At 46.6% G+C, this 62,288-nt stretch overlaps 3 protein-coding genes, 1 long non-coding RNA gene, 1 other non-coding gene and 1 pseudogene across 5 annotated transcripts; 2 read left to right on the top strand and 4 right to left on the bottom strand.

The window, feature by feature from the left end:
* Window positions 1-8,331: 8,331 nt before the first annotated feature.
* On the bottom strand, window positions 8,332-16,920 carry LOC117861307 (DNA-directed RNA polymerase II subunit RPB1). The gene is made up of 14 exons (XM_034744839.2): window positions 16,584-16,920; window positions 15,493-15,756; window positions 14,665-14,964; window positions 14,419-14,577; window positions 14,079-14,240; window positions 13,773-13,993; window positions 13,547-13,688; window positions 13,119-13,454; window positions 12,750-13,036; window positions 12,385-12,643; window positions 9,153-12,271; window positions 8,966-9,037; window positions 8,803-8,862; window positions 8,332-8,711 (listed from the first exon to the last, which is right to left on the bottom strand). Exons 1-14 carry the CDS (start codon window positions 16,665-16,667, stop codon window positions 8,618-8,620), a joined length of 5,559 nt encoding a protein of 1,852 aa, XP_034600730.1. The 5' UTR covers window positions 16,668-16,920; the 3' UTR covers window positions 8,332-8,617.
* A 13,534-nt stretch (window positions 16,921-30,454) lies between these two features.
* On the top strand, window positions 30,455-31,277 carry LOC117861663 (BTB/POZ and MATH domain-containing protein 4). Its single transcript, XM_034745232.1, has 2 exons — window positions 30,455-30,934; window positions 30,981-31,277. Exons 1-2 carry the CDS (start codon window positions 30,455-30,457, stop codon window positions 31,275-31,277), a joined length of 777 nt encoding a protein of 258 aa, XP_034601123.1.
* A 10,547-nt stretch (window positions 31,278-41,824) lies between these two features.
* On the bottom strand, window positions 41,825-45,232 carry LOC140223124 (uncharacterized). The gene is made up of 2 exons (XR_011898567.1): window positions 44,531-45,232; window positions 41,825-43,754 (listed from the first exon to the last, which is right to left on the bottom strand). It is a non-coding gene; the product is annotated as an uncharacterized lncRNA (long non-coding RNA).
* An 890-nt stretch (window positions 45,233-46,122) lies between these two features.
* LOC117860821 (dimethylnonatriene synthase-like) lies at window positions 46,123-53,560 on the bottom strand (annotated as a pseudogene).
* On the bottom strand, window positions 51,671-51,806 carry LOC117862320 (small nucleolar RNA Z247). Its single transcript, XR_004641968.1, has one exon. It is a non-coding gene; the product is annotated as a small nucleolar RNA Z247 (small nucleolar RNA).
* A 6,127-nt stretch (window positions 53,561-59,687) lies between the features above and the next one.
* On the top strand, window positions 59,688-61,870 carry LOC117860297 (trimethyltridecatetraene synthase). Its single transcript, XM_034743565.2, has 2 exons — window positions 59,688-60,952; window positions 61,053-61,870. The coding sequence occupies exons 1-2, from the start codon at window positions 60,008-60,010 to the stop codon at window positions 61,677-61,679; spliced, it is 1,572 nt and encodes a 523-aa protein (XP_034599456.1). The 5' UTR covers window positions 59,688-60,007; the 3' UTR covers window positions 61,680-61,870.
* The last annotated feature ends 418 nt before the right edge of the window (window positions 61,871-62,288 follow it).

The raw sequence follows: 62,288 nt of genomic DNA, 5'->3' as shown, positions 1-62,288 counted from the left end.
ACCCAAACAACATGATACACTACGACAAACTCAAATGTTGCTGAAAGTTTAGATAGAAATACACAAATTTAAATTTCAGATCCAAATAACATGATACACTACGATAAACTTAAATGTTGCTGAAATTTAGATAGAAATACATAAATTTAAATTTCAGACCTAAATAACATGATACACTACAACAAACCATCCACTGAGTACTATCTAGGAGGATCTTAAGCATGCTTGGGCGGTGAAGACAAAGGTTTCGCTGACCCAGCCTCATCATCTGGTTTATTTGTGCCTCCTGCAATGGTAGTACTAAGTGGACCTGAAACACCCCGGACTGGCGATGGAGCATAACGACCACCAAAAGAAGGTTCCTGACCCGCCGCAACAGCATCTTCATAACATCTTTTCAAATAACGAAGCATTGCTTTTTCCCACGTGCTCATTTTCTTCAGCTTATCATGAGGGCCAACTATGGTTTTCCCCTTGCCGCGAGAGAAACGACGATCGCCCCCACCATCGCCACTACCTCCAGCAGCAGTAGCCATCTCTATGTACCACAATTTATTTAGCTCATATTTGCAAATGACTAAACTATAAACAAATTATATATTTTCCCCACAATTTACTTAGCTCAAACATAACATATAAGGGAAAAATTTCTCCATTGTAGCTTATTCTAAAAATAACTAATTACGTACCTCTATTTCATCTTATTATCTCTATGTACCACAATTTATTTAGCTCATATTTAAAAAGTACTAAACTATGAAATTATTCCTCTAACCTCATATCAATTTCTTTGACTAATACGAAACATAACATCCAAAAAATTGTAGCTTATTCTAAAAATCACAAATATGAGCTCTAAATAACACATGCATATAAATGAAAATTTTCTCCATTGTACCTTATTCTAAAATCACAAATTACTCTAGCTCTAAAGCATAAGACTTAGTACACTAACCATGTATCAAGTGAGGATGAAGTTTCTAACCTTTAGAACACTAGAATGAGTGAAATCCCTACGAAATGGTTTTCAATCTGGTAGCACCTCCCCTATGGTGCCATGGATAGGATGAACCCCGAGCTGTGGTGAATGGCTCGGGCAGGACGAAAAAGAAGGTGGATTTATAGGATAGAATTTAGTACCAGGTGGCGGCTTCACCGGTACTAAAGGTTGCATATTAGTACCGGGTGGAGCCTCCACCTGGTCACGGAGGGCTCCTGCGGAACTAGCCGTTCGGCCAGGTACTAATGCTCACATTAGTATCGGGCCCAGTTGCAACCGGCACTAATGCCGTGGACGAAAGGTCGATTCTCGAGTAGTGTGCTGCTAGGATAATGATAGGGATGGGTCAACTCAGAGCATGCAATCAGCTGTCCTTGAAAGATTATGTGGGCTCCCTGCTCATAAGTGGTCTGCAGATGAATGGACATCATTTTTGCAACAAAGAGAAGGTAAACGAGAGGACATTTAATGCTTTAAGTGTAAAAATAGAATAATTTGTCTGTAGTGCTAGACATCTACCAGCATTTTAGCACGCTTGACAAGAGGTACAAATCAACTGAACAACAAACACATCCCCTGGCATGGCCTTTGTCCAACCGTATGCAGGCATGCATTTTTTTTTCTCTGACAAAGGTGCCATTCAGAGTCCTTTTTTCCAAAGATGGCTTATGACCTTAGAGACTGAATGGAGAAGAAATACAATTCTTGTCCAGATGAATTCGAAGCTAGGCCACCCAGAAGCTAGGTCCAATCAGGAAGGAGATTTCAGGCCGACACATCGCAACGGAAGGCACCATCAGCTTCGTCGGCTCTGCCTCTCACGCGCCACCCAGCAGCCAAAGTCCCCTCTGCAGACACACCGTTCAAAGATCCCAGACAGCATGAATCTCATCCACTAAACCCACAACATAACCATGATCAATTTCATCTCCTGAGAGGACAATCATGCTCATCCCCCGGACCCACGCACCGGGCGGTCCCGCTGCCGATGTGTCAATACCCGATTGGCCAGCGTGCCTAACACGCCCACCACGCGTCCGATGTGTCAATACCCGACTGGCCTGTGCGTGTGACACGTCCGCCACGCGACCGGCCAGGATGGTTTGGTTGGTTGGGAGTGGGGTAGAGCCGTTGGAAAAACCGTGGTTGGAGAGAGTTGTAACCAACTTGAGAAACCCTGCTCAGGTCGTCTGCTTAGCTTAGTGGCGGGAAAGCTGCCTGGCGTTTCACCTTTTGCTTTTTTCTCTCTCTCTCTCTTTACAAGCTGCAACGACATGTGAGAAGCTTATGAACGTATATTCAGTGGCACAGCCAGGAACACGGATGCATCAAGAAAATGGCACGAATGTCCAGCACACGTCCAGATCGTTCGAATCGATGGACTGCCTATCATGGTACATGATGCTGGGAAAGCGTCTTCAGTACCGGTTCCTAACCCCCTTTAGTACCAGTTGTGCAACCGGTATTGTTACTTCGGTACTAAAGGTCCCCCTTTAGTACCGGATCAAATAACTGGTACTAAAGGGATATTAAAAGATGAAAAAAGAAATCCCACCGGCCCGAGCCCGAGCCGCACCCCTTCGCCGTGGGGCGAGCTGCATCCCACCAGTCACCGCCTTTGCCCCCGTCGCCACCCTTGCCCCCGTCACCACCGTTAGTTGCCTCCTGTCGCCACCCTTGGGCCCCACACCCCCGCCGGCTGCTTGGCCCCTCGCCGGAGACGCGCCCCGCCGGGTGCTTGGCCCCTTGCCGGCGGTCGAACCGAGTAAGAGGAATGGAGAGGGGGGAGAGGGACACACCTGGATCCATATCCGCACCCACCGTCGCCTGTAGTCGCATCCACCATCGCCCGCAGCTGTGCCCACCGTCGACACCGCCTGCAACCTGCTCTCGACCATGCCCACTGTCGACGCCGCCTGCAGCCCGCTCCCGGCCGCGCCCGCCGTCGTGGCCTGCAACCCGCGCCCGCCATCACCCCTGCCCGCGCCGCCGGACCTCACCTTGCGTGCTGCCGCCTCACCTCGCCCTGCCGTTGCTCCTCACTGCCGGTGAGAGGCGAGCGGAGGTGGGAGGGAAGGGGAGGGGAGGCAGAGGAGGTGCCGGCTAGCCTCGAGAGTGAGAAGTGGAGGGAGGGAGAGAGTGAGAGAGGCGGCGGCTGTCGCCGGAGAGGGAGAGGGAGGGGGAGGGGGCGGCGACAGGAGAAGGAGGGGGAGGGGGCGGCGGGAGAGGGAGGGGTCGGCGACGGGAGAGGGAGGGGAAGGGGGTGGCGGTAGGAAAGGAAGGGGAGAGAGAGGGACGGTGTGTGTGGGGAGGAGGGAGCCTGCGTGCGCTGCGCCGTGGAGGGGAGCGGCTGGGGAGAAGACAGAAGGGGAAGAGATAGGTGCGAGAGAAGAGAAGATATAAGGTTGAGAGAGAAGACATAAGGGGGCGGGCGGGCAGTTACTACTGGTTGGGAGCTCCAACCGGTACTAAAGGGGGTCACGGAGGACTCCTGAGGAACTAGCCGTTAGACTCGGTACTTACCGGGTCAAAAAATAACCGGTACTAAGGGTTAGGACCAATGCTTAATTTTCGGTGGTTGTGGGTGTCACGTCTGCCTGTCTGTGCAACACTTTCTCACGTGTGAGCAGCACCTTTTTTTTTTGTTGGTCATCTTGGTCCGTGGTCGCCTGGGTAAAGTTTCTTTCTTTTGATTTGTGTGGCCTTGTTTCTATGCTTTCTTATGGAAGTCAAAACTATATGCATTACATGTGAACCAGATAGGACCTTCCTATGTTACAACTTATATTACAAACAACTTGCCTCTATGCCAAGTTGTTGATGAGGAGGGAATAATCGTAGTTGATGCTAGAATAATCAGCTAAAATAAGCTGGTATCTAAGATAAGCTTTTGCATTGAAAGGATTGAAAATTGACCGCGAAGAGCAAACGGTCATGCGTGGCACCTGTGCCTTCCACTAAGTGCATGCTAAGCCAGATCTCTTGGTTGCCGAGGCTTGAGGACAAATATGATACTCCACCTTGTGAAGTTAGAACTTATAAGGTATATTTTATTTTGTCGGGATAAACTTTGACCAACAATATAATTGATTCATCAATATTTTCTTCATATATTAAACAAAACTAGAATTGTAAGCGAGTATTTTTTTTAATAAAAAATAAGAATCTAATAACACAAATTTTGTGTCGCAAACGTTATTTATTAATAGAGATTAAATAACAGAGAAATTGTTGACCAAAGAACTATCCTAATGAAACAAATTAAATAACCTTTATATGTAATTTCAAACAGATGAGCAACTGATATGAGCCTTGAGGACAGGTATGATAGCCAATCACACACTTGGGTAAGTTTCACTTGATCTTGTTTTCAGCAATTTAATTTCTTCTAGAAGGTTGGTGGTTTGGCAAAAACCATGGGCATCACATGTGACCAGATAGAGCCTGCCCATATGTTACAATTTCCCTAGCTCTATGCTCCCATTGTGGTTGACGATGTGATTTTAAAAATGAATCGGTGTCTAGGATAAGTTTAATTTGTAACAGAATTGGGAAGAGAAATGGCTGAGAACACCCGACGCCAGTGTCTTCCACTAAGCACTTGGTGTTAAGCCGCCCTGCAAATCTCTTGGTCTGATGAGGCTTATCAGGGACAAAATGGTAACTGGTTGCGCCATCAACTTTCCTTCCAAAAAGAAAAAAAAAAGAGAAGGGAGAGACAGAGAGAGAAGGAAGCATGAAGGTGCATGCCATGGATGAACTACTGAAGAAACAATGCAATGTGTGGTCCCATGATGGCGTGTTTGACCTAAGTGAGCAGAGAATTCGGGAAGGAGGTCAACGGGCCTAGTGGCACTAATGGCTGGAATAATGCAGATGTGTGTGTGTGAGACCTGCACACGTGGCGGGTTCCCACACGAGCACAATGTGGTGTGGGCCCTCGGCCCGGCCGGCAGTTGGTGACGCCACGATTATTGGATGGATTGTTCATGGGGCTTTGGCCGGCTGGGGTTCGTTGGGTTGGCAGTTGGGGACAGCAACAACACTTGAGACGTAAAACAGAGGGCCTACACACACAGGCTACATGCAATGCAACGAAGCAACACATTTTAGTCAGGGAAAATACAGAGCTTGAGGTTGAAGCATGCATTAGCACTGATGCGTGTGTTGAATTTTGTTTGATTTGAATTTTGAACGAACACCAGGTACGTGTGACTCATCTATGGCCACACACTTGTTTGCAGCAGCGTGTTTCGTGTTTGCTTACTTCTTTTTGTACCAACTAGCACCCGTTTTTGCTCGCGTCAAGAATCCACGCAAGCCATATGGAAAATAATGATAATCTCCACGTCAGCAATCTAAACATTAGTCCACACGTAATGCTGCGATGTGGAGATGCTGATAGGAAGCATGCGTGCTCCGGCATTTCTTTTTTACTTTCTTTTTAACGCACACGCCATACCATTGAAGGCATATTTGGAACACTACATGAGTTCCACTTTGCCACATCTGGAAAGTTATCCCATTGCCAATACTCCTTCCGTCCCAAAAAAACGAGTCGTTTTAGGATTGTTCTAAGTCAAACTTTTTAAGTTTGGTCAAGATTATAGAAAAAACTACATATATTTATGGTAATAAGTACCGTTAAATTTATCATGAGATATACTTTTATAATATACCTATTTGATGCCATAAAGATTGATATTTTTCTATATAAATTTGATCAAAGTTGATAAAAATTAACTTAAGAGAAACCTAAATTTGATGGATTCCTTGGTTTTTTTCTTACCTTACCAAGAGACGGAGAGGTCGGGTACGGGATGAGAAGGCGATTTCACACTTAAAAATCAGTTGAGAAAATTTTTCTTCAACGGTTATTTCATGAGAGTCAATCGTTTTAGTAGCCTTTAGCATTTTTCTTGAGTAGCAAGCAATACTTTTAAGTACTCCCTCCACCCCAAAAAATAAGTCATTTTGCGATTCAAATTTTGGTCCGGAAAATAAGTCGTTATACTCAATTTGGCATGAGTGTTGTGCATCTAGGCGTGCAACAGTGAATTAGCGCCAAATATAACTAATAAATAGGGGCAATCGAGGTTATTTCACCTCCTCGTTAATCTATCATAAAATTCCAAGGATGAATTGAGGGAGTATATCTTTAGTCTTTCCGACAGTTTTTTCAAATTACCAACACCACCATTCACAACAAACATATTACAAATAGTTATGACAGATAACTAACAGTAGACTACACATTAGTAGTCATATTTTTAGAGTAAAAACTGTTGAGAAAAAATTGCCACTCTTGTAGTTAAAGCTGGCGTTACTTCGATAATTCTAGGAGGAACAAGATCGTTAATTAAGATTGCACTATTACCCATTTTTGCTTGCGTCAACAATCCACGCAAGCCATCTCGAGGAAAAAAAGCAATCCACGTCAGCCACCTACAATATCAATCCACGTAATCCTGCGATGTAGAGATGTTGTGATAGTAAACATGCATGTTGAGGCATTTCTTTTCCTTTCTTTCTAACGCACACGTCATGCATGTTGAGGGCGTATTTGGAGGAGGATGTTTCTTCGATAATTCATTAATCTAGGACGAACAAGTCTATATGGCAGATGCAGAGGTGGCTGATTTTGGCGCCAGCAGTGTTGTAGCTGAGTGTATTTCTTTTTTGCGCAGGGAGTGGATGCCGATTTGCCCTATTCTCACCTAGACCTGAGCATTTTGAGCCCAGCCCAGCCCGGACCACAGGCCTGGCCCGAGCCTGGTGGGTATTAGCCTGCCTACGCTACCCGCTAGGCCGGACGTGGTCAGTGAAAACCAAGCAAAAAAAAAAATCAAGCCGGTCTGAGCGTCCAAATAATTAATTTTATTTACTTTTCAACTAAAAAAGAACGGGAAGCCTGAACCCGACCCGAGCCCAGCCCGATGGCATCCATGGGACTTTCGTGGGCATAAATTTTTGACCCGAAATGAACCAGTTTTTTTTTAACCCGGCCTGAGCCTAATCCGGCCCGCAAAATGCTCAAGTCTATTCTCACCCTTATCTCCTTCCACCTCACATCACCCTGATCATTGTGGGAGGGGCAGCGAGACGATACGATGCTGCTTGCCGCAGGTGGTAGTGGTGGCGGTGAAGCACTGGTGACGTGCCACGTGAAGTTGGGTTAGCGTGGTGGCTAAGCAGCAGCGGATCCAGCGGTAGAGAGCCGCCGGAGACGGAGGAGGGTAGGGTGGCACGGGCTCCTGCAACTATATGGCTTCACATACTAGGGCTAGCATGTACTATGTAGTCATCTCTGAAATGTAAGCACTTAGTTAATATATAATGTTAAATAATTAAAATTCAACAGTTATGTAAAACAAATGCTAAGTCCACGAGAGAATGCCGAATCAATATTTTTGGTAAAAATGTTTAGTATAAAAAGTTTAATCACTAATGTTGGGTCATCAAATTTTTAAAAAAGAAAGTTAAGTCAACAAGAAAACGTTTAATCAATGTTTCTTATAAAATATTGAATCAACAAGTCCGGTAAGCAAAAGAATGTTTGGGTCAAGAAAAATAGATTAACTTGGATAAGTAGTGGTTGTCCACCAAATAGGCTTCACATTGTTGTAAACAATCTAGGCTTAATTTTAAAATATTTTGTATCTCTCGGAGCAGGCCATAAGTTAAAATATTTTGTTTCCATTTAGATTAACAATTGATTTTTAATTCATTTGTTTAGCCTTCCAAACTCCAGAAACTGACTAACGGGGCATAAGTTAAAATAGCAAAAATCAGAAACCAATAAACTGGGGCCTAAGTTAGAATAGCATAAGTATTCCGGTACAAATGGCTGTAGACTTACAAAAATTGAGCGTGAAACAACTCGTAGAGCCAATACCACCTCCAATTATAAATACTTATTACGCTTTGACTTCTAAAACTTTAACCATTGCTAATATTTCAAATTATCTAACTTAGAGAGAAAAAAAAAGGTCATATGACTTCATAATTCCCTATATTCCTCATGTAATTATAAAATTATATTCCAATGAAAAATTAATAGTCAAAGTTGTAACCCAGAGCCAAAACAACGGAAGTTTGGGTGGCGAATTGGCCATACGGCCCACACTACGCTTAACTTTTCTCCGTCTAGGCCTTATTTGGGTGGGCCTAGATGCAGCCCAGTCCATGTGAGATTTAATCTAACCACGATACCAACCGCAACACATTCCAGCCAAGCTAAACTTTACACAAAACAGCCTGCTGAAATACCAATAACCCTGCTTATGATCCGTAACAGCAACATTACAACGAAAAAATCAGCTCCAACGGCATACACGAACAGGTATCATATTCCCGTCGCGATCTTATATCATTACTAAATATGTTGTTCTGAACAGCCACCCACGGCTAACCACCAAGTGGTGAGCCACTTAGCAAGGAGCCGGCACAGTTCAGTCTTTAGCTCTTGTACATGGGATCACACATAAACAACTCAGCCGCTATTAGCAGCTCTAGGAAACAAGGTTCCTCTCACTGTTCATCAACCAAATAAAAACTTCAGGGAAAAAAGTATCGCGACAGGTTCATTCTTCCTATGCAATCCTTTTCTCAGCAGCTTCAACGAGCGCTCTCGTCGTCCTTGTCATTAGTAGCTTGCCCCGTGGATGATGGGGAGTACCCAGGTGCAGTGGGGGAGTAGCTTCCAGTTGGGCTGCAGCGTGGAAATTTAAGTTTGTCAGAATACAAATGATGTCTTTCACGATAAGGTAGATTGAGATATGCCTGGCACTGGGATGACATGCCTGTAATTTGGAGAGGTTGGGCTGTAATCTGGGCTAGGTCCCCCAGAAGTGTTGAATGGGCTGCAGAAATCAGGTGATGTGTAAGATGGGACAGAAGAACAATAGTACTGAAATGGAATATCTGAAGATGCAACATAGGTGATGAAATATGAATGACACTCACCTCGTTGGACTGTATGATGGACTTGGTTGTGAATATGATGGTGATGTAGGAGAGTAAGTCGGTGAAGTTGGACTGAAAACAGAAATAGTAACATTCAATACAGATATGTATGGACAGTACACAACGCGACAACACTATTATTGTTTGCCAAAGCTATACACACAGATCTTTGTAGAACTGTACTCACCTGTAGTTCGGAGAGGTCTGACTGTATGGAGTCATCCTTGGACTGCTTGGAGAGTAAGCATGCGAAGGGCTGTATTTGGCTGATGAAGGATTGTAGCTCGGAGAAGTAGGACTGTAGCTTGGAGATGTCGGGCTGTAACTTGGTGATGTTGGGCTGTATCCAGGCGAGGTAGGGCTGTATGCAGGTGATGTTGGGCTGTACGAGGGGGAGGTAGGACTGTATGATGGGGATGTAGGGCTGTATGAAGGAGATGTAGGGCTGTATGAAGGCGACGTAGGGCTGTAAGACGGGGATGTTGGGCTATAAGAGGGGGATGTGGGGCTGTATGCAGGAGAGGTAGGGCTATATGCCGGCGAGGTTGGACTATAAACCGGCGAGGTGGGGCTGTAGCTTGGTGATGTAGGACTATAGCTAGGAGATGTAGGGCTGTAGCTTGGTGATGTAGGACTGTAGCTAGGAGATGTTGGGCTGTAACTTGGAGATGTGGGCGAGTATGATGGACTGGTGGGCGAGTAAGTTGGACTGGTTGGGGAATAATTCGGGCTTGTAGGACTGTAAGTGGGAGAGCCAGGTGTATATGATGGTGAGGTGGGACTATAGCTTGGTGAAGCAGGGCTGTATGATGGAGAAAGGGGGCTATATCCTTTTTCTGGGGTGAAAACTGGCGATGATGGACTGTATCCCCCCGATGATGGAGAGTAGCCACCTGGTGACGGGAATGGTGAGAACGCCATGTGCCCAACATATGGTGAGAATGAAGCATCTGTGTTAATGGGGGAAGCCCTGATGTTCGGACTAAGCAGATAACTTGGCGACATCATTCCTTCATGATAGGGTGTCCCAGAGATGGGTGAACGTGCTGGTGTCATGCCAAAGTCCAGACCTTCCACATAGCTTGGGAGTTGAAGTTCAATCGCCTGCTGCAACATCTGGTCGTTCAGATATAGCGCACAGCCTCCAGTACCAATAGGAGCAAGCTGTCCAAGCATAATGTTCTCAGTGACACCTCTCAGGAGGTCAGCTTCAGCATATACAGCAGCATCAAGCAAGATGTCGACAGTCTCTTCAAAGGAGCATCTCATAAGAGGTCCAGTATCATTTCGATTGATGCCGTGCCTTGTAATAGCCATCAGGTGACCTCTGTATGTCATTGTATCGCAAAGAATGGCCAGATGCCTGTAGTTCACATAGGATCCATCAAAAGATATGACCACCCGAAGCTCATCCAAGAGAGATCGACGGACAGCCTCGATTCCAAGAACCTCAATCACTTCAATCAGATGGTTACTTGTTGTCCTTGTAGCATCAACATCCTCATGACACATGACAGCCAAGAGATTCACACCTTCCGTATCAAGCATCCACTCATTATCTGCTTTGAAGCCTTCACTTTGGTCAAATTTATTGACCTTCCCATGTTTGATGAACACTTTGTTGATATCTGGAATGCCTCGAAGCGCCATCTCTGTCAACATGTTGCCCTCTATCTTCTTGAGGAAGACATCATCCTCAGCAGATTCATCTTGTATTTCTCCTTTTGGAGCATCATCATTTGTGATGCGGATACGGAGGATGAGCTTATCTGCATTATCATCATTAAATATGCACGATAGGTCATCATCAAATTCACGGTTTATCTTCTCTGCAATATCAGCCATGCTCAACTTCTTATCAATCATCATCTCACGATTAAGCTCAATACGCAGCAGCCAAGGAGAAATCTTATCCGGGTCGATATCCTCATCAGGCATTTCATAATATGACCGGACAAACTCCACATCCTCTTCAATAATAGTTCCTAGAGGATCAGGGTCATACCATATCTCAGTGGCATGGGTTACACTGCGCAGTGTGGTGTACTCCAGAGCACACTGAACATTCTTAGCCAATTCTTTCTTCTTGTTCACCTCAGGCTTCAGGTAAACAGACAAAGATGGAGTCTTTATCTTCTTGGCAACATTAATGATCTCTCTCAACCTGGGAACTCCAAGAGTGACATTCTTGGCACTGACACCAGCATAATGGAAGGTATTCAGGGTCATCTGAGTCGCTGGTTCTCCAATGGACTGTGCAGCCACACATCCAATCATTTCACCAGGGGCCACCAATGACTGAAGGAACCTTGATTCAATCTCACCAATAACCCATTCAAAAGCTTCCTTTGTAAGCCTGTATTCCTTCAAGACCCTCTTGCTAGCAAATGTGCTACGGAGCAGGATATTGAAAAACAAGGTTGCATTCTTCTGAGCCTCAATGCTCATAGCATCATCACCAGGTACAACCTTGAGTCTTTCTTGCAGTTTATCTATCGCTTCCACAATTTCCATCGGATGCATGTCAGAAGGTCTTCTAAAATCAATCTTGAATGTCTTCTGGGCATTCCAAATAAGCCGCTTGAGGTTCACAGGCATAGGCCATGAATTGTCACCAGTTGTGGTGATCTCAGTCCCAAGCTGGAACCGGTCAGCTTCTAGCTTTTGAACCTCTGCCTCAAACACATTTCTGAATTCACGTATTGTCTTCAAATCATCAACATGTTCAGGAAGCATGTAGTTAGGCCTCCAGTTCTCATCATCCAGCTCATAACGGAATACATTGTCAAACTCACCCTTCTTCATCTTCAGTGAGTCCAATTTTTGAGACTCAATCCAAACAGCATCCATACCATCTTCTCCATACAGAAACTGAATGACATCTCCCAGAGAGTTTCTTACAGTACCATCATATTTTACCATGATGTCCTCCATAGCTTTCACAAGTCTCCGCTGGATATACCCAGTTTCAGAAGTCTTGACAGCTGTATCAATAAGACCTTCTCTACCACCCATAGCATGAAAGAAGAATTCTTGTGGTGTCAGGCCTCGAAGGTAAGAGTTCTCAACAAAACCACGACTTTCAGGACCATAGTCATCTTTTGTGAAATGTGGCAACGTTCGATCGATGAAACCAAATGGTATCCGCTTGCCCTCAACATTCTGTTGTCCGACACAAGCAGTCATTTGTGAAATGTTAATGAAACTACCTTTTGAGCCTGCAGTGACCATAGCCTTCAAATTGTTGCTTTCAGACAAACTCTTCTGCGCACTGCTTCCAGCATCATCACGAGCCTTGTTAAGAACCTGGAATGGAAAGGAATTGGATTCAAGTTAAACAACTCAACTTAAAAGGCGAATACTCCTCTGCAAAGACTAACAAAGGCTACTAACAACACGAGCAACAAGAAAGATCGTACCTGGTTCACTCTATTTTCAAATGATTCCATCATGGTGCGTCCTGGCTCAGCTTCCAAATGCTTGTCCTGTGCTTGTTTGATAAGCTCCTTCACCTCATTCTTAGCTTTAGAAATTGTCTCGTTAATCTTTTCCATGGTGGCCGCATCTGCAATAGTATCCCCAATTCCAATACTGAAACCTTGTTGAAGCAACCAGTAGTTGACAAGCCACTGTGTATGACCTAAGAACTTGCGTGCAGCATCTGGACCAACCTCTTCCCTGAAAAGAACAAGTTAAAATGGAATTCACTTAGAAAATGGTAATGGGCAAAATTCTTATTCATATGCAACTCTCAAGTCACAAAATTTTGATGAAGTATGATTACCAAATGACATGGATAAGACTTCCAGAGCCTGTTCCAAGACTCTTTTTGCACAGTGTACCAGATAGAAGCTCTCCCTTCTCTATCCTGACCATCGTATCACCAGGAGTAATGAATCCTGTTTCTGTTTCAGAATGCCAGGCTGAAAACCGAATTAAATTTATTTGCTTAGGAATAATCAAGTTAAAAACTTGTTTCCCAGTCCAAATTGGCCTAGGTTTCAAAATGGCAGGTGCAGGAATCTTTCCATCGAAGTCTTGCCACCACATCAAGGTGTTCATAAATACATCCTGCAATAGAATTTTAAATGAGCCACAAAACAGAACAGAATACAATTGGAAAGGGTGAGCATGAAGTTTCTTTTTTATATACCTTTTCAATGAGAGTGTCCCTTTTAGTAATTTTTCGACACCCAAGCAGTGTGTCCTGCACAATACCCATGACAGGCCTATTTGATTGTGGAGAGACAATGCATTTTGGCACCATCATTAACTCTAGAACTTCTGCCCTGGTCTCAAATGACTGGGGGACATGCATATTCATTTCATCCCCATCAAAATCAGCATTGTAAGGTGAAGTGACAGACAAGTTTAACCGGAAAGTTGAGTAGGGCATAATTTTGATGCGATGCCCCATGATAGACATTTTATGAAGACTTGGTTGCCGATTGAAAAGAACAAAATCCCCATCATTGAGGTGCCTCTCCACCTGAGGAAATCAGGCAAAACGTGAGTAGAACATAAAACAAATTTACAATGACATCATTAGAAAAGCACAATTATTGAGAAGTTAATACTCACCTTGTAACCAAGCTCCAAATGCTGATCACTGCTTTTCTTCACATATCGAAGATCAAGCCTCTGACCATCTTCTCTGATAATGTACTTTGCGCCTGTCTTCCCTGGGGGAGGGTGAGGCCCATATTCCACAAGTTCCTTCAACCTGGAATAATTGGATTTAACTGCAGATGGTCAGCAAAAGCACAGAGGTTATATAACATTTGTCAATAACAGCAAGCTAGTTCACCTCTCGATGTTATATGGAGTCACAGTTTCAGGATATGTCAGGTTCAAAGCAATACTCCATGGTACTCCTAATTCATCAATGTTTATATTTGGATCTGGTGTGATAACAGTACGGGCTGAGAAATCAACACGCTTTCCCATCAAGTTTCCTCTAATGCGGCCTTCTTTTGCTTTCAGCCTGCTGCAAATTGATTTGATAGGCCTTCCAGAACGCTGTGTGGCCTAAGAATTTCAACAAAAAAATAAAGATTAGACTTTATCCTGGTGCCCAGAAAGTTCAACATAAATAACATTTCGACCTACTCACCCTGGGTTGGCCAGGAAGTTCATTATCAAAGTACGTCGCAATATGAAATTGCAATAGCTGAGCAAACTCTGTTATAATGTGAGCTGGAGCGCCATTTCTTTCTTGCCTCCTCAAGTTCTCATTATGCCGTATTATCATAGCTAATTGATGCGTCAAATCATCCTGTTTGCAACAGAAAGACCAAGAAGAATAACAGTGAGCTGTGAAAAAAATGCCTTTCTTTTACGCAGGGGCTGATGTAGAAGCCCTTAAACTTATATGTTAGAATAATAGCAGGGAGCATTATTTATCCATGCAACAACCATTAGACTCATAATAACTATAGTGGTATTATGCTTACCTCACTTCTGGAAGAAGTGTCCATCATGACAGATGGTCTAACAGGGGGTGGAGGAATCGGAAGAACCTGAAGTATCATCCAATCAGGACGGGCAAATTTGGGATTCAGACCCAACAGAAGACAGTCCTCATCACTTATACGCTTAAGAACATTAAGGACCTGGTCAAACAAGCCATGTAAGAAACCACATGATTACAAGAACATTCACAGAATGACTTGCGGAATTGAGCAGAGATATAGATATACCCTCTCAGCTGAGAGGATTTGCTTTCGTTCCACTGGCTCAGGGAGCTGATCTTGATCATCAGTTTTCTTCTTTGGAGCTTTAAACTCTGCAACCATCTTCATACCATCAACTGTAATATTTGGCTGCTGAGCACCGCAACCACCTCTTTTCTTAACAGGCTCGTCAGTGTCTTGCTGCTCCTGAACATCAAGGTCATCGCCACCTGCACAGACCTTTTTGCTCTTGCAAGCATCATATATTCTCTTCAATCTATTCTTTGGATTCCGGATTTTCAGAGCCTGCTTAAATTTGGTATCATCCTGCATGACAAAAATTGGATAAAGGGTAAATAACATGACATAAAGGTTTGGCAACATAAACGGTAAACATGATAAACATCCTAAGAACATGTGGAAGACTCAAAACTTGTGTGTGGTCAGGTTCCATTGTCGTCATGGCAAAATAGCTTTTGGCAAGGGGCTAATACAATAAATGCAAAATATACACTTATGCACAGTCGCACATCAGCGTACAAGCTTCATCAAACGTATTAGAACAAAGGATAAATACATATTACGTTGAGGGAAGATAAAGGACAGGTAAAACAATTGCAGTTTACATGCCAAATTGATACCTGAACAAGTTCGTGCAAAGTGAGAAATGGTGCTAACGATGAACACCGCCGAGTACAATAAAAACAACAAGCAAAATTTTTATATGCATGAATGGCAGGAAAACAGAAGGTTCTCGTATCATTTCAGTTTACCATGCGTCATATAAAAATCATAACTCCATCAAGTATAGTAAGATATACACACACATCCTGTAACATAACCAGGAAATTGTACCTCATCCGCGAGGATCTTGGAGCAGTTAAAGCAGACACAGCGCATAATGGAGAGCACAGTCTTAATGAAGCCAATGTGGAACATGGGCTTGGCAAGCTCAAGGTGTCCAAAGTGGCCTGGACACTCCGCCATCCCTGCCATGCATGTCTCGCACTTGATTTTCCGGTCAATAGTCCCCAATCGAGGGTCACTGAGCCCACCAGGCTTCGGCTTCCCCCTCTCCATGGTCTCTGCGTGTTCTATCTGAATCACCGACATTTGTCTCTACAAAGGCAGAAAGCAATAAATAGTAATCATTTTCTGTCCCCAGAAATACATTCCTCAAGCACGGCGTATGAACAGGATGAACTTTTTAATGAAGTGTTACTATTGAGCCCAATAAAAATATACATTTGAACTCATCATTAATGCCACTTTATTGTTAACTAGCAAGTAATTCGTGTTTATATCCGTACAGGCACACAACCGTTTCAGTTGCCGTTGAACTTGACTGAATCAGAACCTTACGACAAAAATTGATTTCATCACTGTATATGTATACAGATATGCCAAAAAGCAAATCGCACAGCCACAACATACTGAATTGAAACTATACCATGCATTTAAGACTCACGACATCGACAGCACATTAGTTGCTCATATTTCTCAAAATCACAAAGCACAAGTGCCACATTCAAACTTATAACCATAGATCTCAACAGGGCAGTGCTATTTGCAGATAAAAATCACATATCTCCAATAGTCACAGTAGCGGTACACTCAATTCTTACTTGAGGATGCTCAAAATTTTAGGAATATGAAAGCCTATACAGTTGTACACATTCTAATTTACTGAATTCACCAAAACAGACACTCTGAAGCTGGTACTCAAGCTCAACCCACTCAAACCCGTCACGAATTACAGCAAAACGTGCACTGAATTTGAATCCTGTCCTGCAATCGAATTCGAGTTCATGACCAACTTAGTAAGCTAGCAAACACCCATCTCAGAGTCCACCAACACTACGCCCGCCCACTCAACCCGCCCGAACCACGAAAGCTAAGAGAGCCGGCGGCGGAGGGGAGGGTATGGGAGGGGCGAGGGGTATTACGATCTCGTCGGGGCTGAGGATGCCGAACTGCACGAGCTGGACCTTGGCCACCTCGGCCGGCGAGTACGGGAACCTCGCGTCCATCCCGGCCCCACCCGGCGCCGCCGCCGCCGGCGGCTACCACCACCACTTAGGGTTTCAGATCGCCGCGCCCCCGCCGCCCGCGCCCCCCGGCCGCCGCCGCGCGGCACCAAGCCACCCGCCCGGGGCGGTGCGCAGAGTGTAGTGTGTTTTTGGCGGCTCGGCCGGGTAGGAATCGAGCGGATCGGGCCCCGAGCACAGATCGCTCGCCCCCGCCGCGAGGTTGGGGAAAGGGGAACGGGGAGAGGGGTGCGTTTGAGGAAAGACCGAGGACAGGAGGGGTGGGGGTCTATTTATAGACGTAGCGTGCGCCGGGTTGGCTACCGTGCGCTGGCGTGCGCGTGGGCGGGTGGACGCGTGGGCTCGGTGTATGGAGTGCGGGTGGAGGCGGTGCTGGGGGATGGGGTGGTGTATGTGGACCGCGTCCGGGGATAGGGCGCGGGAGCCACGGGAAACCGCCCATTGGGCCGGGTGGTGTGGGACGTTGGATCGGGGAGAGACGGTGGGGATGGGCTCGAGTAGGATCCCTGCGCGGTCAACGCGGAGGCGAGTTTGTGTGTGGTCGTGGAGTACTGACTGCGGAGTGGATGAGGTCAGGAGTCAAGAGGTGTGGGATTGCTGGTGCTAGGCCTGCTGGACGTCTCGTGACTGGCTGTTTGTGGCCGTAAATTTTGTGGGCTGGGCTAAAATGTGTGGGCCTTCCTATTGTTTACTAAGCAAGTAGCCCGAAATTTTTTTTATTTTTTTATTTTTTATTTTAGCATTTTGCAAAAATATATGTCTAAATAAAAAAATAGAAAATCTATATGCATACCGCCGTTTCAAACGGCTATAGCCAGTTTAACCGGCGAAAGGTGCACTATAGCAACCTTACCGCCGGTTCAACCGGTGGAATTTTCCTTGTCTGGATAGCATATTTTTAAAAAATCAAACTAATTTATATGAATTCAGATGGAGATAAACTTATATGAAAATTGTAGATCTCGACGAGATCTACAACTTTGTAGTTCAAATATTTTTCATTTGGAATCATCTTGGTACTCAAATAATCGATACAATATTCAAATCTAAAATCCAGCCAAATTTCCTTTATCTGGATAGTACATTTTCAAAAAATCTTAACTAATTCATATGAACTCGGATGGAGATAAACTTTGCATAAAACTTGTAGATTTTGACGAGATCTACAACTTTTTAATTCAAACTTTTTTCATTTGGAATCATAGTGCTCAAATAGATTTGAACATTGTGTCGATTATTTGAGCACCAATATGATTCCAAATGAAAAACGTTTGTACAAAGTTGTCGATATCGTCGAGAACTACATTTTCATATAAAGATTATCTCCATCCGAGTTCATATAAATTAGTTATGATTTTTTGAATATATGCTGTCTAGAGAAGGGAAATTCGTCGGTTCAACTGACGGTAAAGTTGCTACAGTTCTCTTTCCGCCAGTTGAACTGGCTATAGCCGTTTCAAATGACAGTATGTGTACAGTTTTGCAATTTTTTTGTTTTAACATATATTTTTGCAAAATACTAAAATAAAAAATATAAAAATAAAATCCTATTCTACTGTGTATGTTTAGCCCAACCCAAGAATTCTTTTCTTCGTCGAACCAACGGTTCGACAACAGCCTTGGTACAAACAACGAGGAGAAGCGCATCTCAAATAAACTGCACAAAAATTAAAAAAAATGCTTCCCTGAGAAGCCGGTTTGATCCAGCTTCTACGTTTTAGTACAAATAGGAGCGGTGGGGAGAAGCGTGGCTAGAAGAAGCTGAAAAAACACGTCGTTTGGCTGCTAGTTTCAGCTTATTTTGTCTATAAGTAGGATTTAAGTTGTTCCAAACAGAGCTAACACCTCGCGTAACAACTTGTACATTTTAACCATGCAAGCACTTTCCTGTTGAGACTGATAGCCACTTAAGCCACAATATAGTTGTTGAAATATGGACGACAAAAAATCATGCGGGTATCCTCCCTGTCCTTTGGGAAATAACCCAGGAGCTCATGCCAAATCGATCATCCCTGCTTTTGATCTTGCATTGTTCTGCAACTTTGCTCGTGGGATACTGTATGCTGCAGCAATGTACGTAGCTGCTACAGAGGTAGGTAACCTCTCGTGCAGTAGGTAAACTTGCGAGTCACACTCGTAGCAGATATAGCACGGTGCTTGTAGTCAACATGCTCAGACTTGGACTGATGGCTAGATCAGCAGGCTAGCTAAGCGTTTACTAGGTGGCTAGGTCCTCTCGGGGAAGTGCGTGCGCTTCCATGGAAGTCAGCACGCATCCTTAACTTGCCACACCAAGCCGAGCTGCTTCCTCCTCTGCAGCAATTAACCCTGCTGGCCTGGCCAGGCCATACATGTCGCGAACAAGGGGTCAATGGTGCAGCCATATCTGTTCCAACATTCCCAAGATATGACTAGCTCGTTTTCAAAACCCTAGCCACTAGCTACTACAGCTAAGGCTACATGGCCAATCTGACCATTAGCACATTAACTCAATTTAGTTCCCGGCATGCAGGCATAGCTTGTGGTTCATGCATGGTCATGGAGTACTGGTACTGGTTGGTTGAGCACCCTAGCTCGACTAGGATGATACAGCCTAATCTGGCAAACATAATTGTTTCATGGTCTCATGGAGCACTCCTGGATGTTGTTGAAGATGCATGTTTCTTTTTTCTTAATTGAAATCCAGGAGGTGTTCAGTGTTGCTGAATGTTTACATAGGTTCCCTGTTAACCTGGTACTAGTAGGAGCATAAATCCACATGATGAGTTTTGTAGTATTAATCCTGAATGTTCAAGAGGCTAAGTTAGTCCAGTTTAATCCTGAATGTACACGTTATGTCGATATCACTTGATAAAAACCGGCAGATTAAAAACGAAATGCATTTTCAAACTCTGCCACGCTCAAAAACTTAAAAGCATGGTCAGTGCAAACAAGAAAAAAGAAAACCAGCATGCATGGCACATTATATATTTATATTACATATATGGCACTAGTTGATTGAGAAGATTATTGATCGCCAGCCGGCCGGCCTCAAGAGAAGATTGCAAGTCAAAGAGCAAGCCAGAAACAAACTCAGCAGCATTATACTATGCATGGACAACGAAGATCACCTCCTCTCGTGATCAAGCATGCTCTTACAGTATACTACTACTAGTGCTAATTACTCACTAACCAGATCGATATATATCTAATAACAACTAATGACGCCAAGTCACAAATTAACCAATATAAGATCACACGCATGCATCTGCTGCCGATCTGTGCAGCATGCGTGTGCGCGTCAAACTGATCGCCATCATCTACTAGCTAGCTATTCCTAGTTGTGCGAGGGAGGGTGCGTCTTGGGCCCCGCGTAGTCCACCCCGACGTCGTCCGTCGCGCTCTCCTCCTGCTCGCCGCCGCCGTCGTCGACCTGCCGCGGCGGCGACGGCGACGGCGCGGCGCTGGCCTCCTTCTCCGGCGGTGGCGGCGGCGCGCATCCTCCGCCGCCGGCACCGCTCGCTTCCACGCCAGGCAGTGAGGGCGGCGGCTCGGCCTCGACGCCGCTCGCCACCACGCCCGGTGGCGATGGCCGCGGCGGCGGCCCTCCACGGCGCGCCATCATCGCAGGGTAGTAATGCGCATCGTAGTAGGACAAATCCTGCATGCACGGATAGACTCCACGCTCGATCAGTATTCAGCAACGCTTCCCGTGCAGAACTCGACATCTAACGTGTATACGGAGCTTGATGTGTACCTTGTTGGCGGCGTGGCGGTGATCATGGATTGCCGGCGAGGGGAGGAAGAGGTGCTGGTTCCGGCTGGTGGCGTCGCAGGGCGAGGCGGACAGGTGGAGGAGGAAGAGGAGGAGGTAGTAGGCCAAGAGCATGGCTGCTCCGGCTATGGTACCTTGGTCCGCTCTCTCCCCCCGACCCGGCCTCGATCTGTCGACGTTCTCCCCTGTAAGAGGCCGGATTCTTCGGTCTCTTTTTGGAGCTCTCAGATCAGAGAGTTGGATCGTGTCGTCCTTATCGCGGGCTGTTTCGAGTTTGGAAGAGTGACGGGGGGTTGCGGCCTCGGACTAGTATTTGTACTTGCTCAGGGGCTCGTTTTTAAAATCAAAACCAATTAATGCCAGCTGTCAAAACTGTGCACCGGCACCTTTTTGGATAGCTGGATTTAATTTGTATGCCTTCCTAATAAGATGCATATTACGCATTTAATTTTTGATTTTTATCTTTGGAAGGTCGGTGCATATTTAATTGCCCTTTTCCCCTTTGCAAGGTTAACAGCTTTAATCAGGGACACTTAGGATAGCACGTTCTCTGTAGCATTGTTCACCAAGGATATAGTCAACACTATAATTCTTCCATCATTAAATGGTTTACTCCCAAATAAGTGTCGGGCCCATGTGTCGGTATTAAACAACACTTCTTCCCTTGACCTTGTCCCTCCATGCACGGCGTGGAGGTCGAGGCGTTCAAACTAGTGTTAGAGAGTGTACTATCTCTTCTTCAAGAGATAGCTCATAGAGTGAAAGTGGACCCCAAACTTTATGGATGTGAGAGAAGATGTATAACTCAAGGTGCTTTGAGCAATGTGCTATGAGACAAACCATTGGAGATGGACAAGCTTAGAGCTAGTGTGCTGGCTCAACTGTTGGAGGAGATCTTATATCGGCAACTAGGAAAGCACTGAGATGATAACCCAAAGCCTCATGGACTCTTCCCTCCGTTACGATGAGCCCAACCTAATTAATATGCCATCGGGAGCAACCACTGAGAAATAGGGAAATTTTCAAGCATCTTTACTTGTCCAGACGCCACACCGAGCATCCAATTTGGCAAGTCAACCTAGCCAAAAATATCTTTGCCTCAGCCACGTCGGCGAACTACACCTTGTTTTAATAGTGGAAAACGAACTCATTTCTATCTTAATCCCTCTCGATACATGTGGATTGGAGGAGATCGTTGCGTTTCAAAACAAGGCCTAGGGTGTTACTTGCATGGTCTGCATTAGCATAATGACTGATATACGGTAGGTAATAAGGGCAACCACAATGCATTTAGACCAATTAGTCCATATAATGGGTGCTAGATGGTAGGTAACGGCAACAACAATGTACTTAGATCAAATTGTCCACATAGATGGGCCACATGACAACTGGTTTTTAGTTGTTGAAATCTGTGCAATGTTAAAAGGGCATAGATGGTTTAAAAGATGGGACCCATTCCTCGATAAAAAACAACAGATCCAACTGTAGTAGTGAAAGAGAGGAGGAGAAGAAGAATGAAAATAATTTTTGTTTCATATGGATGAAAACTTTGTTAGCGGTTCTGGATTTTTAAGCCCTTTCGTTGATTAAATAAGAAAGGACTAGTTGGAAAGCGACATAGACACTGATACATCAGGAAAACCTTTAGAACTCACCGTTCAACTTGATCGAAGCAGTAGCGAACATTCCCATCAGTCATGTGTTTCCCAGCCGGATAGAATGGAAGAGGATTCCCATAAAATAGGGATAATTAATCAATAAAAAGATGAACTAGTGGAAAGTTACATGAATAGTAGCTGGCCTATGCTGTTACAAAGGGCAGTGGAAATCGGTAGCGCGGTATGCCAATCAAATTTAGCGATTATATGCAAACAAAAATCGAAGTTCATCTGCAAACCTCCGGGGCGGTGAGTTTGGTTGCCGGCGATCTTGCCGTGCCGTTGGTTTAACGGAAGTTCATTCCTCTAAAAAAAAACCGAAGGACATTAAAATCTGACTCCCTAACAGCAACATATCCTCGAAGAACCAAATTTGACTATGATCGAACCAATTCATCAAGAAGAAGAAAAAAGATACTACTTCATTTTAATAATTGGTTGCCGACAACTGATGCGCGGCTAGCCGGCTAGATAATTGACGCGCGGCGGTTTTTGGCGAGGCTCCGGCGGATGTATTCCCTGTCGTCCAGGGGCGGCTGCCGGCGACGCCTGTTGCTCTCGCGGTTTCCGCCCTCCCAGTCGGAGTCGTCGCCGTCGTCCTGCTGCATGGTCTTGTGGCTCTCCTTGGGCGCGACGGCGAGGACGCCGAGCTCCGTGACGCCGACGTCGCATCGGATGGCGAGGCAGTCGTCCTTGAGCAGGGTCTCGCTCCGCCGCTCCAGCTCCTCCTTGGTGACGAAGTTGGCGAGGCCGACGCCGATGTCCCCCGTCACCTCGTAGCCGTGGTGGCCGTATTGGCGGCCGGGGTACGTGAAGATGCTCGTCTCGGGCGGGATCTCGTACGCGGCGAAGCCGGAGGGGTCGAGGAGGCTGAACTTGTACTGCGCCCGCACGCGCTCCTTCTCGTAGCCGGCGCCGCCGTCGAGGCGGAGGTAGAGGGAGATGGAGCCGGAGTCGGTGTCCCTGGCGCTGTCGGTGCCGTTGGGGTAGTAGTCGATCAGCCAGTAGCGGCCGCCGACGATGAAGCGCCCCGAGGTGATGCGCTCGCCGGCGGCGAGCGTCTTGGCCCACGAGTACCCGTCGATGCGGAACACCTGGAACCCCCGCGCCGGGGTGACGGCGACACCGTACGCGGAGCGCGAGAGATGCCGCACGGCGGCGGAGAGCAGCGGCTGCGCCGCCGACATTGTGTTGACGGAGGGAGTAGATGAGGAGGCAGAGATGAGGGGCTTGTGTTGACGGCCGGCCGGGGTTCGTATATATCGTGCAATGGAGATACGCGGGTTTGTTAACTTCCGTTGAGTACGGTTCAAGCTAGCTAGGGTTAGCCGGTTAGGTACAGTATAATCCTTATCTTCACAAACAAATCATTTGTTGCTTATTTTTGTGACAGTAACAAAATCAATTGTTGCTGATATTATCCCTAAAATCTGCACAAACTTTGAGGTATTGCGTCGCTAGCTATTCGCTTGTGGCTGGTGAAAGATATTGTGCGTTGCTACTTCTAGTGTAGCATAATCTTTTTAAAAGTGCATTATATGAAACTAATAAAGCAAAAGTACAAATTGCAATGTAATTTTTTTTTATCAAAGTACACATAAACACAAAACTTAATCTCCACTAAAAAAGTTGAGAGTTGCAGAACTCTACACAAGTTGTGGGGTGAGCTGCACTCAACTTTGCATTCTGCCTCATTGTTTCCAGTTATCTCGTCTTGCCGCACAACACACAATATCCGATACATTTCTATTTTAATAAAATATTTTTTTATGTTAAAGTATATTTGGTAGTTGTAAATATACATATCGCGGTTTGTATCTGATCGATTTCTTCTCCTCCCACCTTTTAATTTCCAATTTGTTCTTTAATTCTTTCAGGTCATGTCGCCGTGTGTGTTTTCATACCTTATGATGAATTCATTAAACCAACCACACAAACTTTATTAATTTTTTCTCATACCAACTACAAGTTCTCTTACTTTGGGTATGCAAGGCGGATCCAAAGATATGATGATCCCGAGTGTCGTTTGTTCGGGGCACAATCAAAACAGACTACTTGATCGCTACAAGAGACGCGAGGAGGATCTAATCGGAACAAATTGCAAAGTTTATTCCGAAAAAAAGGAAATCCATCCAGAAATGCATCTGGATTTTGATTATGATCGCAGCCGCCTTGCCGCCTTCGTTCACGCGCGGTGGCGCTGTTCGGCGAGGCACCGGCGGATGTACTGCCTATCATCCGGCTGGCGGCGGGGCGGCGTCTTTTCGTCGTCGGAATCCTCTTCGTCGGTGTAGTTGAGCCTTGGGACCCTTTGGCGGTACCTCTGGCCGAGGTATAGGCCGTTGAGCTCCAGGACGGCGAGGGAGTCGTCCTTGAGTAAGGTCTCGCGCCGCCTCTCGAGCTCCTCCTTGCTGATGAAGTCGGCGTAGCCACGCCCGAGCTCCTCCGGCGGCCCTACCTCCTTCTCAATCTCGTTCCCATCCTCGTCGAAGTAGTCTTCGTAGTAGTGCACGCGGCCGTAGTCGTCGTCGTCGTCGGGGCCCGTGCTCGGTGGGGAGCTCGTACGCGGCGTCGCCGGAGGGGCCGAGCAGGCTGAGCCTGTACTGCGCCCGCACGCGCGCCTCGTGGTCGTCGAGCCGGAGGTAGAAGGAGATGGAGCCGGAGTCCGGCCTGGCGGCGTCCGCGCCGTTCGGGTAGTAGTGGAGGTGCCAGGCGCGGCCGCATGCGGTGAACGGTGAGCTGATCCTCTCGCCGCAGGGATCGTCGTGGACCACGAGTAGCCGTCGATGCGGAACACGTGGAAGCCTCTGGCTACCTTTGCGGCGATGGCTGAGGCGGAGCGCAGCAGCGGGCGGGAGCCGGCGCCGACATGGCAGGTTAAGCTTGTTGGTGCTAGGGTAGATGGCTGAGAAATCAAATCTAGTGTAGTATGTGAATGATGATATACAAGTAGATCGATTTGTGACGTTGACGGCCGGCCTGGGTCCCTGTCGTCCTCGTCCAGTAGTGTCTTCCTTATCTTCACAAACAAATCCATTGTTACTTTTTTTTACACAAGTAACAGATCAGTCGTTGTTGACATCGTCCCTAAAAATCTGCACACGCTTGTGCACAAAATATACTCTGCTGTTATTTCACTTGTGGATAGACGAATGAAAGATATCATCTTGTTACTTAGAAGAGGACTTTTACAAAGATTGCAAAAAAAAATGAGAGTCGTTTTCATCCAAAACAAAAGGTACAAAGTAGTACAATGTAATTTCTCAACTTTGTGTTCAGCCTATATTGCACGGGGAAGAGGTCGATGTTCCTCAGTGTTATATTACTTCGTTCTTTACATGGTTTTGCCTTTAAGTGCACACAATAGTTTTGAAGGAGCCACAATTCCATTTTTTTCTTGAACACAGGGGAACTACGTATCATTTGTACCAAGAAGAAGCACGATTTTGTTTTAAAACATTTGTTTTCATTAACCTTTGAAACTTATTCGACCAAGGTTTTAACCAAATAATGATAACTTATTAGTTATTATTAACAAAAAATGGTGCCCGTGTCTGATAACTTAAATACAGAACACACGTCTCCTTCAACTGAAGACTAGCTGCACCCATTGGGCCAGTCGTCACGTCCTTTCACTAAACTAGCTAGCAAAATATTTGTTTGATTAATTAGCTCACACTAAATTCACGTTTTTATTGGGAGAATGGCAGTGTCTTTACTGGTTGTTCATCAAAAATTCAAAACAAAATAGAACTGTTTTGGCGGATCCAAAAATGATGAGTGCTTTTACGGGGTACCAGGAGGGCAGGACGTAGCATGAGGTTTCAAATGGAACAAACTAAATTAGGAAGGGGCTGTCTACGTACCCGAGTATTTTTTTCTTCCTCCCACACTCGAATTCTGGACCGTCGGATCGAAAACGGATGGACGAGATCTATCAGCACCTCCACCCTATCTTCTCCATCCGTGGACGGGATTCCCGTACCGTTCCTATCCTCTTCTTCCTCCCGACCCCGTCATCCCGATGCCACCTCCGCCTCCGCCTAGCCGGCGCCGGCGTGGCCCACGCTACCTCCACCGCCCCTCCCTCCTCCTCCTCCCTCCTCCGTTTTCCCTATCGCTGAGGTCGTCGCCGCCAATTGCCCCCGCCTCCATCGCCGCCCTGCCCATCTTTGGCGGCTCCCGCCGCCGGATTCGCGGCCGTTGTCTCGACCGTCCCCACACTTAATTTGTCGCCAGTGCCCGCCCCCGCCCCTCCACCGCCCAGCCGGGGGTCCACCGCTGCCACGGTGGGCGGCGCCCCCGCCGCCCCGCCTCGCCGCCGTCTCTACCGCCACCACCGCCCGCTATCCTGCCACCCCGGAGCTTCCTCTAGGTCCGCCGGAGACAGGTACGCTCCCAACCCCAAACCCTAAAAGCTCATCGGAGCTTGCCGGAGCTAGAGAAGAAGGGAGAGATGGGGGGAAGCAAAAATTCTAGTGTGGGGAGCTGAAAAAAAGCTCGGGCATAGTTTAGCTTTCCCCGTGAGGAAACCCGACCAATGATTGAGTTGGATTTTGATTACAACTATATGATTGCAGGCGCCGCCTCGCCCTCATGCATGGGGCTGCTCCTCGGCGAGGCACCGGCGGATGTACTCCCTGTCGCCCGGCGGCTGGCGGCGGCGCCTCCTTTTCCGGCGCGGTGTTTGGCCGAGCAACAGGGTGTGGTCCAGCTCCAGGAAGCTGACGTCGCAGCGGATGGCGAGGCAGTCATCCTGGAGTAGGCTCTCACGCCGCCTCTCCAGCTCCTCGGTGATGAAGTCAGCGTAGCCGCACCCAAGCTCCTCCTCCGCCACCTTCTGTAACACCCAAATTTTTTTTAGAGAATTCAAATTCATTAAAATTTGCTCAAATTAGGATGTCATTTAAATTCTAGGCATTTAACTTCATTTTCTTTAAATTTAATTAATTCATCATAGGAGTTATTTGTGCATTCATGCTGGAGCATAAGTTTTGGTTGCTTGGGTTTGAATCAAATTTGAAATTCAAATACAATTTCTCTTTCTCTTTTTCTTTCTCTTGGGCCGCATTCCCCTTTCTCCTCTTTCTTTTCTTTCTTTCGGCCCAGCTGCGCAGCAGCTCCTCCGGCCCGCTCCGCCTTTCTCCTCCGGCCTGCGAACCCCCTCCGCTTTTTCTCTCGCCGGCCCGTCGCTCCTTTTCCTTGCGGCCCAGCTCCTCAACCCCGCTGGCCCACGAAGCCGCGCCAGCCCGCCTCCCGCCACGGCCACCGACAGGTGGGGCCCACCCGTCGTCCCCTTCCTCCGGCCGTATTCGGCTGGGACTCTCCCGCAACGGCCGCGCCGCCGACTCCGCAACCGCCCCGCCTCCGCTCCGAATCCGCCGGGCATTTAAACCCGGGGCCGCCTCTATCTCCAAGCACACCGCCCCTATATAAGTCGCCGCCCCCTCCCCGGCCTCGAGCACCCGCGCCCAGAGCACCCGGAACCCTAGCGCCCAAGCTCCAGCACCGCCGCCTCTTCTCCACCACCAAGCGCCGTCACCGGTGAGCCTCGGTCGTCAAGGACCGCCAAAACGAGATCGCCAAGTCCTCATCTTGCTTCTGGTGTTTTTCGCGCGCGAAACCGAGCCCCGGAGCGCCGTTTCGGCCTACTCCGGCGACCCGCCGCCGCTCGCCGCCGTCTGTTGCCGCCGCCGCGATGTCGTCGTCGACCGTGGTCGTCGGATAATCCGACGGCCGATAGCGAGTCAACCGAATCGCGTAACGGTCAACCGCGCCGCGTCGTGCCTGTTTTGCACTTAAGCCCTCGCCTTTTCCGCAAATCAAATTGCGGTCCAGATCGCGTTGAAAAATATTCACAGATCTGCCCTCGCACTTTTCAATTTAAACCCTGAGTTTTTCTAAAATCAACCCGCCATCCGTTTTGGAGTTTTTGCGCGTTAAACCTTTGGTTTATACGCGTAATTACGTATAAGCCCTCGGTTTTCGTGGTTTGGCCCTTGAGGTTTTATTTTTCTCGCAGAAAAACCCCTGGATCTTGTTTTAATCATATCTTTTGCATCTTAACTCCGTTTTTCGCGTTCTTTATATCCACATGTTCGTTTTAAAGCGTAGATCAACTTTACAAGCTTGTTTTCTCTATTTAATTGTGATTGGTGTACTGTTTGTTACCTTTTGCCCATGTTCGCTTGTATGTGCTCGTGTGACGCGTGTAGACGTTCAGCAGTTCGAGGGATTTGAAGACCAAGCCTTCGAGGAGTACGAATGGCAGGAGCAAGGCCAAGAAAGCAAGTCGTGTCCTTGATCACTACTTTTCCGTCCTATACACCTTTACTTTCTCGTACTCAACATTTGTGCCATGCACTTGTTAAGATTAAATTGATGGGTCCTATTTAAGGTTCGCCTAGATTGAAATTACCTTTGCCTTGACCAACCCGGTTTACTTTTATGTTGGGTAGCTCATGCTTAGTGCTTACTTGGTATGGTGGTTTAACTGAACACAATGTTTAATCTTGCTTTACTTCTGTTATACCTTTCATTAATACAACATCACCTATGTTAATCGGAACATGGAGCGACCACCCAGGAAAACAGTGCTACCACAAGACTAAATGGCTCTGGTCTTGGCTGAATAATTAGAAACCCTAGTTTGGGGTAATCTTACCGAAAGGGAAAGAGGGGAGACATTGACGGGATATAGCACTCGCTCTCGGGGGAAGTGGGCTTGGCTAAGACACTATACCCACTAGGGGACTGCTATGTTATGCTTCGACCTGAAACCTTAGCAGGTTACCGCATTACTAGCAAATCTTTGTAAAGGCCTCGTAGCGTCCCTATGCAATCATACCTTGGAAGTGTGGTATGGTGCCTTGCAAACACCGCATGGTTGGGTCCAAAGTTCTTTTGAACTTTTACGCGACTTGTGGGTAAAGATGTGCCACCTCTGCAGAGTGTAAAACTGATCGATCAGCCGTGCTCACGGTTAAGAGCGGCCTGGACCCTCACATGATAATATTATCGAAAGATGGATTTAAATTGTTGTCATTTCATTTATGGTTATGTTATTGCTTTATTTATGCTCATGTTTAATTTCGGGTGGTATAAACTTATATTTAGTTAATTGCTAATAAAACTTAACCAACTTAATTAAAAGCTTATGCTAATTAAGCCTTAGCCATACCTTGATTTGCCTTACACTACACTATTCCGCATGACTTGTTGAGTACCAACCATAAGTGTACTAACCCTTGCAAAACCGTTGTTCAGACCAAGCTAATTTGGAGGAGTATCTGCACGACTTTGAGGAGTTCTAGGTGTACGGTTCTTCAGTCAGCTGCCTGTGGTGTCTTCGTCGTCTTTGGAGTTCCGCTGCGTAATAAATTAGACTTTTGTTTTATTGAGACTTTCGGTCATGTAATAATGGTTAATACTCTCTTTACTTCGTTATGGCACTGTCTTTGATATTCGCTTATGTCGTACATGTGTGTAACTTGATCCTGACGCACATGTATTTAATGCACTCGGTTTTGTCCTTAAAATCGGGTGTGACACCTTCTCATCGTAGTCGTAGTTGTCGTCGTAGTAGTGGGCAACATCCTGGGCAATGACGTAATCCTCCTCGTCGAAGTCACCGTTGCGGGGGCACGCGTAGACGGCCGTCTCGGCGGGGAGCTCGTAGCCGGCGTTGCCGGCGAGGTCGAGCAACTTGTACCGTGCCCGCACGCGCCGCAGGTTAGCAAAACATTTGGAGTTCCGGCTGACTAACCGGAGGTAGACGGAGATGGAGCCGGAGTCCGGCATGGAGGCGTCGGCGCCGTTCGGGTAGTAGTGGAGGTGCCAGCCACAGCCGCCGACCATGAACACGGAGCGGATGCTCTCGCCATAGGGGATCGTCTTGCTCCACGAGTAGCCGTCGATGCGGAGCACGTGGAAGCCTCTGGCTACCTTGGCGACGACGCCTGAGGCGTAGCGCCACGGCGGGCTGACGCCGGCTGAGAACAGCGGCGTCGCCGCCGACATGGCAGGTTAATAAGTTGGTGCTAGGCTGCTAGCAGGGTAGATCGAGATGGGAAAATGGCTGAGAACGTGTGTAGATCGATTTTGTGTTGTTGACTGCTATAATAAAATGGCCGCCGTTGTTATGTGTCAAGAAAAAGGGAACTAATTAAGGTACTCGATCTCGATCGATTCTCCCTGATGAAGAACCGTTCCTGTTCCTGTTCTATCCCGGCCCGACACGCGGAGGCCTTGAGGGCTTAAGGCATCCACACTAATCGATCAAATTCATCGAGGAACGCGAGGAGATCATACGATTCGTTTGATTTGATCTCTCAGCCGGGTTCGAAACCCACGCCGCCATGTCGTCGTTGCCGCCGACGCTGCTGTCCGCCGGCGCCGGCGCCGGCCAGCCCTTGTCGCGCTCCACCTCGTGCTTCGTCGCGAAGCCGGGGCGCGGGTTCCTGGTGCTCCGCATCGACGGCTACTCCTGGACCAAGGCGCTCCCCGGCGGCGAGCGCATCACCTCGGACGTCTTCACCGTCGGCGGCCGCCAGTGGTGCGTCGACTACTACCCCAACGGCGCCGACGCCTCCGCCGACGAGTCCGACGCCATCGCCCTCTACCTCCGCCTCGTCGGCTACCAGTACCAGCAGCAGAAGGAGCGCGTGCGGGCGCAGTACAAGTTCAGCCTGTTCGACCTCGCCGGCAACGCCGCGTACGAGCTCCCCGCCGAGACGGGCACCTTCACGCTCACCAGGCCCACGGCGTTGCTGCCGGGCCAAGACTACGGCTTCGCGGTCGCCCCGATCAGCGGTGGCCAGGCGGCGGCGGCCGAGGACGTTGGCCGTTGGGCGCGGCTACGCCGCGTTCATCACGCGGGAGGAGCTGGAGCGGCGGCGCGACAGCCTTCTCAAGGAGGACTGCCTCGCCGTCCGCTGCGACGTCGGCGTCACGGAGGTGGCGCCGCTGTCCGTCGTGCCCAAGCCCTCGATGCCGCCGCCGCCCATCATGCCCCGCCATGATTACGGGTACCACTACGGCGGGTACCCCGAGTTCAACGACGACGGCGCGCCCTCCGTCTGGGACGGATCGCGGGAGTGCAAGCGCAGTCATCAGGAGCCTCCGCCGGATGACAAGGAGTACATCCGCCGGTGCCTCGCCGCCAAACGGCGCGGCGACTGATCCGGCCAAGTGCATGCCACCGTTAGTTCATCCGGTGTGTTCTGCTCATCTAGCGATCTACGTGTGGTCATCCAAGTTGGTAGCAGTGAAACAACTGTAACAAAATAAGCAATGGCTTGTTTTTTTTAGTAAAAGCAATGGCTATTTTCTTCTAGATTTGATCGTATTTGATCAAACTGGGGTACTAGGGTTCTTTTAATCTGTTCTGATCCCATGAAAAATCAGTTCATCATAAGTTTTGTGGTTTGTAGTGCTTAATATGCAGGTTGGAAGTTTGGAGCGCACAAAACTTTGAAATTCTTACCCCTGCGGGGTCAAAATATATCGGATGTGCATCGTCATCATCGTCTCAGAATATATCATATCATATCGGACTTGTTCATGGTTGGGTTGCTTTTCAAACCTTGCAATTTAGGAGTCATAGGGCATTGCCCGCTAGACATCTATCGGATGCTGGTCCATCGAAACATGGAAAATGGGGCTATGCGATATTGGCCTGGTTTGGTTCAGTTGCTTATTTTTAAGCACCCGTCACATCGAATGTTTAGGTACTAATAAGTAGTATTAAATGTAGACTATTTACAAAACTCATTATATAAGTGGAGGCTAAACGGCGAGACGAATCTATTAAGCTAATTAGTCCATGATTTGACAATGTGTTGCTACAGTAAACATTTGCTAATGATGGATTAATTAGGCTTAATAGGTTCGTCTCGCCATTTAGCCTCCACTTATGTAATGGGTTTTGTAAATAGTCTACGTTTAATACTCCTAATTAGTACCTAAACATTCGATGTGACACGTGCTAAAAATAAGCAAAGGGAACCAAACGCCCTCATTGTACTCTATCGTTTCAAACATCAAGAAACATGTGCAAAAATAGCTTACTACGCACCCAGTTGCACAATAAAAACTCCCACAGTAACATCACAACATGTTTCACGCAACATTTTGTATGAACCCATCAGTCACTTGAGTTTGAATCCCCTAAATCACAATGTCAGTCATTAAAAAAAATCCAAAATTAATGATGAAAGTTGAAACATCTAAAAACACCCATCACAACATATAAAAAGCCCTAATGCAATATCAAACAAAGTTATTACCAAACAGATAAGCTAACCATCCCAAATTCTTTGTTTCCAATGTCTTTAATCACTTATTGCAACATAAAAGATCACCAAGTCAAAAACATCTCAAGTCACATATTACACAACATAAACAAAAACAAATTAGCATTGCAACATTGAAGTACAATTGTTGCAGCTTCGTAAGAATATGCATGTAGTAGATGGCCACAAAATAACGACGAACTTAGGGTGATGCATGCATGGATAATCTTGGATGGTGGGTTTCAACCAATTTACTTGTATCATATGGTTCATTCCTGTTAGTAGATAATGTATTAAGTGGGATGGCTTCATCCTGGATGGGTTGGTACAATTCACCCAACCAAACAAAAGAATCATTATTATTTTGAACTATTCCATACATGAATCAAATGATACAAGCAACCAAACACACCCTTAGGGGGCGTTTGGTTCAACTTGCTTATTTTTAGTCCGTGTCACATTGAAGAGTCGAAGACTAATTAGAAGGACTAAATATGAGTTAATTATAAAACTAATTGCACAGATGAAGGCTAAACGGTGAGACGGATTTATTAAGCCTAATTAATCCATCATTAGCAAATATTTACTGTAGCAACACATTGTCAAATTATGGACTAATTAGGCTTAATAGATTCATCTCGCCGTTTAGCCTCCACTTATGTAATGGGTTTTATAAATAGTCTACGTTTAATACTTCTAATTAGTATCTAAATATTTGATGTGACGGGTCTAAAAATAAGTCAAAGTAACCAAACGGGACCTTAATATACCAAATGCCCCAAGATACCCAAATTAGGGACCTACTTGTGGGAGCTTCATTGCATAACCCCCTTTGCCAAGTCAAGCTGCTGCTCATCTGAATTGACACATCCCACCTTGCCAATTTGAGCTATTGGTCACGTGGATTCAGCTTCGTAAGAGCGGTGCAGCTACAGTTGATAATGGCATTTTAGTGTGTTGCTCTCTGGGAGTGGTATAGGAGCGAAATTGTATTTTGAAACTGGCGTAATCATAGTTTATTTGCTGGTTAGTTAGTTGACCTGGACGCCAACAGTACTAGGAATCCACCTTCAGTACCGGATCAAATAACCGGTACTAAAGGGCTATTAAAAAATTTTCAAAAAAGAAATCCGCCGAACGGAGCCTCGGCCGTACCCCGCCGCCGTCTGCCTGAGCGCTGGAGCTTCGGCCGCACATCACCTGAGCCCCACACCGAAGAGGGAGAGAGAGAGAGCCACCCTTCTGACTCATCACCGTTGGCTGTCCTTCCTCCTCGTCACCGCCGGCTGCTCTTCCTCCTCGTCATTGCCGACCGCCCTTCATCCTCATCGGTCGAGCCTAGTCCCGGCCCTCATCCCCACCACCTCACCTCCCCACGACCCCTTGCCGGCCCCCTCACCCGGCCAACCGCCCTCGTGCCGCACTCCGCTGGCCCCCTCACGCCGCCGGCCGTTCTCGCCCAGAGAGAGAAAGAAAGAGAGAGAGAGAGGTGAGGCCATGCACCTCGTCCTGCTGCGCCACCACCCCTTAGATCTCGTTGCTCCCGCTGCGCCTCCACGCTCTCCCACTACGTCGGCCTGCAGATCCCGCTGCTCCACGCGCCATCGTCCGGTGCAGCTCCCCGCACCATCACTCGCCACTCCACCTCTGCTCTCCTCCACCGTCGTGCTGTCGCCTCACCTCGCCCCGCCGTTGCTCCTCACCAGCGTTGCAGTGAGGGGCGCGCAGAGGGGAGATGGGAGGGGCAGCCGTGAGGGGAGGGGAGGGGCGCGCCTATGAGAGGAAGAGAAGCGAGGCCGCCACGAGGGGAGAGGGGAGAGAGGAGGGTCGTTCGAGAGAGAGAGGGAGGCGTGCGGATCAGATGGTGAGGAGCAGACGTGTGCGGTGGATTTCAATCCAGTGAAGTCCAAATAGTACCCGGTGGAGGATTCACCGGGTACTAAAGGTTGCACATTAGTACCGGGTGAAGCCTCCACCCGGTACAAAGACCCTCAGGCACATTAGTACTGGGTGGAGGCTTCAACTGGCAGTAACGTGCAACCTTTAGTACCGGGTGAAGACTCCACCCCGTACTAAAGGGGTTCATGGGGGTCTCGTTGGGGACTAGCCTTCAGGCCCAGTACTAATGCTCACATTAGTACCGAGTCAAAATGCAACCGGTACTGAGCCTCAGGACGAATGTTCAGTTTTCCAGTAGTGCAAAATCAAATTAGGTTGCGCCCTACTTTTGTTACAATCGCGTGGGCAAAAGTTGGAAGGAGCGCAACGCAAGCGCAATGCAAACTTTGAGCAGTTCTAAACTTTTTTATTTCATAAAATTTTCAGCCAACGCGGTTTATCCCGTGGTCTAAACGGAATGATATACAATGTGGTTTGGTCAAGCCAAACGGAATGACGGGCCTATCTTGTCCATGTGCCTTTCCCATGTGGTGAGATCAGAAAAAAAACAAAGGAATTAGATTAAAAGAGGTCACAATGCTAAATGTAAAGAGACCAAGCACGAAGAAACCTAAGTATAAACGAATTATCCAGTGTTCTTTGAGAGTTTTGAGTTTGAGACTAAGCACGAAGAAACCAAACAAAAAGTAAAGATAGCAAAAACTTAAGTAACCAAAACCTAATGTAGAAATTCCTAGCACCTTGGATTTATTTCTAATAATTTATTTTATGAGCTAATACTTTCACCGATGAGCAGTGAGGCACCGGCGGATGTACTCGGCATCACTCGGCAGCAGCTGGCTACGCCTGCCATCACCGTCATACTCGTCAGGCGACTCGGAGCCGCCGCGCGCGCACGCCTCATCCTTGCCCCCCGCATCGTTCTTCTTGTGCTTGATCGCGATGGCCATGGGCCCCATCTCCATGACGCCGACATCGCAGCGGACGGCGAGGGAGTCCTCCCTGAGCAGGTTGTCCCACCGCCTCTCCAGTTCCTCCTTGGTGATGAAGGTGGCGTAGCCGCACCCTAGGTTCCCCGCGGCGACGCCCTCATCGTCGCCGCCGTAGCTGTAGCTGGCGGAGGTGAAGATGCCCGTCTCGGGTGGGAGCTCATACGCGGTAGTGCCGGCGAGGTCAAGCAAGCTGAACTTGTAGTCCGCCCACACGCGCTCCACCTTCGGGGAGGCCTGGAGGCGGAGGTAGACGGCGATGGCGTTGGAGTCGGAGTCCCTGGAGCCGTTGGCACCATTGGGGTAGTAGTCAATGAGCCAGAACCAGCCAACGGCTCCGATGTGATGTGCTCACCACCGGGGAGGGTCGTGGTCATCGAGTAGCCGTTGATGCGAAGCACGTGGAACCCCGCGCCGACTTTGCTATGACGGCCGAGGCGGAGCGCGATGGTGCCTAGGCGGTTGCACCGGCGGCGGCGCGTGAGAACCACCTAATTTGAACTCGAATTAAGTGAATTGACGGTTATACCAATAGGACGAGAGCCGACACTTACTCGTCTTGCAACGTGTCAAGTGACAAGCCACACCTAGAGATGCAAGACTCGGTGCAATTCAACATAACAAGAGACAAATCCAGTAGTCCCGGTGCTTCACAACATGCCCAAGATCAAGGAACACCAACCGTACAGATCAAACATCACCACATGAACCATATAGAGCAATTTTAAACATTACACAAGTTCAACAATTAAGGTTACAAGTTCATTACATATATAGTTCAAATCTGAAATTTAATTAAATGAGATCCAAAATACAAGTTTTAGACTCATGATAACAACAACATGAAATTAAACATTAAGGTTTAGGTTTACCCAACATCTAACTCATGAAAAGAACACATCTACGCAGCGGATATGATATATTAACGCAAAAGAAATGATGGTGTAGTTGCCCAAGAACACCATCGAATCAACAAATGACCGCTCTAGTCACTTATCACCCACCCTCGGATCGGCGGGGTAAAAATGACCAAACACGGCCTCCAGTTTACCTGCAACTTTAGTGAACGATAGCAACATGAGTATAAAAGGTACTTGCAAGTCTTACGCAATTATATAACAAGGATCATACATAGGGTTGAACAAGGAGTAAGATTTTAAGGTTAAGTAAATTTGCAAAAACCTATCTCATCCTGTCCTTAATTTTTGACCATAAGCATGTGAATAACACCCTATGGACAGCTAGCAAATTTTATTAATCTTGCCCAAACCCATTTCAAATTTTAGTTGAAAAAAATTACATCAACATGGTAACATAGAGCTAGCATAATCATGTGAACAAGTATACATAAGCATCCGATAACTCTATAATGAATTCATGGAACTTGAACTTGCTCATAACCGAGAGCGTGGCAATTTGAATTGATTTAACCTTGCAAAGGTGTACTCTTTACCCACACGACTCGAGGACCTTACGGCTCGCACACCCGATCAATAGTGCGTAAGGGGGTACTCATGCCAACTCTTTCCAAACCGCCCCGAACTATGAGTAAAACATGCCTAGCTTGTGTGGAGGACGACCTAGGTCCATCGGGGGCACTCCTAGGCTCCTCTACATAGTCCAAGGACCACACATCTAGAACCGTGCCTCATAGAACGAGTCAAGTAAGGTATTAGGCTTATTCATCCCATTCGGGAGCATGCGGTAGCATGAAAAAGGGTGCTCAAACCAATGTCAACAATGGACGGTCCTTAATCGACTCAAGCAGTCTATGTCACCAAGACTCCATTCTCGGGACCCTACACACCGCTCAAATCTCGTATCCAATTAACCATCATGTTCATTTATTCAACAACATTAGAGAATCTTATAAGAATCAGTGTTGATTAACCTATAGCCATTGCCTTACCAAAGTGATCATTCTATGTCTAAGCATGGCTAAGCAATTAACAAGATTAATTCATTATTACACATACTACTCGAGCGACAAGGTATATGATAACAAAGCAAGGGAGGTCATAATAACAAAGACATAGGTTCTAATAATGCAATAACATAATCCACATGCAACCCATAGCGATACATAGTAACCATTTCATTTTAAAAAGTAGGAGACAAATATGCTTAGCTGCTTGCCTTGGTTTTCCTCGGATTCAACCTCTACTTCGGCCTCTGCTTCGGGCTCAACGGTCACGTGCTCCGAAAAGTCGCTCTCTAAAATGAATGAAATGCATGCATGCATTAGAGATGATGCTATGAGTGCAAATGCTCATGAAATGCATGGAAAATAATAGAAACAGTAAGGAATGAATTATTGACAGAACAATCACACCCACAACAGTAACCAATCATCAAGATTAAATGGAATGATCACCTTAAATGATTAATCCACTAGCAAGCACGATTTGCAAGATTCAAATCACTGATTAATCAACAATTATGAAATAAATCACACTGATAGAGGATCACACAAAAAATGATCATGAGAGTTGGATTCACCTTAAAATCTATTTTCAATAATGAGGTATAAAATAAATAATACAAACTATCATTAAACACATTAAATCATAAAAGGCATGTAAATTAACTAGAGAAACATAAACATCATTTTCCCTCGATTCTATACAGAAAACACATGCTAACAGAAGTGGTTTTAACATTGTATCATTTTTCTACTAATTATCATGCAAATAACAAAATTAAGACAACAACAAGTATTAGATTTAAAACAACATTAAAACCATAGGTTCCACTAATACAAGTTGCAGATATGAAGCAGACATGATAAATTGAAGCTAACAAAATTGGTTCCATAATTTTTGGATCACCACATGATTTATAAAGCATTTAACAAATCTAGAACAAAATAAATCATAGCACTAGATATACAACAGGAACATACACATAATCATTTTTGAAATAAACTAGATATCAATAGGAACATAGCAAAATAAGTTTCACATTTAGCATTTTTCTACATATTTCTATGCATTTCCCAAGTTTTCAGCTATTTAACTCTAGGAAACAAAAGGAAACCGAGGTCATTTTGCATCTAGACCCTTAGATCTATTGTACTCTTGCACTTGGGTCTCTAAAACTTTCCCCATACCCCCCTCTCCTTCTCTTTATTCTCTCACACAACACCCACGCGCGCACATAGGCATGGGCTGGCGGCGCATGGCCGGCCGTGGCCTTGGCCGGCGGTGGGGGATGGCGCGGCGCGGCGGGGAGAGCGGCGGGACAGTGCCCCAAGGCGGTAGAGATCACCAGCAGGGGCTCCGCGATGAGGAGGAGGCGGCACGGCAGAGCTCCAGGGGTGGTGGCGGAGCAACGAACGGAGGTGGCCGGCGAGCGCCTTGCACGAGGAAAGGGAAGGGGAGGTGAGAGGCAAAACAGGTGCGTGGCATCGTGAGGGAGCTCCAGTGGCAAGGAATCGACCGGAGACTCACCGCTAGCGGCGAATCGAGCCGGCAAGGCGGCGGCGGCACTTGGAGGTGGCGGCGGCAACGGTGGAGGAGGGGATAAGGTTTGGGGGAGCACCGGCGTTGGGCATATAAAGGAGGAGCGGAATTTCATGTCGGCTCGACCATGGTGGCCAGTCTGGCGACGGCAGCAGGGCAGGCGCCACCGGCGCTACCCAACGGGCGGGCGCGCACGCACGAAAGAGGAGGCTGACGCGTGGGCTCGACCTATTTTCAAACCGTCCCACTTTCACCACTCAAACAACCCGGCACCCAAAAATTTCCAAAAATACTCATTTGAAAGATAAAATCACAAAGAACACAATGCCATAAGAATCACCTCCAGAACTGACCAGGTTTGCACGCAATTGACAAAAGAAAATAGGTAAAATTGAAACTTAAATAAATTTTTAACACAAGAAAGCACCACTGAAAAATTAAGTAAAATTACTGTAAAATCATCACATTGCACCTAGTATTTAAATAAAATAACATGAGGCACAGTGCATAGTAGAAATTTGAGTTGCTTCACAAGTTTTAATTCAACAATAAAATATAATTATATGAACTTAAACAAATGCGTGGTCATGACGCTCAATTATGCACAAATGATACTCATAATGTTTATGTTAACATGTTAAACTTGTTTTTAACTTTTGGGTCGTGACACGGCGGACAGCAGCGACATGGCCGGCGTTGCGGGTTGGGGATCGGCGAGAAATCAAATCAAACCTAGCAGGTTTCCGCGATCCCTAGCGGTTTGATTTCTGGATGATGATGCCGGCAACCTCAAGCCGTCTTGTATATATGGATCGATTTCTAATTAGGTCGGTTGCATGCCCGGAGGACTCCTGGGCTTGCAGCATATTCCGAGGCGGTTGGTAGTCCACAAATAACAACGCGTAGCCCAGCCCAATCAGCCTTTTCTCTGGGCCTAAAATGAAAGTTCAATCCGTCTCGGCCACATTTGATTTTTCCAAGGTCAACGACTCAACATTTGGAAGTGCCAGGCAAAGACCAAAGAGGGTACTTGTTGTCCACGTTGGTATTTCAGCTTTATTTCTTGCACGAGGGACCAAGTTAGCAAAGCCAGAAGCAGAGACCGGCAGCCTACCCATACACTTCACTATAAAAGTTAGAGAAGCTCACCAGTGAGTTCGTAGCAAACGAAAGACGTACGCACAGCAGGGAGCTTTACCTGACCTGTGCTGTCTGAAGTATTTTCACTTTTACAAGTTTTGGGATCGGAGCAATCCATGGTGCTGTTCAAGTACGGGTTCATCTTCCTCGCCGGCGCCGGGTTCGGGGCCGCCATGGCGCACCGCAGAGAGCGCTGCTGCGACCGCCGCCGCCACGGCCCCTGCTGGCGCCGGCACTGGGGCGGTGGCCACCGTGACGGTGGCGATGATCTGGGGCGCCGGGTCACTTCCGCCCCAGCAGCGATGTGGGCAGGCAGGGGCGAACCCAATAATGTAGACAAAAAATATACTTAGCATACATACACATGTATATTCATATTTGGGTACAATTGTATATATACTTAAGCTCAAACAAGAGAAATAACCTGCTCAAAAGCTCCAAAGCGTTCTAGCATCCCTCTTTGTTGAGCTAGACTACTTTGTGCTGGCCGTACGAAGGTGCTGTTGCATCATTGGTTTTCCTAGGACGCCTGCAAACCCCACCCTAATTCCCCATTCTTTTTTCCTCTCAAGTGTTTAAATATTTAAGATCTTGGCAATGACCTTTAAAAAAAGAAGCTAAGTATGTGTTTAATTTGAGTACAAGATGTGACGTCATCTTATTTTTTGGATGGGTTGGTTCTTCACGGGATGGGACGATCCTAGTTTCTTTGTTTAGTAGGATAGATAGAAAGAAATGGGACGGATTGTTTCACAGTCCGCAACAGTAGACGTTGTGCTGATGGGGTTGGAATCGCCGCACGGATGACTATGATCTTGGCGTTACCTTGCCTCCCTATATGCCCTTTCGTCTCGTTCGGGCGAGCGCACGGGTGGCCAGGTCGAAATCACGTCACGGGCGAAGAGCACAAGGGGGCAGTGTGGTCAAGCTCTAGCGGAGGGCAGCGCGATTGAGCTCCGACAGAGGGTGGTTCGGTCGGCTGTCCGCGGAGACATTAGGATCAGTATTTGGTGGAGCAATTATTGTCTACTCTATGTACACTCAATTTTAAAATCCTGCGTTCGACACTGTGGGCACAGGGACACGGAGGAAGGCGAGTACCGCGCCGTGAAGAAGAACAAGAAGCCAGCTTCTGCTGTTGCCACTTCTGATTTCCAGTGCTCAGCATGTCCAATTACATTGTTGGCACTTGCTAATGCTTAGCTTGTGTGTGTGTGCTTTGTAAGGCTGTAATAATGTGTTGTTTGTACGGAGGCCATGTGTATGTATTGTACTACTTCATATATGTTTTGTGAGAATACTTAACATATTTTATTTTTGGAATAAATGGGAGCAGAGCAATAATTAAGTACGTTGTGTGTTTAATGTTCTACAACACGAAGAGCTGTTACCTACTTAATAAGCTCCATATTCTTGACTATTATAGATCATTAGTTGGTTCTGGACTATTTTTTTTTTCAAATATGGTAACGCAAATTAAACGCTCACATGCATATAAATATTTTCGAGAGACTTGGCCAACAGATCCGAAGGCTGATGCCACTGCATGAACCTCACTGTTAACGGGCATCGTACAAGTTAGTTAGTTGTAATTCGAAGAAACACGCTGAGTTAGAGGCTCGAATCGGGTAGATAGATTCTACTAGAAGGAATCTACACGACTAATTTTTACAGGAGTTCATGAAATAAAATGAATAAAATGAAAGAAATTACTGTCGCTGCGTTTTTTTTTATGCGAGATGAATCACACCTTCATCTGCCGAATTTTTTATGGACCCGGCTAACGTACGGCCGTTCCTTTTATGGCAACTAGAGGCGTGAACATTTTGTCCGCTTCCCTTTTTTGGAAAAAAAACTGCCATTGCAGCCTTTTCTGCACACCCAAAGGCTGAAGTGCTGCACCGGTGATGCCCAGCAGACCAACGCAAGTTTTCCCAGAAACCACAAAAGCTAACATGCAATTTTATACCTAATGTTTGTATAATTCAGAACTGCGTGCAATTTGGTTTATAAAGTCTAATTACACAAACAGATTTCCCTCCCCCTCCTCTGCTAAAATCTACATTTACTTCACATGCAAAATTGAACATCATGACTCATGGTGCTGTGCATCTCACGACTCCTTTCATGACCTGCCATACAATGAGGAAAAAAAAGATCTAATCAGTTAGCAGCTAGTAGCAAATTATAAAAATAGCAAAAAAAAAAGTTGGATGGGGTGAAGAACTACCTTGTGTATCCCGATAATCAACAGATCCACTCCAAATATATTAATCAGAAACTTTCCTAGGCAAATGCATTGTTTTGCTTGTTCTTAGCAAAACAATTACCCAACTAAAAAATTAATTTCCCTAACTAATAATAGTGGTTTGACTAAGAATAATATTTTTACTAACTGAGAACAACACTTTTTGCCTGGCTAAGAATAGCACTTTAACTGTGAACAAATGTATGAGAAAACTACTTAAAATGGACAGCTGAAATGCTTACCGTATATTATTTAAGTGCCTATTAGATGCTATTAAGATGCTTACGATCATTTGGGAATACAAATACTTTGATATTTGACAGAAAGTGTTTGGACTATACGCAAGAAATGCATATGGACTTGGCAACTATTTCGAGCTAACAGATTTAGAAATCCTATAATGTTCTAACATTTTGATAACCTGGTAGTTATGATAAAAAAGGAAAAAGTTCAAATTACTCCCCTCAAGTATAACCAAAGTCTGGATAACCTCCTAAAGTATTTCTTGGTTCAGTTTACCCCTTAAACTATGCCATTTGGTTCAATTTACCCCTTAACATAATTTGTCTTTTTTGTTTCTCCATGCATAAGTGGAGTCTTAAGTTCAAATTTTGCAAGATGGTAGCAGATATCATAAGACACGTTAGAAAAATATATCATGAATTTTTCATCATTATTTTCATAGGTAGGATATTTAATAATAAAATTTATCCTTGAGATACAAAATTACATAAAAAATAATGAGTAAAGATTCATAAAATATTTTTTAATATAGATTATGATGTCCACTACCATCCTACAAAGTCTCAAATTAAAATTCAACTTGTGTATAAAGAAACAAAAAGAACAAATTGCATTATGGGGTAAGTTGAACCAAATACTATAGTTTAGATGGTAAATTGAACCAAAACATAGTTTAGGGGGCTATCTAGACTTTCGCTATACTTGAAGGAAGTATTTGAACTTTTTCCAAAAAAGGAAAAAATCAAAACCCTATAGCAGCATATGAAGTCTACACTCACTAGGCAGGTTTCCCCTAAGGGGGCGTTTGGTTCCTTGAGCTAAAGTTTAGTCCGTGTCACATCGAATATTCGGAGGCTAATTAGGAGGACTAAATATGAGTTAATTATAAAACTAATTGCGCAGATGGAGGCTAAACGACGAGACGAATCTATTAAGCCTAATTAATCCATCATTAGCAAATATTTACTGTAGCAGCACATTGTCAAATCATGGACTAATTAGACTTAATAGATTCGTCTCGCCATTTAGCCTCCATCTGTGTAATGGGTTTTGTAAATAGTCTACGTTTAATACTCCTAATTAGTATCTAAACATTTAATATGACATGTGCTAAAAATAAGCAACTGGAATCAAACACCCCCTAAGATATATAGTACTGAACTACTGTATGGATGCAATGCATAACGTTTCCTAATTCAAGCTCTTTTTTAGTTACAAGCATCACCTAGAGTATGTGCATTTTGAAATAATATGGCAGTCTACATGAAAATATTTAGAATTTGCCAGGTGAACAATATTGAGATGTTAGGTGATAAAATAGAACATACTTCGGAAATGATAAGTACGAGCATCGATATATGAACCATTGCAGTTCCCATGGCGTACTGCATAGAGCAAAAAGAGGGGATTAATAAGAATTTTTTTTACCACAAATAGTAATGATGAGAAATTATTTCCCCACCACAAAGTGCTTGGTCTATACATAAGGAACTGCATATGAAAAATGCATGCTTGCATATACCAGATTTTCAATACTGATCACGTAATCAATTAATGATCAAAGGAAAATTCTTTAGTAATATCATAAAGCAACCTACCATAAATCATTTTAGTTAATATTAAGTACGCATCTTAATGATATCAATTAAGCATTTTAGATGCCTATTACGAGTCTTTTCAGTTAAATAACACACCATAAGCTAGTACTCTTACACTAGATATTGCTAATAATAAAATAACATATATGAGATAGTAATCTGACATATCACTATACCAGCATAGGACTAGCATAGAAATCATTGTAGTCATCTTATGTCGCAGGCCAGTTAACCACAATTTGGAATAATGATTGACGTGAATCACAGGTTACATCACAGAGAACACATATCTGTGCAGAAAGTCAAGTCCCTGGTAAAATTGGTGTGCCCAAAAATTATCGGAATACCTACTGGATACTTGTGAAGTTGTGTTAATGGAACTAGTAAGCAAGCAAATTGTCTAAGCGTAGCCAGACTAAAAAATTAGCCATGAATCATGTCCCTAGACATTTCACAAGCTCATGACTTCGAGATGGACATGCAGATAAAAAAATGACGAGCCTCCGAACCCTAGACGAGGGTCTAAACTGCCTAGAAGGAATGAGATGAAATTACTTGCGCACCTGATAGGGACGACAGAATCCGTGCCAACGAGCTGACCTCCATTCACCAGTGCGTGTCGCGGTGGGGATTGGACCCCTCGTTAGCGAAAGAAGCTACCTCTCATCTGCAAGCCCTCGTGGTCGGCGTGCACACAAATTGGAAGGGGATTAGAACAGATACCAGCCTACGAAGCGAGTTGCAAGCGAAATAGAGAGGGAAATGGGATGAAATTACTTGTGCACCCGATGTATTCAACAGATCGGCGCTTGAGAGCCGCGCTCCGTCCACCACCGCCCGGTCGGCGGCGACCCCGTAGCCGCCGACGGCCATCTCCTTTAAGCCCGTCGGCAACCGAAAATCGAAATCCCAAACCTACCTTGCGGGCTCCGAGAGGATTCGAGAGGAAGAGGAGGAAGATGTGCAATGGCTGCTGGAGTGCTGGGCAGTCGGAGGCCACGGGGCAGAGGATAAGTTTCTGGATCACGCGTGGACAAGAAAATGAACAGTAGATATGTGTAGATATCTACTAGTCATTACCATTTTTTATCTTAACTCTTTTTTTAAAATAATAATCCGTTCCGAACTTTATTTACACCCCGTCGGTCATCAGAGTCAATCTGAGCGAAGACAACGTTTGCTCATCATCTTCGTTTCTGCTCATCCATCCATCCATCAGAGTCAATCTGAGCGAGGTTGCAGCGAACTCAGATCGAGAGCTACCAGCTTTAGAGCCTGATCGAAGGCGTTCAATTCGATCTCCCCCTGTCAATCGATCAACCAACGTGATCGATACATGGCGTTCTACAAGTACGGCCTGGCGTTCTTGGCTGGCACCGGCTTCGGCGCGGCGACGACGAGCCTCCGGAACGACCGCTGCCATGCATCTCCGCGGCGCCGGCAACGTGCACCGCAACCGCGGCGACGGCGTTGCCGCTGCGGGTATACCGGGGAAGGGGGAGAGCGGCGAGTACCACGACGAGGACCTGCGGGAGACGAAGCTTCACCGTTGGAGGCTATTCTTCCTTTCTGATCCTGCGTTCTTGAACCCTTTTCCAAGAAACGAAACGCAATGCTTTAGGTTGAGGCGTTGAGCCAACAATATATATCATAACCCAACCGGAAATATAAACGATTGGATTCAGTTGTTGCAATCAGGCGACGCGATCACGTAGCAGAGCTCCAAAAGTTCACTCACTAGTCTCTAGCTTTAGGCCTCGTTCAATTGGCCCAAGCTCAGCCGAAATGCGACCCGGCCCGACCCGTGACTCTTCCCAACATGGAATGAATCCAACCAAGTCCGTGGATGAAGTCGTGTTCTGTTAAGCCCAGTTAGGATTATTGTACCTATTGCGTTAAGGACGCATGGCTTGTGAAAATGACCGCTGGTTCAGAACGTTTCCAGCCACTTGTCCTGCTGGAAATTGAAGAATAAATAAATAAGTTGTATATATGAAATTGTCCAAGTATAAGAAAATGATCACTTAGTCATTTGCACATAAAAGTTCTATTGTAGAAAACAACGAAAATGGCTTAGTATATGATATATGTGCACTCTACACCGCAATCTGCATTTGGGCGTAACCAAGCATGCGCGCATGGTTCATGGCGTGAACTAGTAGAGGTGATCCGGAAGCTTGGGCTCAGGGATCACCAGTAGAGAATTCACCTTCCATGCGCCCCATTTTATCCCGGTTTAAAGTTGGTCCAGGACAAAAGGTTCACTAACCGGGACTAAAGTTCGGTCACTGGTGGGGGGCTCACCAACCAGGACCTTTTATCCCGGTTGCAAAGGCTAGTGAAAAAAAAAGACCCTGAGAGACATTTTATCCCGGTTTGAAACACCAACGGTCTTTTATCCTGGTTGGTAACACCAACCGGGATAAAAGGGTCGAGAGCCTTTTATCCCGGTTTGTAATACCAGCCGGGATAAAAGGGGGGTCTTTTATCCCGGTTGGTGTTTCCAACCGGGATAAAAGGGTCCCCCACGAGTTAATACAAAAGGATTGCATCCCTATATAGTCAGATGTGCTGTGTAAGTGGGATGGCAAGGAAGCTACGCGCGAGGCTGGAGGTTGTGGGTTCGAATCCCACGCAGCGCGCACGTGCATATTTCGCGTGAAAAATCGCGTGACTTGTGACTTGCGACATGCGCGTGTGGGGGGCCTCCTTATCCCGGTGGGGTCTTTTGTCCCGGTTGAGTGACCCGGGATAAAAGGATCCCCCTTTTGTCCCGATTGGTTTATCCCGGATGGATTTTCGGGAGATTTGCACCTTACCAACCGGGACTAAAGGCTAATTCTCTACCAGTGGATGGCCTTGAGATGGTCCAAGCGTGACACGTGTATCCCGAACTTCTCCTCCATGCTCAGCTTCTCCAGCGCCACACCATCGGTGAGCCTCCACGCGAAGCCATGCAACAGGTTCGCGAGGACCAGCTGCACCATCCCTAGCCCACATGAGCAGGGCACTTCCGGCGATCAGATCCGAACGGCAGCAGCTGCATGTACTGCCCCTTCATGTCCACCTGGCTCCCGACGAACCCTAAACTCTGAACTTCTTCGCAGCATCCCCCCACACCGCCGGGTCGCAATTGATGGCCCAGACGCTGACGAGAATGCACGTACCCTTGGGGATGTCGTAGCCGGCCACCGACGTGTCCTCATGGGACACCCGTGGTATCAGGAGCGACACCACCGGGTGAAGCCACATGGCCTACCGACATCCAAGTAGGGGAGGCTCGGGATGTCCCCTCCGTGACCGCAGGTCGCGGCCGACGATGCGGTCCAGCTGCTCGGTGGCCTTGGCGAGGACTTGGGGCTTCCTTAGGAGCTTCGACATGGCCCACTCCACTGTCACAGAAGCGGTCTCCGTGCCGCTGGTGATGAGCTCCTGTTACAATGCGTCGTTGTGCACTCAGAGGCTTATTAAGGCTTAAACTTTGTTGATCAACCCATTACAATTTACAGATGGTTGCCAATTTATTACAAATTGTGTCAGTCTAATGCGTGGGTTACCTGGACGGATGCCTTGGAAAATGTAATGGTAATTAGGTGAATGTAGCTGCCAACCTAGGTATGTGCACGGCTACATGTTAATATAGGGGAAATTCCCAACAAATTACAAGAGTTTGATTACACGTGTGATACAAAACACAGATGGTTTAAACCTTCTCCATCTATACAAGATCTATCTGTTGCTCGAGGTTTAACCAATGCATCTATGTATCCAATGTCATCACGTTCATTTGACGTATTTACACAAGACTCTTTACAAGAAACATATCTATTCTTTAACAGCCTCCCTCAATCTTAATCGGGCTTACTTCTGAGGTTTAGATTGACTTTGAATTTTTCGAACTCCCTAGCTGGAAGCGCCTTGGTGAAACCAGCCAACTAATCTTTAGATGGAATAAAGCGAATCTCTAACTGCTTCCTTGCTACCCTTTCTCTTACAAAACGAAAGTCAATCTCAATATGTTTAGCTCGTGCATGAAAGATAGGATTAGCTGACAAATAAGTTGCACCAAGATTGTCACACCATAGGCAAGGTGGTTCCTTTAATTTCACGTCCAATTCAGACAGTAATGCTTCTACCCAAATAGTTTTAGCTGTAGCATTGGCCAATGATTTATACTCTGCTTCAGTACTTAATCTAGACACAGTTGCCTGTTTCCTAGCACTCCACGAGATTAAATTCGGACCAAAATAAAACAGCAAATCCACCAGTGGACCGTCTATCATCAATGCTACTAGCCCAATCCGACTCAGAAAAAGCACTTATCAAAGTAGAGGATGACTTATCTCAAGCCCAATATTCAGTGTCCCTTTCACATACCTCAGAATTCTTTTAACAGCCGCCCAATGAACAGCTGTAGGAGCATGCAGAAATTGACACACTTTATTAACAACAAAAGCTAAATCAGGACGTTTGAGCGGTAAATACTGCAAGGCCCCAACAATACTACGATATCTTATACCATCTTCTAATGATAATAAAGTGACATCTTGACAGAATAATTTTTCTAAGGCTGCCAAAGGAGTTGAAGAAGACTTACAATTTGTCATGCCAACTCTCTTGAACACATCCAAAGCATACTTTGTTTGTGACAATATAATGCCTCTCTGAGTTGGTTTGACTTCAATGCGAAGAAAATAATTCAGATTTCCCAAATCTTTAAGAGAAAAATCTGCTCGTAGATCTTTAAGTAATGCTAAAACCGCATCCATAGATGACCCTGTTACTATGATATCATCAACATATATAAACATAAATATAGTTGTATTCAACTTGGAGTAGATAAACAATGATGCATCAGACTTGGATGTTCTAAACCCAAGATCAAGTAATTTTGAGCTCAACCTTAAATACCAGGCCCTCGGAGCTTGTTTTAACCCATAAATAGCTTTATCCAACTTACAAACATAGTTTGGAAATTTTGCATCCTCAAAGCCTGGAGGTTGTCTCATGTAAACCTCTTCCTCAAGAACACCATGAAGAAACGCATTTTGTACATCTAGCTGCCTCAAACACCAGCCTCTTGAGACTGCTATAGTTAGCACAAGTCGAACAATAGCTATCTTCACAACACGACTAAAAGTATCTTCATAATCAATACCATATCTTTGTTTAAACCCTTTAGCGACCAATCTTGATTTATAACGATCTATATTCCCATCAGCTTTCCGCTTTAATTTATACACCCACTTACAATCAATGAGATTGTTACCTTTAGAGGGAAGAACCAAGTGCCAAGTCTTATTCTTGTGAAGTGCCATAAGCTCCTCTTCCATTGCTTTTGTCCATTTGTGATCCCCAAGTGCTTCCTGTAGACTATGTGGCTCTCCTATAGAAGAAAAGAAACCATATCTAATAGTCCCATCAGTATATTGCTTTTGTTTAACAATGCCACTTTGAGATCTTGTCCTTGGTTGAGGAGTATTTGGTGTTGCTGAAGTTAAATCCGGAGTAGTGTTCGCAGAAGATCCCAGGGGAAGGATCTTCGCTAACTCCGAGGCGGACGTTGCATGCGGTGTGGGCGCGGTGCTGAGGGCGGGCATGGAGTCGGCCTGTCCCTACGCTCGACGCGGTGACTCAGGGCTGCTTCCCGCCTGTCGCAGCTGGCTTGGCGCGGCACGGCCCGCTTGACTCGACTGGCCCGCCTGTTGCGACCCGCCACGCGGCTCGTCAGGCGCAGGGTGCGGCGTGCGCGGAGACGGTGTCTGACGGATGGCAGGGAAATCCCCGTGGGATTCAGGGCTTGCAGGCGCCGGTGCATCATCTCCGGTTCCAGTGCCAGCAGGATTCCAATTATCGTATGGAAGACCTCCTATTTCTTGCCCATTTTGAGCAATCCAGGCATCATTTTGCGCCAAATATTCTCCAGGTTGCTCTTGCACATGTGACACAACACTAGAGCAACGATTTGGGTTATGATCATCAGTAGTATTGGTATTGCAACTTACATCCCCGAAGCTATTATTCAAAAGATGACCTGGTAAAAGAAGAATTTCTTGACGAAGATGAGCACCAGTGTTTTCATGGAGAGTTTCAAAAGGGAAAACAGATTCATCAAAGATTACATCACGAGAGATATACACACGACCAGTAGGAATATCAAGACTCTTGAATCCTTTGTGAATAGAGCTATAACCAATAAAGGCACATCTTTTTGAGCGGAAAGCAAGTTTTCTTGTGCTGAAAGGCCTAAGATTTGGCCAACATGCACACCCAAAGACACGATGAGAAGCATACTTGGGTTTTTCTTGAAGAAGGAGATCTACTGGCGTGTGATAATTGATGATTTTTCTAGGCAAAAGATTAATCAAATAAGTTGCGGTTAGGAAAGCTTCATCCCAAAATTTTAAGGGTATCGATGCATTTGCAAGAAGAGCAAGCCCAACCTCTACTATATGTCTATGTTTTATTTCTCAAGAACTATTTTGTTGGTGAGCATGAGGACATGAAACTCTATGGGAGATGCCAATTTTCTTGAAAAGGAATGCAATCCCTCATACTCTCCTCCCCAATCTGTTTGCATGAATAAAATTTTCCTATCAAACTTCGCTCAACAAGGTTTTGGAAATTTTGGAAGACTTGGAAAACTTTAGACTTATTTTGAAGCAAATAGATCCATGTATATTTACTATAGTCATTAATAAAGCTCACATAGTATGTATGTCTACCAACAGATTCTGGAGCTGGACCCCATATGTCAGAATGAATCAATTGGAGAGGAAAAGTAGACACATTATTTGAATTTGCATAAGGTAATTGATGGCTCTTGGCTCTTTGACAAGGATCACAAATTGAGTTACTACTAGTATCATCTAGAAATGACAATTTATTGTTCTTTAGAACATGCCTAACAATAGGAAAAGATGGATGATCCAAACGACTATGCCACCTATACACGGACGGCTTATTGACTCCAAACGCTACTTTACTTGTGCTTGCTTCAGAAGAGCTTGAAACTAAGGGATAAAGGCTTCCTTCACACCTGCCTTGATGAAGAGTTTTCTTTGTTGCCTAGTCCTTGATGAGGAAAAAATTTGGATGAGATTTGAGGAATATATTATTATCAGAGGCAAAACAACGAACTGAAGCAAGACTTTTATGAGCGCTAGGGACATGCAAGATATTTTTCAATAAAAGATTGCGAGCTGGGGTATGTAAAGTTGAATGACCAATACTTCTAATTTTCATACCTAAACCATTCGTTGTATGGACTTGATCATGGCCACCATACTTGTCACATACTGTCATCTTGTCCAATTCACTGGTAATATGATCAGTCGCACTGCTGTCCATATACTAGTTAGTATCAACACCATAGGCGGCAGAGCTTGACTTGCTGTTATTTGATGACTGGAAATCTTCTTCAAATCTGTGCGAACATTAAAGAGCGGTGTGATTGTTCCTGCCGCAGATCTGACACCAGGGTCTGTTTGACTGTCCTCTAAATCTGAAGTTGCTATTGGAGGAGTTGCTATTGTTGGAGAAATTGCCACGCCCTCCAGAGCTGCGGCTGCCTATCCCTCGCCTGCAACTTCCACTGGATCCATAAAGGCCACGAGAGTTGAAGCCTCCTCAATCTCTAGAAGTTGAATTCGCCGAGGATTGGTAGTGACCACCTGAACATTGATCAAACATGTCCAGGTACATCTCATATGCCATGACTTGAGCATAAAGGTCATTGATAGAGATGGGATCTCCGGCCCAAGATAGAGGAGACAATGGGATTGTATTCAAAATCAAGGCCATTCAAAATAAAAGATATCATTCATCATTGTCGATAGGTTTCCCCGCAGCAGCAATTTCATCTCCTATGGCCTTCATCTTGTTGAAGTATGTCGCGATGTTCATGCTTCCCTTCTTTAGGATTGCAAGTTGCATCCGTAGATTGGTTACTCGTGCACATGATTGTGCCGAGTACATGTCTTCCAATGCCGCCCAAACTTCGGACGACGATGTCAACGTAGCTACCTGAGCCAACACTGTGGACGACAGGGAGTTGACAAGATGGCCGAGTGCCTGCAGGTCCAGCACCAGCCGGATCTCGTATGTCAGGTTGAAGACGTCGTTCTTCTTATCATCATGGATTGTTTTTGGTGGTGCTGGAATTGAGACGTCAAGGATGCCGAGGAGACGAGCACCCCTGGACGGTGGCAACACCTGGGCCTTTTAAAGGATGAAGTTCTCTCACGTGAGCTTCTCGGAGACGGGCGGCCCGAGAGCACTTGACGATGATGATGAGGAACTGGAGGGCATGGTAGTAGATGTATTTTGAGGAAGTAGCTCTGATACCATGAAAGATGTAATGGTAATTATGTGAACATGGCTGCCTACCTAGGCATGCGCACGGCTGCATGATAGGGGAAATTCCCAACAAATTACAAGAATTTGATTACAATGTGTGATACAAGGCACAGATGGTTTAAACCTTCTCGATCTATACAAGATCTATCTGCTGCTCAAGGTTTAGCCAATGCATCTATGTATCCAATGTCATCATGTTTTGTCAGATTTAGTAACCCGGCAATCCACCAGGGGGTTACCCAAATGGTTATTTTGTAGGCAGGGAGGATTGTGAGACTAAGAACTTGAAGGTAATCACGAGAACATGAAAGTTTAGATAGGTTCGGGCCTTCGGAGAGTAATACCCTACATCATGTGTTTTGCTTGATTGTATTGATGGTATGGTATGCAGAGAGGTTAGATCGGATGGGATGCCCTCGGGAGGCGCCCTTGGCCGCCTTATATAGGCTGACGACCTAAAATTACAAGTCGGTTTGAATCTAACCTAGTCGGTTGTTACATGGAAAGCAATCTGAGTCGGATTACAACAACTATCCCGCAATATTCGGGCTGATTTGAATCGCCCGGCCTCCTTGACTTGTGCTCCAAGTATCTTCACATTCTTAGCCCGCATGTTATGGTCGGACGGGCCAACTTGCCAGGGCCGGCCAGTAGCCTGGTTGGTGGGGACTCATGGGATACCCATATCCCTTATATTCTTTTGACGTGTTTCCACAATACTCTTTAGAAGAAACATATCTATCCTTTAAAAGCCTTGACACCGTCGCAGTCGATGGGGACATCTAGGCTGGGGTTGTTGGCGAGCTGCACCACCAGGTCAACCATGTCCTTGGGGACAAACGTCGGGCCCTCTCGCCGCCGTCGGTCGTCGTGCTCGACAAACGCGTCAAATATCTTGGACGACCTCTCTTCATCCTGCCGACGTACCCGTGCAGGTCAAACCAGCCTAGCCTTGGGAACATGCCCCCGATGTGGAGCACGTCATTGAGGAAGAAGATCTCCTCAATCATCCACCTGAACTCCTCCGGCGTCGTGGCGGCATCGGTGCCGGCCCCCTCGCCGATGTACTTCCTGCCGAGCACCATGCGCAAGATGACGTTGAACATCACCATGATCAGGTTGCTGGCATTGCTGGGTGTCGGCTTGTTCCTGTTGGCATCGTACTGCACGGTCCTGATTCTTGGCATTGCAACCTTCTTCATGAGAAGAGGTTGTGCCATCCATGGGTGGATCATCGGCGGACACCACGAAGGCTTCGCGATCTGGCGTGGTGGAGTTGTTCTCGACGTCGTCTCCATAAGGGTTTGGAGTCAAGACGATGCGGGGGATCTGGAACTCGCCACAGTTCAGAAACTAGGTGGGTCGGGATGGGTCTTCGAAATGGATCTGAAGAGACTGCGCAAGTTTCGCGGAAAACACGGTAGCCGAGTTCCTCAGACCAAAAGGGACGTGGGAAGGACCCTGCGTTGACCTTGTTGGGCGTAGCGCCATCTCGAAGAGGTTGATGCACTCAGCAATGGTATTGTTGATGCAATCTAGCCCTGCGATCAGGTCGGAGGGTGTGGGTGGGCGGGTTGCAGTGAGGATGTGTGCTACCCTCTCTGAGAGAGAGATTGCCGACCTGCTGGGCAAGCGGCGCGATGATCCTTGTGTGGAGGTCTTGTTCTGCTAGCGTAGATCCAATGGACGCCGAGCTGGCAATGGATGCCGAGTCGATGGAGGAAGCGGTGGAATCGGGATCCGCCGGCATGGTCCCGAAGTGAAGCTAGATCGGGTTGGCGAGGATGTCCTTCATGCTCTCGGGGAAGTTGACGCTGGGGCGAGATGCCATCGAGCTCATTGGGGAGGATCTCACAATCGCCCCTACCAGGCGCGCCAACTGTAGCCCCGAGCACTGTGGAGTTGAACAGCAACCCGACACAAATGCCGAGTTGGATAAGCTTCGCCCGAGTGCTTTCGTCGTCTGGTTGCCGAGAAGCTGCGCAATGCTCAAAGAAAAATCCTTGATCTCGTAGTCTCTTCCTTGAGTAAACACCATGGACGCACGTCTAATGAGATCCTGCGTCCAACCCCCTAGCCTGGGAGCTGGCTGAGCTTTGGAAGCGCGTCGAGTCGCCTCCTGTACCCAGCCCCCGAGCCTGGGAGGTCGGCTCATGGCAGGAGGCATGCCGAGTTGTCTGCGGTGCTCAGCCCTTGAGGCTAGGAGCCAGCCACGTTGCGAAAGCATGCTGAGTTGCCTCCCGCCCCGAGCCCTCGAGCCTGGGTGGTCGGCTGAATGGCAGGAGGCACGCCGAGTCGCCTCCCACCCTGAGCCCCCGAGCCTAGGAGGTCGGCCTAGTGGCAGAAGTGCACCGAGTCACCTCCTGCCCGATCCAGAGAGGTCGGCCGAGCGGCAGGAGGCACGCCGAGTAGTTTCTAAGCTGTAAAAACACAATGCAAACATTATGTAGCATAATGTAGAATATTTAATGATTGAATAAGTCAGAAGTTTGATTCATTGTAGAAGTAAACTCTTGCGCATCCTGCTCTTGTAGGCTAGGTAATTTTTCTGAGTAATTAGCCCATTACATTTAAGCACCTGACCCTACCGGGGTGTTGCCGAGCAGACTCGAGCGTGCTTAGCAGGAAGCGACACATGAGGGTCAGGCTTCATGGATTAAGGCGTGTGCTACCCAAGTACTTTAGCAACCATTAAGAGGGATGGACAAGCCACAAAGCAGTCCGAACTGTGCGGAAAAGCACCAGCATGAGCTGGGCACCCGTGGGGTGTAGCCCCCGACTGCCCGTGTAGTGGACAGACCAAGCTGTATAAGCAGTCGGGGTGCGACCAAGGTGGTCGGCAAAAGTTACAGAGATACAGAGGATCCAAGGTGGTCGGCGAAAGTCATAGAGACATGGAGGAGCCGAGGTGTATGTAGGTATACGGAAGCCGTAAAATATTTAATTGTAAATAACACTTAGCTTTATTCGTGATCGAGTCGGGGAATCAGCGTCATGCCCGAGTGAACTGCCATCGGTGAACAGTTGTTGACGAAGCTGATGCCGGGTCTGGGTGGTAGGAGTGGTCGCCGAACGGCTTTCAATGAAGCAAACTAGTCGAGACCGTAGCGGTGTATGAGGCACTTGAGGTTAAGGTGTTGACAACGTAGTTGCTGCAAGAGTGCCGAGTCGTTGCATTGCTATACATATAGGTGCACCAACCCCCTCATGACCCATGCCCAAACAAGAATCGGAGATCTCATTAGATAAACAAAGTTTAAAAATAGTATTAATTGAATAATTGAAGGAGGAAATTGAAACTAAATCTGTTGTTGACCCGTAGATGTAATCACCTGACTGACGTCACCCCGTTCATTGGAATTTTGCATCGTTGTAGTGGGTGTGCTGTGCAACATGTTGTACCGCACCGTGTACCCTGCTTGCGACCTGCCTTGGCAGGCAAGAGCCGGCTAGCCTGGCCTTGCCAGATTGGTCGGGGAACTAGACCCGGCTGCGTGCTTGTTGACGCCAGCAATGGACGAAGCACGACGATTGACTTTCTTGTAGGCTGACGACACATATCCACCCGAAAAGATGCCGAGTGGCGCTCGTGTCGAAGAAGATGACCCGTGCGTATGTCATACGAATCAAAAAGACAAATCGGCATGTGATCAGCATCCGGAAAATCAGATCAATCTAATACCGATATTAGAAAGGGGGGAAAGGAGGGGCAGCAGAGTAGGCCCGACCGACGCTCGGCGTCGGGGACTATGCGCGGATTGGGGGAGAAAAGTGTAGTGAGAGAGGAGGGAGATGTGGATAAGAGAGAACCTGAAAGGAGAGAATGAAGCGGATGGGAAGACAGGAGGGGAGCGAATGGATAAGAGTGAGAGGAGAGAGAAGGAGCGGACGTAACTTCGGTCAAAATCAGAGATGATAAATATTTCGGATCCGAAGGCTATGACTGTCGGGCTTACTTATGACCAGATAGTGATACTTTCACCACCAGTTTTAGCCACCAACCAGCGGTGAAAGATAGCATCACCGCCGTTTCTAACTATTGATGCCCCCAACAACTCCAAACCCGTCAGTAAAAATACATCACCTTCAGTTCATTTAAAATCGGCGGTTGATTGACCGTTGGTGAAATAAAGCTATTTATGTAGTGGTGATTATCAACCGGTACTAAAATGTTTCACTATTAGGAAAAAAGAGTTTCCATCCCCCCTTCCAAAAAGGTAGGTTTTAGTATTGATTCATGTTACCACCTGGTACTAATGGGTCCACCATGTGATACTTCAAAAGTAAAGCATTTCTTACCAGTCATATGTGCGGCGTTGGTGAGATGGGATACTTTTCCTGTAGTGTTTTGTGCCCAAATAATAAAGGAAAAATATTTTATGTTTTGTGCCCAAATAATAAAGGAAAAATATTTTAAAGCCCCGGGAGGCCAACACACTGTTGACGACAGTTAGCGTACCAATTTATGAACCGCAAGCAAATGGATCATCGTAGCTTTTCTCTTAGAGTATTCCATCTAAGGTTTATCAATCCGTGGGTCAACAGCAAGTTGGCTAGGGTTTTCTATCTAGTCTAATGGATCTATCCGAACATGAAGCATAGATTGCATATGAAGGCAAACTGGTTGTAAAGATTGATACCATGAATAAGGGTAGATCGCATTCATAGATATATATAATATAACACCACCAAGGGTAGCAAGGGCCTATCATCTTCTAGTTGTAGTTCCAGCCAATGAGCAAGTACATCATGCATCTCATCCAAAGCAATCTTTAAACAACTACCTTCAGTCAACCTCCCGAAAACCCCCCACCTTACACGGAAGCAGATCCTGTCACGATCCCCCCTATCGGTGTAGGCAGTTTAAGGGCACGAACATAAATGAACATGTCTAGCTATCAAGAAGGGTCAACATACTAGATCTAATTACCATAATTACATAAAGCATGCTATATAGTCTAATCATGAATTAGACTGAGGAACAAGCATATTCATGATAAGCGGAAAGCATAAAAGGAGGCATTGAGTCGCTAACAGATCGGATGATAAGAAGAACATTGCTCATATAATAGATGTATTTAGATCATCACCTTCGATTACATACCATTGATGATCATAACTAGCTCCTGAACTCCACCATGGCACAACCACGTAGGGAGACCATGGCGGCTAGGGTTTGGCCTAAGCCATCTCCTAGACAACTTCAAAGACTTATGGCGGCCATCAGCTCCCTCTGGTTAATGCCCTAGGTTTCGCCAAGTTCTGATGGATGGATTCTGTGTGTTGATGAAAATTGGGCATATTTATAGTCCAGAGGTGCCATGGGGTGAAGGGCACGTTGATCGGGGTTAGAAATGGGCTAGGCCAATCGGCCTAAGATTTCACCACCTTCCTGCCCTCAAACGCCAAAACTTTCTATTTGAATGTTGTAGATATTTTTGAGCTATGCAATTTAGATACCAAATTCGCCCCAATTGAAATCCAGACGAGGGAGATATGCCTTGTGCAAGATCTATTGCTTCTGAGGGCATTCTGACCTTCCAATCTTGAGTTTCCCTTAGCTTGACCACGAGATTGACTTGCTAATTCACCACATACTTCGCCTCTAAGTCATCTGGAATGATGGTTCATCGAATGTGGATGCATTTGGATGGTGAATTGGTCCAAGCTGATCGGCCTATGGGTCTTGGACCGATCGGCCTACCCTCTTTTGGTCTGCACTAGTCCTCGTCTTTCTCGTGTAGACTTCTTGTGTCGTCCAAAGTCTAGGTCCAAATCCAACTTGTAGAAAAACCCTTCATTTATATCACATTTCCTGTGATTTTGCAATATGGTTCAAAACACAACACATATGCGAATATGGGGTTATTTTAGGTGCCAAGTGGTGAGTTAGTATAAGAATATGCGTGGAAATACTATTCAAATGATACTAAAAGTGTGTCAATAATGAGCATCAAGACACACGCGTAAGTCACAAGTTACACAATTTTTCATGTGAAATATATGCGTGTGTGGTGCGTGAAATTCGAACCGGAGACATCTAGCCTTGCAGCATATGTGATTGGATAAGATATGTTTTCCTTTTGAAATAATCTGTGGAAGATCCTTCTGTACTGGGTGGTAACATCAACCGGACCTCTGAGGGGAAGCAACTTTACTGGGTCTAAATTTGACCGGTACTAACGTGCTAGATGGAAAGTCGTTTCTCAAGTAGTGTAAACTAAAGGTGAGTTTTAATACCAAGTAGATTGAATTTGGATGGCATTTTTAGTACCGAACTCTTATTACCGGTTGCAAAAATTGTACTAAAAAGATTCCCACCCGGTATTAAAACTCGTTTCTCAAGTAACGTATCTAAACTGTGTTTCAAGAAAAAAGTGTGTGGTAACAGAATCCTCTTAAGTCACCTACCCCATCTCACGTCTACCCATCTCTAATGGCTCTCCACTGAAGTCTGCCACAACCACAACACTAACATGGTTTTAAAAGACAGACTAAGTACAAGAAATATTCTGAAGAGGAAAAATATGGCCCTACCTTCGTGTGACTGTGTTATCTGTTCCAGGGGAGCAGAGGAAATTCTATCACCTACTCCTTGGATGCCCCTTTGCTTAGGAATGCTGGATTCTCCTTGGGATGTTTATTAATGATATGGAGGAACCTTATGAGGTCCTTACCAGCTTCAGGATCCAATTACTGGTGCTTTTCTCTATGGAGATATTATTATTATCATGTGTTAGAGTATCTGGATGGCTCGTAATGATATGATTTTCAAAGGAATTCAGCCATTAGTTCAAGCCTGCATGGCGCGCTTCACTTTGATTTTTACTCTGGTTATGCTCAGAGTTAAGGAAGGAAACACCCTATGTCCATATGGCTAGGGCAGCAGTTGTAATTTTCATGATTTTCTTTGTCTCTTTCTTTGTTTTCTGATTGTTCCTATGCGACTTTGTACATCTTAATTTATAATAAATAACCAGTAGGAGAACCCTCCTGTTTCATAAAAAAACTAACACGGTTTTGTCAAACTAATTTGTTTGCTTCCCCAATGGACAACTTTCCTCCTAATAATAAATTCCTCGAAGTCGAGCATCCATGAAAGACTCCCCAAAACTCGAAAGCATATTTATAAGTTGCAGAGGTGAACCATGTATTTACGAATATTCAGACATCTGTATAATAGCATAGTTGGTGGCATGAAAAATGTCAAAAGGGGCCACCACTTAAAAAGAAACAGGTGGCAATCATACCAGCATCAAACGCCACCATTTGTCTTCTTCTACCAACCCGATGACTTGTATCAAATGCCGTCATTAGTCTTCTGTTCCAGTCTTTCAGATGGCAAATGGCATGTCCCGCAAATTTGGAGCCTAGCCTGAAATATAGTAGAACTTTGTGAAACGGACAAAGTAGAATAGAGTCTGTTTCAAGCGGGATCGTATCAATAGGACAATCAGCGAAAGAGAGAGATAATCGTGCAAGCGTCGACGATGTGCAACGCTTAGTTCGCATCTGATAGTTACGATGGCACAATCAAGATTTTCCATGTCTGGGATAAATATGAGTTGTCTACATCGATCTGACACATTACCCCTCGTACAAAACTACAAATCGTCTACCACAGTGCGTCAATCAAGCAAGCAAAGCTTTTCGGTGGCCTCTGCACTCTGCAGTCTGCAATAATGGAGGTACCAGTACCCCCATCATGGGCGGCCACCTTCACCGTCCTGCTGGCCACCGCCGTCCTCTTCCTCACGGCCGTCCTCCGCTGCCACCACCGGCGGCAAGCACGCAAGCACAACCTCCCGCCGGGCCCCCGGCCGTGGCCGGTGATCGGCAACCTGAACCTGATCGGCCCGCTGCCGCACCGCTCCATCCGCGAGCTCTCGGCGCGGCACGGCCCGCTCATGTTCCTCCGCTTCGGCTCCTTCCCCGTCGTCGTCGCCTCATCCGTCGACGCCGCCGAGTTCTTCCTCAGGACCCAGGACCTGGCGTTCCTGGACCGGCCGCGGATGGCCTGCGGCAAGTACACCGTCTACAACTACTCCGGCATGCTCTGGTCCCACTACGGCGCGTACTGGCGCCAGCTCCGCAAGCTGTGGCTGACGGAGCTCCTCAGCGCCAAGCAGCTCCGGCTGACGGAGAGCGTCCGCGCCGACGAGGTGCGCGCCATGCTCCGCGACCTCCGCGCGGCGTCCGCCGGCGGCGGTGGCGCGGTGGTGCTAAAGGACCACCTGCTCATGGCGACGCTCAACGTCGTCTCGCGCATGGTGCTGGGGAGGAAGTACGTCGGCGAGGGTGCCGGCGCCGACGCGGCGGCCGCGACGCCGGATGAGTTCAGGTGGATGATCGAGGAGATCTTCTTCCTCAACGGCGCGCTCCACGTCGGGGACATGGTCCCGTGGCTCGGCTGGTTCGATCCACACGGGTACGTCGCCAGGATGAAGAGGCTGGCCAAGATGTTCGACGCGTTCGTCGAGCACGTGCTCCGCGAGCACGACGACCGGCGCCGGAGAGAGGGCCCGGCGTTCGTCCCCAAGGACATGGTCGACCTGCTGCTGCAGCTCGCCGACGACCCCAGCCTCGACGTCCCCATCGACCGCAACGGCGTCAAGGCATCCATTCTGGTAACACTTTGGACTAACGAGTTGCATAGTATTCTCTTGCTAATCATCGGTAAAAGATCAACAACAGCATCTTGCTCTTGCACGACGACGATGGATGCAGGAGCTCATCACCGGCGGGACCGACACCTCGTCGGTGACGATGGAGTGGGCCATGTCAGAGCTCCTCAGGAAGCCCGACGTCCTCGCCAAGGCTACCGAGGAGCTGGACCGCGTGGTCGGGCGCGACCGCCTAGTCGCAGAGGGGGACATCCCGAGCCTCCCCTACCTTGACGCCGTCGTGAAGGAGGCCATGCGGCTTCACCCGGTGGTGCCGCTCCTTGTACCACGGGTGTCACGCGAGGACACGTCGGTGGCCGGCTACGACATCCCCAAGGGCACGCGCATTCTCGTCAGCGTCTGGGCCATCGGCCGCGACCCGGCGGTGTGGGGGGACGCTGCGGAGGAGTTCAGGCCGGAGCGGTTCGTCGGGAGCGAGGTGGACGTAAAGGGGCAGCACCTGCAGCTGCTGCCGTTCGGGTCCGGTCGCCGGATGTGCCCCGCCCATGGCCTTGGGCTCAGGATGGTGCAGCTGGTTCTCGCGAACCTGCTGCACGGCTTCACTTGGAGGCTCCCCGACGGCGTGGTGGCGGAGGAGCTGAGCATGGAGGAGAAGTTCGGGATATCCGTGTCGCGCGTGGACCATCTCAAGGCCATCCCTGAGCCCAAGCTTCCGGATCACCTCTACTAGTTTGGACCGTGACCTATGCGAGCATGCTAGGTTATCGGCCTTGCTCCTGCTATTCACATTATTGTAGTGTAGAGTGCATCTATATCGTAGATCACTGTCACTGTAGCAAGTGTGTGATCATAGTTATGCCAATTGTATCCATATAGGATATGAATAATTTAAATAGTTATATAATGTTCCAATTGTTTCAAGGGGGGATGCAGGCTGCAGGAGCAGGGACTTTTCTTCTGCTCCCTCCATTTCAAACTATAAGTAAACTAGGTATCTAGATATAACGTGTATCTACGTATATACTAAATGCTATGTACCTAGAAAAGCTATGCACCTACTTTCTCCGTCCCAAATTATAGGTCATTTTAGCTTTTCTAGATACATAGATATTATTATGCATCTGGACATAGAGTATATCTAAGTGTATAACAAAGTCTATAAATTTAGAAAAACCAAAACGACCAATAATTTGAAACGCGCAAGGAGTAACTTAACTACCTCTTAGTTGCATGCTCCTTTTCCTTTCATTCGGTTCCTCCATTTTCAGTTGCGCCGACGAATTTTTTTTTTGTCAGCGTGTTGAGGTGCAATTGCCTTACTTTTCTTTTGGCAAAATGA

The sequence above is a fragment of the Setaria viridis genome, chromosome 6 (genome assembly GCF_005286985.2).
Source record: "Setaria viridis chromosome 6, Setaria_viridis_v4.0, whole genome shotgun sequence".
In the NCBI taxonomy this organism is placed as follows: Eukaryota; Viridiplantae; Streptophyta; class Magnoliopsida; order Poales; family Poaceae; genus Setaria; species Setaria viridis.
This window is presented reverse-complemented; position numbering and strand designations above follow the sequence as displayed.

Coding starts and splice junctions, on each gene's coding strand:
- LOC117860297 (XM_034743565.2), top strand. CDS start 60,008: ATGGAGGTACCAGTACCCCCATCATGGGCGGCCACCTTCACCGTCCTG. Junction 60,953..61,052: donor GCGTCAAGGCATCCATTCTG/GTAACACTTTGG, acceptor CGATGGATGCAG/GAGCTCATCACCGGCGGGAC.
- LOC117861307 (XM_034744839.2), bottom strand. CDS start 16,667: ATGGACGCGAGGTTCCCGTACTCGCCGGCCGAGGTGGCCAAGGTCCAG. Junction 14,578..14,664: donor AAATCCTCTCAGCTGAGAGG/GTATATCTATAT, acceptor TTGTTTGACCAG/GTCCTTAATGTTCTTAAGCG. Junction 8,863..8,965: donor CCATCATACAGTCCAACGAG/GTGAGTGTCATT, acceptor TGATTTCTGCAG/CCCATTCAACACTTCTGGGG.
- LOC117861663 (XM_034745232.1), top strand. CDS start 30,455: ATGTCGTCGTTGCCGCCGACGCTGCTGTCCGCCGGCGCCGGCGCCGGC. Junction 30,935..30,980: donor AGGCGGCGGCGGCCGAGGAC/GTTGGCCGTTGG, acceptor ACGCGGGAGGAG/CTGGAGCGGCGGCGCGACAG.